This window comes from Garra rufa, chromosome 2, assembly GCF_049309525.1.
Source record: "Garra rufa chromosome 2, GarRuf1.0, whole genome shotgun sequence".
Taxonomy (NCBI): Eukaryota; Metazoa; Chordata; class Actinopteri; order Cypriniformes; family Cyprinidae; genus Garra; species Garra rufa.
Window position 1 is genome coordinate 67,164,634 of NC_133362.1, and position 72,089 is coordinate 67,236,722.

General features: G+C 40.2%; 2 protein-coding genes and 1 pseudogene across 2 annotated transcripts; 2 read left to right on the forward strand and 1 right to left on the reverse strand.

Annotated features, from left to right (window-relative positions):
* Positions 1 to 6,971: 6,971 nt before the first annotated feature.
* LOC141326056 (membrane-spanning 4-domains subfamily A member 15-like) lies at positions 6,972 to 9,660 on the reverse strand. The gene is made up of 5 exons (XM_073834757.1): positions 9,475 to 9,660; positions 8,973 to 9,083; positions 8,814 to 8,882; positions 7,167 to 7,310; positions 6,972 to 6,980 (listed from the first exon to the last, which is right to left on the reverse strand). The coding sequence occupies exons 1-5, from the start codon at positions 9,637 to 9,639 to the stop codon at positions 6,972 to 6,974; spliced, it is 498 nt and encodes a 165-aa protein (XP_073690858.1). The 5' UTR covers positions 9,640 to 9,660.
* A 7,998-nt stretch (positions 9,661 to 17,658) lies between these two features.
* On the forward strand, positions 17,659 to 19,367 carry LOC141326057 (zinc finger BED domain-containing protein 4-like; annotated as a pseudogene).
* Positions 19,368 to 31,924: 12,557 nt separating this feature from the next.
* LOC141325695 (uncharacterized) lies at positions 31,925 to 33,825 on the forward strand. The gene is made up of 2 exons (XM_073834453.1): positions 31,925 to 32,702; positions 32,817 to 33,825. The coding sequence occupies exon 2, from the start codon at positions 32,871 to 32,873 to the stop codon at positions 33,789 to 33,791; it is 921 nt and encodes a 306-aa protein (XP_073690554.1). The 5' UTR covers positions 31,925 to 32,702; positions 32,817 to 32,870; the 3' UTR covers positions 33,792 to 33,825.
* The last annotated feature ends 38,264 nt before the right edge of the window (positions 33,826 to 72,089 follow it).

A 72,089-nucleotide genomic window follows, 5' to 3' on the forward strand; every position in this document is an offset into this window, starting at 1 on the left:
GCTTGTTAAGGTTGATTTTGACATGACTTTACTTGAGAGGGCCCAATCATAATGAATTCACCCTTAACTACCCATGCACTTACATTAACTAATGGCTAGTTAAGGTTGATTTTGACATGACTTTACTTGAGAGGGCCCAATCATAATGAATGCACTCTTAACTACCCATGCACTTACATTAACTAATGGCTAGTTAAGGTTGATTTTGACATGACTTTACTTAAGAGGGCCCAATCATAATGAATTCACCCTTAACTACCCATGCACTTACATTAACTAATGGCTAGTTAAGGTTGATTTTGACATGACTTTACTTGAGAGGGCCCAATCATAATGAATGCACTCTTAACTACCCATGCACTTACATTAACTAATGGCTAGTTAAGGTTGATTTTGACATGACTTTACTTAAGAGGGCCCAATCATAATGAATTCACTCTTAACTACCCATGCACTTACATTAACTAATGGCTAGTTAAGGTTGATTTTGACATGACTTTACTTGAGAGGGCCCAATCATAATGAATTCACTCTTAACTACCCATGCACTAACATTAACTAATGGCTAGTTAAGGTTGATTTTGACATGACTTTACTTGAGAGGGCCCAATCATAATGAATTCACCCTTAACTACCCATGCACTTACATTAACTAATGGCTAGTTAAGGTTGATTTTGACATGACTTTACTTGAGAGGGCCCAATCATAATGAATTCACTCTTAACTACCCATGCACTAACATTAACTAATGGCTAGTTAAGGTTGATTTTGACATGACTTTACTTGAGAGGGCCCAATCATAATGAATTCACTCTTAACTACCCATGCACTTACATTAACTAATGGCTTGTTAAGGTTGATTTTGACATGACTTTACTTGAGAGGGCCCAATCATAATGAATTCACTCTTAACTACCCATGCACTTACATTAACTAATGGCTAGTTAAGGTTGATTTTGACATGACTTTACTTGAGAGGGCCCAATCATAATGAATTCACTCTTAACTACCCATGCACTTACATTAACTAATGGCTAGTTAAGGTTGATTTTGACATGACTTTACTTGAGAGGGCCCAATCATAATGAATGCACTCTTAACTACCCATGCACTTACATTAACTAATGGCTAGTTAAGGTTGATTTTGACATGATTTTACTTGAGAGGGCCCAATCATAATGCATTCACTGTTAACTACTCACTAAACTCAGCTCATGATTTATGATATACATCCTATCAAATCCACATGTACTAACACAGTGAGTATCAGCCTGGTTATGCTGTGCCAAGATGCCGTGTGGATTTTCAAGAAGTCAGAGAGCGGAGGTGCAGGATCTTCACGGCTCTGTCTGGATGGAGAGTGAACTCTTTCTAGTTTGAGCATTTCTTTAGGAATTGTTCTACAAATGTTCTTTGTGGGTTTTGTGTTTTTATATTTTATTATTCTGTGTATAAATCAATAGGTGAGTTTAAAGGGAAAGAGAAGAACATAAAACAGACAAGATCAGGCATTAGTGTATTTAGTTTTTTCTACACTCGATGAAGAGGATCAACTAATCCTTTGACACCCAATAATGTTTAAGACAAAGCTGAAGATGTCAAATGCTCAAATTATGATAGTATTAAATAACTTAAATTAATTTCAAAGCCAGAGTATTTCTCATTCTTTCCTAAAGATTACGTTTACCCATAAATGTTAATTAATGCATTAACTATCCAACATGTACTAACATTTAGTTAAGGCTGCCGTTATTCATCCATGAATCCGTATGACTCCAGTTGTAGTTAAGGATAGCCCTTTGTTAGTTCATAATTAGTTAATTCCTTGAATAATCATTAGTAGGTGATGAATTAAGTATTAATTTAGGCATTAGTACATGATTATTCATGTACCCTTATTGTAAAGTGTTACCAATGTACTTGAGTAAGAGTAAAAGTACCTATCTTTACATATACTCTAAAAGTACTAGTTACCCCAAAAATTTACTCAAGTAAATGTAACGAAGTAAATGTAATTCATTACTACCCACCTCTGATTGTGATCGCTAACAACTTCCTTGTTATTATTTCCTCATTGTAATAATAAAAGAAGTAAAGATGCAGAAATTGAAAGCATACATTTCATTTGGCTATATAGTGCGATTAAGTGTGTTTTTCGAGAGCACATAATGATCATTTTTTTCTGTGTTACAGACTTTTAAATGACAAAAGTACTGAGACTAAAGTTTATAGTTTGAGTATAAACACTTATTGTCTACAGTAGCGATCAAAACAAAAGTATCTTTAACCCTTGCACATACTGTAACGCTTAAGAGGCGGCGACAACTGCCTGTTTAAAAAAGTATTTATCGTTGATTCGTTTATTCAGGAGATTCCAATAGTGAAACAAGTCTTTATTAATTGAGACACTGACTCTTTTTTTTCAAATATATATTTTTAAAAGACTTACGCAATGAGAATTTTGTCAAACCACTAATAAATCATTTTTCGATTTTTAAATCTTCTTATCATCAGAATCATGATCTCAAATAAAATAAATAAAATATAAGTTTAATTTCATAAAGTACAAGTTGATATCAAAATGGACCTACATTTGTTTTATTTAGATTCTCAGTTGAATAAAATACTATTTTCTCTATTTATTTAATCGTTGTGGATTATTATTATTATTTTTTTTAATTTTAAAAATCTTGTCCAAGTTAACTTTCATGTGTCACCTGACAAGGAGGAGTTTGAGTTTTTCAATCCTTTACTTACTTTACTTACAGGTGTACTTTGAATGTTGTTGTCGTTGTATAACTGAAAAAAGGCAGCTCTCTGTAACATATCAAACTTTAAAATAGTAACTATGCTCACATGATAGCTAGGTTTGGTGCTACGACAAAGTTTTATTTTTATTTTTTATATATATTTTTTTTTTTTTCATCTCATTTACACAAGCCATCCCAGGCCTGGTTTCAGAGTGCACTTTGAAAGGCCCAGTATATAAAATGAAGCCTTTTGATAGTTTTTTTTAATGTGGAAATAGTGGCCAAAATGGGTCACCTTCAGAGTTTATACAATGACATAATCTATTTTATTAGCCAGTGTATCGTTTAGTCCTACAACAATGTTTTAATGGACATTACTTTGCCCAGGCAAACCTTCACATAACCCTTTGTCAAAAATTACTCAGGGTAAAACTAACATGGGTGAACTTTAAAACAAGATTCCACATATAAATATGCTTAATTTATATTTTTTATTTTTCCTCCAGCTATTACCTTGTATGAACAATGACATTTTTTTTTTACAACAATTTATGGAAAAGTTATCAGCTTCATTTATACAGTGCTTTGAACGATACAGAATGTGTTAAATCAGCTTTGCAGTATTAAATTCCCTATTTTATAAGAATAGTGTGTCAATATTTCAAAAGGACAATAGCAAACACTCAATTTTCAGTATCTGTGCAATCAATCAACGATATTGTTGGAAATTAATTGAAAATGCTCATCTTTGAAAATACTTTATTTCTTGCTGTTCACATCAATACCAGTGAAAATACACCACATTCTGTGTATGGGTATTGGTCAAACAAGCCATAAGTCTGTATTTAATAACACTGGGTCATGTGGTTAATTTCACTTGAAAAGCACCAACAGAACAGGAAATCAAGTTATTTATGTTGTATGTAATCACAGTTGACAAAGTTAAATCATGACATAATTTTTCTGTTGCATACTATCTAATCCATTATACAAGTACTTAATATAAGTGTAATGTACAATGCGCTTATAACGTTTATAATATATAACGAATATAATGTTTAATAGAGAGAATGATGATACGAGATCTGATACGGATGCCATTGGTCATCCACAATAACGAAGATTTGAGGAAGCGCATTTTGTCTCTCAAGTAATAATCTGATGGTTAAAAATATTTTGTCAACAGGAAAGGCTGGCCTTAATATGTTCTGCATGCTGTAGTAGATAACAGATGCTGGTGAACAATCCTTAAGCACATTAAACTTTATAAATGCAAAGTATCTATGAAGGAAAAAATTGTATCCATATTGGACAAATTTGATGAGGTTGTACATTAATGGATTTCACACATTATCAGAGCATGATCTGGAAATGATGCAGCATCAGGACAGCAGATACAGGGATGAATTCTCTACTAGGATTGAACAATGTTGAAGACAGATGTGGATGGAGTGGCCATGTGTGAGGAAGACCATAGGCAAACTCTCTGCATTGTATATTTATTTTGCTGAGCCATTGCAACGTAATACAAAGTTGATGTTGTAGAAGAAGATGAAAGTTCAAATGTAATTCCTGTTAAAACATTTTTATCTTAATTTATATCTGGTTTACCATGTTTGAAAGCAAGAAAATGAAAAAGTGCATCACAGTTTCCCTAATGTTTCAGAAACATGTTTTAAGAGACAATTTTTCTTGTTTTATCTACAATCTATCTAGTTTCACTGATGATTAGGACATAACTATAAGGGAAAGGAAATCATTGGAACCCATGTGTCCTACAAAAGCATCACACTCTACTTCAGGACCACAACACTGTCCACTTTTTTTTATATTCATATATTTGTACATTCATTATATTGAGGTGGCATTTCTGCAGGATGGTGATACATGGCAGGGTTGCTGACCACAGATATCTGCAAGAAAAACAGTTATTGCACCAGTTACTCAACTGCTACTTATTGTACCATTTTACTCAAAGTCCTGAGCTTCTTACCTCTGAGTTGTTAAGATCATGGTAATGATTAGGTCTAAATTCACAGGGCTCTGGAGGAAGGCAAACTTGCGGAACAAACGGGACCTTTGGAAAAATGAACATAGTAGTATTTTATGACTTCTTAATATGAAATGCCATACATGCAATAACTTTGGCTGACAGTTCCATCATTGCAGCTTTTGCTATTAGTAGAGATGCTGCTGCTAAACACTCTTGAAAGTTGCGCGGATTCAGGTATATCACATACACACTAATCAATCTGCACATTAATGGCTCAAGCCTCCATTATTAGCTTTAAAATGACGTTTCAGAATCGGGGAGGCATACGAAAAGTAGTTTAGCAAGAAGGAACATTTTAAAGACAAAAATATTTGAACAATTTTTTTAAAGGGCCTTTCACACTAAGTGCGATTTTGCACTGCGAATATACATTGCGATAATGCTCCTGAATCAAAACAATAGATCCCTATGGAGCTGTTCACACCGGGAGCCTTCAATCTAGGGGTAGGCGATACCACTTCTTTTGTTTTCGATACGATCCCGATACTTTTCAAGGCCAGTATTGTTGATATTGATACTGATGCGATACTTCTAAACTAAACTTTCAAATTATGAAATGTATTAAATCACTAAGAGTAAAATAGGTAATGATAACCACTTAACTTTTGTTACCAACCTTGCCCTTGTTCTTCCACCCGCTCATTATATTGACTCTCACACTTCACCCTGGACTACACTTCCCATCTCCCATTGCACAGACTGCACTTTCACCCGCCAGTCATGAACCGTATAAATCCGAGGCCATTACAGTCATTCACTGCCGAGTATTGAGTTTGCACTGCAACCAAACAAAGCGTTTCCCTTGTTTTCTAGTCTTGTCTTTTCGTGTTTGCATTCCTGTCTGGATCTCCCGTCTGTCTATTTGGATTACCCGTTTGCCTAGCCCCCTGGATTACGTTCGCTGCTGTTATCGACCCTCATCTGTTTGGATTACTCTTGTGTTTTGCCCTTATTATATCTGTTAGCTGTTTTTGTTTACACATGGTTCAAATATGTTTTAAATCTACAAATTAGATTCAAATTCAAATTAGGTTCATTTTCATAAGGCACTGCCAGTGTTTTTAATCTCACAGTGAAATATTTCTATTGAAATTACAGAATAGAACATGATCAATATGAACTTTTAATTTAAATAAATGTAATTGCAACTATGTAGGCTACAATTTTAATTTCTTTATTGTGAAAAAACCCAAACATGTTTTTTCTGTCCTCTGATAAGCATTGTTCTGGGTTGCCATTTCCAAAAGCAGAAGCTTTCTTATGATACATTTGGGAGGGGTTCAGTTGACAAAGTTTGTGAACTCCTGACTTGATGCATTACTTACCTGTGGAGGACAACAGCAGCAGCTGGTGGCTTTACAGGCAAATGCTGACAGATAGATGGAGATGATGAACTCAAGGAAGGCAAATATCAGCAATATACTACGGATTCCCCAGTAGAGGGTCTGAGAGAAAATTCAACATTAGTACAAATAATACTATATAATATTTATAGTAGAGCTGTCAATCAATTCAAACTTGTAATATAATTAATTACACAATGTTGCGATTAATAAATCACCTTAATTGCATATTAATCACACATCAAAAGTAGTTTTTTTTTTTTTTTTTTTAAAGACATGCACTGTAAGTGTTGATTTTAAAGGCAAGCAGGAACTAACAGTGCACCAACTACTGGCCTAGAATACGAAATACAGCATTTTTGGCAGTACTTGATGTGTAAACCCAAATCCTTTTAAAAACGTTGTGTATACATGAAACTTTTTAAATACACAAGGGACAAACTTTTCAGTTTTTGACTACATTGTTGTCGGTTAACCGTAGCCTAAGTCATTAAGTCATTCGTTCATTTGATTCCTTCAAAGGGCTGATTCTTTCAGGAATTAAATAAATGGCTCTCCTTCTGAATGGGCCAATGAAATGGTGCTGGTCAGACCAATCGGTGTATTATATCAAACTTAAATGTCAAACACTTATGAGTCTGCAACTATATCAACTATAATGTCATACAGTGATTGGTCTGAGTAGAGCTGATTCAATTTGAACACACCTAATGAAATGCAAGATGATGTACATTGGTCTTGGGGCGGGGTGAGAGTGTTATTAGTGTTAAAAGTTTCAACGTGTTATTTTTTCCAAAAAGAATTAATTAGATTAACATGACAAATCAACAGCCCTAATTTATACAATTTTTACACAGTTTACATCTATGTCAATGCTTTCTTGAATTGTTAATTATCAGTAATAGATCTTTAAACCACTTCTGAAATGTTGTGCAGATTAAGGCTTGACTTTTCACTGACCACACAGTCATCTTATTGTGATTACTAAATAAATGTGAACGTAAAAGTTTGTGACATACCTCATACTTTGCTTTAAAATAAGTACAATCATGACTGTGACAGTGCGTGTCAAATGGTCCTAAAGCAAAATCCAATGAAATTAAAATAAATGCGCTTCCTGCAGTTAAAGCACTGAAAATGTTCATTCCAAGTGAACCGTTCACCTAGAAGCAGAAAAAATTTATTAATACATTAGAAATAACTATTATGGAGAGTGATACAAAATAAACAGAGTCAAGAACCAGTGGCTCATGTAAGTAATTAATACAGTTTAAATGTGTCTTTCAAAAAAAAAAAAAATTTTTTGTTTACTTAACAGCAAAGAGCAGTCAATATTCACTGATAGTGTAGGTTATAGCAAACATTCTGGTGTCAAAAGCATCAACTGGAAGCCTCATTATTTTGTTAGTCCAGAGAAAAAATAATAAAAATCTGGATCATAAGTTCACTCTCGAGGGAACTTTGAAATGTGTCTTCTAGGGGTTGCTATGGGGAACACCATCAGCATGGCTTGTATAACCGTTCCCCATAGCGACCCCTGGAGGATGCAGTTCGAAGTTCCCTCAAGAAGAAATGTCTCTGGTTACATATGTAGCCATGGTTCTCTGAGATAGGGAACGAGACACTACGTCCTCTTGTCTCATCACCATGCTTTGGATGTAAGCATCAGATGAAGAAGCAAATGTTGTATTCTACCGGCGCCCCTTTATACTGTGGTTGCTCCGGTAGTGAGCAGGGTTGCTTCGGTAGTGTAGCCTAGGCTACAGCACAGTAGGATAGCATTAAATACAAAAATAAACACAATTAAATCAGACAAAATGGTATCCACTAAGCCAACTTACCGACAGTAGAAATCCAAAAAAACTACAAATATATAAGGATAATAAACAACAAAACGACATCTGACAGGCAAATCATATGGTCTTGCAAATCCAGCTGCTTCATTTCCTGGTGAGTTGTAACCGTATATAGAGGACGAAAAAAAGCTTGTTGGGTCTGTAATGTGCCACAGACGTGCGCAGTGTAAATAAGAGTCAGATTTAGAATAACTAATGATAAATAAAAACTTGCTGATATAACCCTGCTGGAAAAAAAAAACAGCTAAAACTAGCCTAGGCTGGTCTTAGCTGGTTTAAGCTGAAAGTAGCTGGTCTCCAAGCCTGACCATTCTGGGAAAGTGGCCAAAACCCCTCTAAAACCAGACTGCTGACCAGCGAAAACCAACCAGGTTGACCAGCTAAAACCAGTCAACCAGCCTAGGCTGGTTTTAGCTGTTTTTTTTTTTTTTTTTTTTTTTTCAGCAGGGAAGTGCAATCATTTCAAATGAATGTCCAATAAATACTATAAAATAAGCATTAAAATAAACCTTCCTGACTGTGTTGCTTCCCCTAGGCTCTGCTTTGGGGTTTTTTATTCTTAAAATACTGTAGTCAAATCTTCACAATGCTTTGATAACTTTTTGTCAGAAATATCCTTAGCTGTGATGTGCAATTATGTGCCTAAGTTTTTGAACCTCTCTGTCAAGTTTGGGGTCTACAAATTACAGTCATAATCCCCACACACTTTTAGGGCAGAAGGAAGAAGAAATCATTACGTAAAAATGGCACAAACACATGACAGGGTTCCAGCGCCTGTGCTTGGACCCATAAAAGTAACAGTGTACATACCAAACACAAACTGGAGGGGGAATTAAATTTGTTTTCTGCAGCAATGGAGAGAGAGCCTGAGATGATGTACTGAGAGGAGAGAGAAAGACAAATATTGAGGCTTACGTTGGAATATTTAGCTTGTATTATATAAGACAGAATACTTAATTGGGTTTTTACACTGATAGATCCCCAGTAAGTAATACCACTGAAGACAAGGCTGGATTCTGCATGAACTGTAGACACAACACCACACAGGAAAGTGAACAGACCAATCATTATCTGGACAGTCTGTGAGAGACAAAGAATGTACAGAGTAAATTTTTGTAAATTAAAACAAATTTTGAGAATCAATATAAAATGTACATTTATAGCAGCTGTAGTTATGACCTTATGATTGTACTAAAAAAAATCCAAAACATTTTCAAAGAAGAGAAATTTAATAGTAAACAACTCCTATCCTATCCTAATATCATTCTTCTCTGTGACGTCTTTAACTGGTACACTGTAAGTTTTATTACTCTGTAAATGATTAACCTTATTATATAATGGACTTTCCTGGTTTGTCACCAAGGCAAAACATTATGCAATAAAAAATATTGTCAATGCTATGTCTTCATGTACTGTTTTTTTAACCTCACACATAAAAGTCAGTTATTTGGGTTAATGAAAAATTCCTCACCCCAAGGGCTTTTGGCTGGCTTTTCAGAAATGCCTGAAGTCCATGAAGAGATGAATCTGCTGGTATCTGTTGTACATAAACAGGCACAGGAGCATTTGTCACAGTCCCAGCTGGTGTGGTTTGTGTCGGTGGTTGAATGTGGATGAAAACCGTTGAAGAGCTCATGGTGCTGGATGTTCTTGTTTCTGAATCTGAAGGATCTGATTACAAAATAGAAATCCATTCAATAATAACATTTCATTATGTCGGCATAGTAGAAATCAATTTAAAGATAAGTCATGTGTATAAAGGTAGTAAGATATAGTGTAAGTATATAATTAATTTTACCCGGGAAAAAAATCCTCTCCTCAGTTGATTTTTCGCACTTAACTCTGTAGTCGAACTTTTATCTACTAAGATAATAGAAAAAAAATGTGTTTATGTTGTACTTTATAACAAGTATTCTAGATGCACTCAACTATACACTCAAGTATTTATCTTACAAGCAAATAAGGAATTTAGCTATTTTCCCAGCTTTATATTTTTTTTTTAGCTCCCTAGACCTCATGACTGGAGGGGTCACCTGCCAGGTGATGGGTGACGACATGGGTGGGGTGCTCCACATTTAACCAAAACCCCGGACCGAGCCAACCTCGATTCAGTTTCAGCAGGTCTGCCACTGCAACAGCAATTCGGCCATCAAACCAGAGGCCAAAACCTAACAAACTGCATTATTTTGAACTCCTTGAATAATTCTTCCGACTGTGTGTAAATAAAACATAATTTTTTGTATGCAAATATACTGAATGAAAGACCAAGTGGAAGACCAACAGCCCTAAAAATACATGTTTGTTGTCCAATATGTGCTCTCTGACCCCCCAAAATCTCTTTCAGCTTAACAAGAGAATACTCAGTTTTCAGAATTTAGCAATTTTATATGGGATTTTTATAATGTCAAGATACTTCGATTCGATTCAAGAATATGGGTGAACTCCACAAGGAATGGACTGAGGCTGGGGTCAAGGCATCAAGAGCCACCACACACAGATGTGTCAAGGAATTTGGCTACAGTTGTCACATTCCTCTTGTTAAGCAACTCCTGAACCACAGACAACGTCAGAGGTGTCGTACCTGGGCTAAGGAGAAGAAATGGAGTGTTGCCCAGAGGTCCAAAGTCCTCTTTTCAGATGAGAGCAAGTTTTGTATTTCATTTGGAAACCAAGGTCCTAGAGTCTGGAGGAAGGGTGGAGAAGCTCATAACCCAAGTTGCTTGAAATCCAGTGTTAATTTTCCACAGTCTGTGATGATTTGGGGTTCAGTGTCATCTGCTGGTTTTTTAGAACACTTAATGCTTCCTTCTGCTGACCAGGTTTTTAAAGATGCTGATTTCATTTTCCAGCAGGATTTGGCACCTGCCCACACTGCCAGAAGCACCAAAGGTTGGTTAAATGACCATGGTGTTGGTGTGCTTGACTGGCCAGCAAACTCACCAGACCTGAACCCCATAGAGAATGCAGAAAACCAGCTAAAACCAGCTACTTCCAGCTTGAACCAGATACGACCAGCCAACCAGCCTAGGCTGGTTTCAGCAGTTTTTTTTCAGCAGGGGTCTGCATTGAATTTAAAACATGTTTCACAATTTGAGTTGAATTACTGAAATTAACTTTCTCACGAAATTTTTATTTATTGATGTGCACATGTATTAAACTTTGATGTGGATTTATAACTCAAAGGTTTGACACATGGGACTAAACAATAGTGTGTTAATTGGTGGCAAGAGACAGTTCTTCTCTGAAGGGTGGGAGCAAAAGTGTGAGGTTTGAAAGGGTAATGTAGTGTTTCAAGTCATGTGTTTTAGGGTCATGTGGAGTGCGTAACAAAAGGGGTGGGGTTTTGTGAGTAGGGTTGTATTAAAAGGTGTGGTTTAAGGTAATGAGTTTATAGCTGTACTCAAAGGTGTATGTTTTGGGGTCTGAATCAAGCAGTGTTGTGAACTCAGTTTTGTACTACAGAGGTTTGTAAGGTAAGTTGATCTTGTGTTTTGTGTGTAGTTCATATGTTGTTGTGGTTATTTTGTCATGAGTCATTTGTAATTAACTAAAATGTGTTGGGTTTGCAGGAAGAAAGTCTTTCCACGTGTGGAGGTAAAATAATTTTTGAGAATCAGAGAGCAGTTCTGTTTATTAGTAGTAAGTATAAGGAGTCTTTGTAATTGTGTGTGTGTGTGTGTGTGTGTGTGTGTGTGTGTGTGTGTGTGTGTGTGTGTGTGTGTGTGTGTGTGTGTGTGTGTGTGTGTGTGTGTGTGTGTGTGTGTGTGTGTGTGTGTGTGTGTGTGTGTGTGTGTGTGTGTGTGTGATATGTTTGGTGGAAGTGCATTTACTGTTTTTGTAAAGTAGCTGGGCTGGATGCGGAACGAAAATATCTCCGCAAAGAGTTGGCAGATACTGTCTGTAGATTGGACAATACAGAAATGGAGCTGGAAGTAGCAAGGCCTGCCCTGGATTCTGAAAGAGATGGCGTGTAGAAAGATTTTTAAAAATGGTTTATATCATGTTAGTTGTCAGAATGTGATTTTGTTGTTAGAATGTGTGGAGATTGAATGTACAGATTGTTTGTTATATGTATTAAAGTTTGTAACATTGTTTTAAATCCACATATTTTGGAAGTTGAGTTGGAGAGTGGCAAAGAAGATGGAAGTGAAACTGGAGGCATGGATATTGTGCAAGAAGAGGATGTACGCAAATGAAGGCAATTTACTGATCTAATTTCTGTGTATAGTTTGTTGGTGGAATGTAAATAGTAATGTCTAAAGAGAAATAAGAAAATAAAATAATTATAATAAAACAATGCGCTCAAAGACAAGCCAAGCAAAAAATAAACAAATAAAAAAAAAAAAAAAAAAAAAAAGATAAACTGCAGGTCTCATGGAGGTCATGAGAAATTCTCTTACTATGTTACAAAGGGAGGCTAAGGCTGCTAAATGCAAATACTTTAATGATCTGCAGTGTTGGAAGTAACGCATTACAGATGTAATGTGATTACAGCAGTACATTACTTTTTGCTGTAACACAGTAATATAATTGCTATTGTAACAGTTGTGTGCTTTGAAACAAAAGGCGGCTGCAATTGCTTAAAAACGATTTAGGGGTCGATGAAGTTGATAAATGGCTGGTATCTAATCCAGTATCAAGAATTGTGTATCATACTGCTACAGACAAATGTTTATTGCTATGGACAAAGACCAGTTTTTCCACCACTGCATCAGAGTGCCTGGAAGAGGTCAGTTTTAGAAAGTTGATTGTCCCCACAGTGAATGAATGAATGAATGAATGAACGATGCATAAATATAGCGCTTTCATTGTGTATTTCCGTACACCCAAAGCGCTTTAGAATCAAATGGGGGATCTCTCCTCAACCATCACAGTAACATGGCGGAACTCATTCTATGATGCCTATGCTCGAATCACAGAAATGCCTTTTACTGACATCAATAACCTCTGCACACAGCTTCAGATTAAATGTGAAGCACGCTGTGTCTTGCCAGCTCACCCCATGCCAAGAACCACAACATACTACAACAATAGCTTGGACTGCCTGCCCGACCCAAAATACCCCAGAATCAGAAGCTCCACCCTCGTCCTTAGCCCAGAAATGCTGGCTGCTTCCGAATCAAGCTCTGCAGTATTTTCAAACCCGCTGGCTGCTTCACACTCAGCCCTGCTAGCCATTTTTTTCTTGAGTCGAGAGATGACTCCAGCCCCAGACCAGAATCGAGAGATGGTTCTAGACCCAGCCCCAGTCACATGATGGTTTCTGACACTCACCTGAGTAGAGAAAGAGACTCTGTTGCCATATCAAGCACAGTGAGGGCTCCTGTTTCTACGTAAAGCCTAGTGATTGCTCCTTTTCCTACAGTCAACCAAGAGAGGGCTCCTATTCCCATGTCCAGCCCAGAGAGAGACTTTCTTTCCCAGACTGGCCTGGAGAGTGCTTCAAGTCCAGCTCTGTGAAGGCCTCTAGACCCATAATTCCCCCCAAGGAATTTGAGGAGGGAGGGGGGTATAGGGGTCCGTCCATAGTGGCCGGGCCAAGGTCAAGGCCACAGAGGCTGTTCTGACATTGCTCCCTGGGCTCCCTGCTCCACTATGATCCCCTGGACTGTCTGATCCGCCATGGCTCCCTGGACTGTGTGCTCTGAGCTCCCTGCTCCACCATGGCTCCCTGGACTGTCTGCTCTGAGCTCCCTGATGCACCATGGCTCCCTGGACTGTCTGCTCTTTGATCCCTGATCCGCCCGGGAGACCCTCCGCGTCTCCTTCTGGTACCAGCTTCTAGGGGTTTTTCCACCATTGACTCTGCTGTAAACGTTTTGGTATGGTTCTAATTTGTCAAATATGGGTTTTGCTGTTCGATTAGGCATTCCTTGTAGCTCTCTTTTCATGTTTTATGAGTTCTTCTTCACATGTGTCAACTTTTTGCTTCCAGTATCAGACTGCCAAGCTCTCTCAGTTTTTGTCAAATATATTGGTGCTGACTAATTACATTCTTTTTCCTGTTAAACAGTCTGAAACCATACTCAAAAATGCAGTGGTCTTCCTTAATCGCAACTGTAACCTCGTCTAAAGTCGCGGGTCGCGTTTTTTTGGGCTTGTTTCTAAAGTGTAGTTGCTTATTTGGGCTTGATCCCAGCTCCATAATATATGAACGATTTAAACGTAGGAGTTTGTCTAGACTGTTCCCTCTGTCCCTCCCTCCCCTTTCCTCATACACACAGCATTTTTTTCCCACCCACATCCTGCTTCTAATTGGCTCTGACCCAGATGGCAACGAGTACTAGCCAATCATAGGCAGGGCAGGGAAATCTGTTTTTTTCTGGTTAGGAAAACGTGAGTGAGTGACGTTTAAATGAATGCGCGCGAGTTGCGACTGATGGTGACTGACTGGATTGTAGGATAATTTTTTTGGAGGAACAAATGCCCGAGACAAAGTGGGCGAAATACGGCATGATATGATATTTATTTGATATTTATTTGTGTGTGCACATTTTTCAAATGTTTTTCAAATGTTTTCTAATAAAGTTTTCTAATGTTAAATAATGTTAAAAGGTGGTTTAACTCCCTCGTGGTCATTGTCCTGAAGGTCAGGGGGGAGAAAAATAAATAAACTAACGTTACTGTATTGACAATCTGTATCCACAGTTTAAAATCCGTCCCCACGTATTGTAAAACTGCACACAGTTTATTTATTTTTCTCTTCCCTGAACCTAGGGGGGCTCCGTAGAAAAAGTCGCTTGTTTTGGGCTTGTTTTCACAGGCCTGGTTGCTTATTTATCTCACGAGATCTGGCAACACTGGCAGTCACAAATCTTCAGGCCAGAGCTAATTTGAGTCCAGTCAGAGCAGAAGCTTTGAATCAAGTCAAGACTCAGTGCAAAGATTTCCTTATAGCAGTGTCAAAAGAAGCAGAGAGAAAAACGTAGCGAATGTATAGTAATAAGGAAATGAGTGTTTCAGTTCCACTTGAAGAAGAGCCATCTGTCTATATTAATCCAGTTTTTAAAAAAAGGGGGATGGTTCTAGAAGGTATACCAAGAAACATGACTGCTTGTATTGTATTCAAGTAGTTCAGAAAATGTCAAGACACTTGTCGTGTAGACCACAGTGATGTGGTGAAGGTTGCAAAGGCATTACGTTTGCCAAAGAACTCGAAATAAAGGTAACAGCAATTAGATTATATCTGAATCAAGGGGATCTTTGAACATAACATTGAAGTTTTGGAGAGCTGCAAAAGGCAAACTCATCCCATGGAAGCAACCAAAAAAAACTGAAGAACAAGAATTTGTACACTGTTTACAGCTATGGAGAGTTCAGAAAAGGAGTGATTTGGTAACATTTAGAGGTCTGCAATTTCAAGCCTCAGAGTAAGACATCTAAACGAGGTAAAACAAGAGTTCAGGCGTTGTTTGCTTGTGCTCTTTGCTCCGACTTGAAAACTCAAATTAGCTCTGACTTGATTCTGCTCTGACTAATACACAACTTTGGTTTATTTTTCAGGGATAACTCCAACCTGCCAAAATGGTCATTGCTTTAATATAAATATTTTTTTTATCTCAAATATTTTAGTGGGTGGTGATTATACTTGTCTAGGTGGGTCGTGAAATGGAAAAGTTTGGGAACCCAAACTGTTTCTCTGAACAATAGACTATTTTGTTTTATTTTCCAGGGATAACTCCAACACTGCAAATACTGTCATTGCTTTCCCCTGTGTTTTCCGTTCACACCAAAAAAAAAAAAAAACTTGCTGCTGCTGCTTATAATCAAAAATTTGTTGCGGGAAAACACAAAGGAGGTGCCACCGCTCACAGTTCTGCAAAAAAAATAAAAATAAAAATCAAGAAAGGACAATCTTGAGAATAAGTTAGACACAAATCGGTTTTAAGGATTGTGACAAAATTCTGAAAAACAAGACTTGGTGGACAATGGTCCAGATCTTCAGGTTGAAAAACATGGATCATTAGGAAAGATCAATGGGATGCATTTGGATGACTTTGTAGTTTAGCATCTAGACTACATTCATTGACCTGAAAGAATGTCTGTATGTGATGCTCACAAATGTCCTTCCCCTTTCCAAACTGGAATGTTGCCGTAGTGTAAGTAACTATTTTTTGTTGTTGTTTTGCAAATATCTTGGGTTTCATAATGTCAGTACAAATCCAGCGTAAAGCTTCAGAGTACCAAATCAAGTGCTTGATTTACAAATTCTCAAACAAATGCTTAATACAGGTTACAAAACACCCAAGCATGCACGCACACACACACACTCAACTGACAACAAGGCATGCCGAGAGACATTTAAATCAGCTGGGCGGCACCTGATTGGCTGCAGAGAAGACTCCCTAATGATGACTGACAGGTGATTTATCCAATCTACCTGGGAGTAAGACAACAAATCTATCTATTGTGTGTGTATATGTATATATATATATATATATATATATATATATACACACACAAACAAATAGATAGATTTGATGATATAGGTGCATCTAAAAAATGAATATACTGAAAAAGTATAAATTACGGGTAATTCTTGTTCTTTGAAACCACAATAATGGGGAAGACTTCTGACTTGACAATGGTCCAGAAGACAATCACTGAGACCTTCCACATAGAGGGTAAGTCAAACAAGGTCATTACTGAAAGGGGTAGCTGTTTACAGAGTGCTGTATCAAAGTATATTAAATGCAAAGTTGTCTGCGAGGAAGAAATTTGGTTGGAAAAGGTGAACAAGCAAAAGGGATGACTGCAAGTTTAAGAATACTGTCAAGCAAACCCGATTTCAAACACTTGGGAAAACTTCACTAGGAGTTGCATTTCATGTTGAAATCATGGTCCCAGAATCTGGAGAAAGACTGAGGAGGCACAGAATCCAAGCTGTTTAAGGTCCAGTGTGAAGTTTCTGAAGTCAGTGATGATTTGGCAGATGTGACATCTGCTGGTGTTGGTCCACCGTGTTTTATAAAGTCCAAAAGTGACTGAGATCAGATTGTGTGGTTGGTGTGCTGGGATCCGAAGGGTGGCTCCTTGACAGCAGGGTGCACATGCGCCACAAATTAAATATTAACTATAACTAGATAAAAAAAGTTTGTCAGGACAAAATTTAAGTTGGCTTGAGAAAGTGTTGCCTTAAAGTTAAAAGAAGTTTTGAAAGCTTTAAGCAGTTTGATTAGTTTTTAAAGTTTAAAGATAGAAAAGTTTGAAAAGATTTAAGTTTGATGGTTTTCAGTCTGAAATAGTTTGAAGTTTAAAGTAGTTTTAAAGCTTAAACAGATAGATAGATAGATAGATAGTTTGATAGATAGATAGATGGATTGATTTATTGACAGATTAATGGATAGATAGATTTATAGACAGATTAATGGATAGATGTTTCTATGTGGTTTTTAGGGTACTCTGGGTGGTTGCCAGGGTGTTGCTATGCGGTTGCTAGGGTACCTGGGGAGGTTGCTAGGGTGTTGCTATGCAGTAGCTAGGGTACCTGGGGTGGTTGCTAAGGTGTTGCTATGTGATTTCGCGAACTAAGATGAGTGATAGCTTTTAATAATTTTTAAGGAAGTTTGTAAATGAGCACTACTAAAATGCTAACAATGAATGTTTCTTCTGTTTAGTAATGCTGTCTGATGGCTGAACAAAAATATAATCCGGTATGGCAGCATTTCACAGAGCCAACTTCAGGGAAAGCCAGGTGCAATATCTGCAATGGAATGGTGAGCTTGGGAGCTGAATAAGGTAGAAAGAAAAACACCTCTAATTTGTGGAGTCACCTGAGGTGTCACCATCTCCAGGCTTACAAAGATGCACAGAAAGAAAAAGAAAAAGCAGCTGCCTCTGCCTCTACTGCCAATGTATCTCAGCCAACTCTAACAGAAATGTTTGATGGCCAACGTAAATGGCAGAATTCGGATCCTAGGTCAAAAAAACTTGACACTTTAGTTACGGAAATGATTGTGACAGACAGTCAGCCATTTACATTTGTCTCAGGTATTGGTTTTCGGAGGCTGGTGGCTGCAATGGAGCCCAGATACAACCTAAAAACTGAGAAGCACTACCGCACAGACATCCTAGATGGTATAGTTGCAAAAGTTGAGAAGAAAATAAAAGCACTGATTGCAGAGGATGCTGGCCCTTTTTTGTCTTTCACAACAGACTGCTGGTCTGGGGACACTGAAGCACTGATGAGTCTAACATGTAATTTCATTGACGACAACTGGAAAAGGAAACAAGTCGTCCTAAATGCCAAGGCCATGTCTGGCTCCTACACTGGGGAGTACATCAGCAACTTGTTCATCAGCCTTCTAAAGTACTGGGACTGGGGTTGCACTTGTGCTCCGTGATAGTGGTGCTAACATGGTTAAAGGCCTCAGATTGGCAGAAATACCTGATCTCAGCTGCAGCACACACACCATACAGCTTGTGGTGACCGATGGCATCAACAGTCAGCGAGCAGTGCTGGACATTAATGCCAAGTTAAAGAACATCGCTAAACATTTCAACCACTCTGTGCTCGCAAAGCAGAATCTGAAAAAAATTTAAAAAGAACTTGGCCTCCCCCAGCACAGTCTCATTCAGTCTAAACCCACTTGCTGGAACTGCACGCTCCACATGATGCAGAGGATGCTGCAGCAGAAACGAGCACTCAATATCTATGCTGGAGAATATGAAAAAATTGCGACTCCAGCTGCAGATCAGTGGGACATAGTTTCTAATTTGATTGACACGTTGGAACCTGTTGAGGAGGTCACCTGCGAGATCAGCAGGGCAGAGGCTTCCATCTCCAGTGTCATCCCAAACATTGCTGTGCTGAAGATGGTGCTTCAGGCAGAGGGTCCTAACACGAGGGGAATTAAAACACTGAGAGACACCATGCTGCAAAGCTTGCAGAAAAGGTTTACAAGGATAGAGGAGACAAAATATTTGGTGTTAGCGACACTGCTGGACCCTCGTTATAAGGGTCATGTCTTTTTTGCAGTGGACACACTGACCAAGGCAAAGCAATGTATAAAAGAAGAGTATGCCTTTGTGTCCGAGCAACTGAAAACAGCCTCCACTGAAGACCAAGGATTAGATCCGAAACAGAGAAGAGTGGAAGATGAAGAATTACCTGGTCCCTCTAGTGTTCTTGAACAAATGTATGCAAACATCTTGGGGCCTCATGGAACTCCTACTCAGGAGGGTGACGATGAGCATCAGATCTCTGAGCAGCTGGATCAGTATCTTTGTGAGCCATTGCTTGACAGAAAGACTAGTCAACCACTGGAATGGTGGAAACAGAATACATCCCGCCTACACCTTCTTGCATCACTGGCAAAGAAATTCCTCTGTCCACCCCTTTCTTCTGTTCCCAGAATGAAATGAGGGGTTTGCTGCTATGTTATTTGAACAAAATAGATTTTTTTTATGCTGCTAAGTCAAGTGCATAAAAACCTTTATTCACAGTTGGTTACTTGAGGACTTTGTTTTATATAAAAATGCAGGAAATTCCAAAAGGGCAGAAAGTTAGAATGCACTTCAGATGTTCTGTGTCATTTATACCGAACACAAATGTTGCTGGTTGCTAGTGTGTTTCAGCACGTCAACATTATTTTTTTTATTATGTTTTGTATATATTAGTTTTTATTTTTATATTTTTCAGTTTAATTGATTTTTATTTATAAAGTTGTATTTATTTTATTTAAATGTATATTTAAGTTTATTCATGTTCCAACAAACTTGAAAAATTCTGCTAGATAAATGCTCTAAAACATTTATGTAAATGATTCAGGTTTTTTATATTACCTGTTTTATTTATAAGTCAGTGTTCAATAAATTATGTTAAGTTTAGAAATGTTGTGCATCCACTCGTTATAAGTGTGACCTTTTAGCATGCAAATGAAAGGTAAAACTTCAAGATATCGGCCCTAAAAATCGGCCAAAAATATCGGCAGCACATATCGGCCATCGGCTGACCATGACCTCTAAACATCGGCTGTGGAAATGTGCCCAGAGATCACTGACCGAAAGGATTGTTGAAGAAACACCTCAAAATGGTCCAAATCAGGTCAAAGTGGATGAAGGAAATGACAATGAGAGGGACATTGGGATGCTCTTGAGTGTGCAGAGACTGAAGAAAACTGCAGTTTAGGACATGAGGGTGAGGATGATGGGGTCAGTAAAGAAAACTGTGGTCAGAGAGGAAAACTGCTGCTTAGGGCTTGAGAATGTGGATCAAAAGCATCCAGCCTCGCTTACAACATTTTTTTCAGGATTGGGCAACAAAACACCTTGTTAAACACAATGCCATTGATGACTTTCTAAAGGGACTTAGACAAAATGGACATCCAGAGCTGCCGTCAACAGCAAGTATCTTGCTGCAAACTCCTAGACATAAAAACGGTGATGAAATCAGGGATGGAGTGTTTACTTTTAACTTAAGAAGGGAGTCTTACTGAGCAGTTGCAGCACTATCCGAAGGTTGTAATTAAGGGAATAACAACGCTGGAGATATCATTTAATATAGATGGGATGCCCATTTTCAACGAGGCTAATCTATGTGCCATTCACCTGACACCCATCAGAGTCTTTCTGGTGGCACTGACCCTTGGTCCTTCTAAACCAACAGATTTGGATTTTGTTGAGGAAGCGATAAAATAAATTCAGGATCTCTTGGATAATAGATTTGAAGGAAAACAAATTTAAATTAGATGTGTTGTCTGTGATGATCAAAAAGATTAGACAATTCTCAGGGTACTATGGATGTGATAAATCCACTCAAAACGGTGCGTGGGTTTCTGGGCGAATAACATTCCCAGACGCAGACAACCTCACTCTACGCACAAATGACGCATAACATGCTGAAATGACAAGTAGGCAGACTGATGATGCCATTTCAGTTTCCCCATTTGTAAGGCTCCCTTTGGGCATGATCAACCAATTTCCAATAGATTATATGTACCATGCCTGCCTGGGGGTCATGAAAAAACTGATCACAGATTGGATGAGAGGACAACGGAATGTGCAAATGTCAGCTGGACAAATTAACAACAGAGGTGATGAATTTGAACTGTTTTGATGCTTGCAGCGCTTTCCTTTTTTGAGAACTTAAGCGACTTGTTCTTCAGGAAAGAAGCCACTTGTTCAAGTGGCTAAACGTCTGATGGAGATGTCTAATTTTCCACAGGCTCCATCTGTGGTGATGACAAAGTTCAAAATCACAAGGCCTAACAATGCTTTTATTCTCAATGATGGGAGGTGTTGCACAGCCATCATAGAGAGGAAGGAGATGGATAAGTCAGGCTCACTAATGCTATTGTGCAAGGTTTTTGAGAAACCTCAAGCACTTTTTGAAGACCCATGTGACTCACAAATGATCGGCTGATTTAAAATGCAGTCAAGACAATCCACAATTCAACTAATCCCAGAATGGCAGCTAACAAGAACTGCCATAATGATTGAAGAAAACCAGGAATATTTTTTCCTGGCCATCTTGCACAAACATTGACTCCTTTCACTTTTCCCTATCCCTCCTTCCTTTCCCTTTCCTTTCCTTTCCTTTCCTTTCCTTTCCTTTCCTTTCCTTTCCTTTCCTTTCCTTTCATTCTGTAGAAATTGTCCCAACCACTTGGTTGTAGGAAACCATTGAAGTATGCCTTTATTCATTAAACTTTAAAGGAACATTAACTTACAGTGTGAAAATCCAGTGCAAATGCTAATGCTTTTTTTTCTCAAAATTTGAGAAGGTTCTTGTTGGAAAAAAAAAATAGTTAAGAACACGTGTAGCGTATTTTACAGACTCCTATGCTAAGGCCTTCCGGAAGTTACAACTTCCAAATTCACAAATATTGAAACTGAGGATGCAACAAGTAAAAAGAAGGCACATAAAAAAAACGAAAAGGTTTCAATCTGAAACTGAAATTTCTTCAGATGGTAGGTGGTCTTAAGGTTACTTAATATTACTGAGTACTTTATTGTATAATTACACTGTAACAAGGACACCTTAAAAAATGTAACCTTTTTATATTTTTAATTTGGTTTTGCACTATTTGTATAAGTCAGCTAACTAAACTAACAATGGATTAACATTTCATCCAAACATTTTTTTTTTATTACATTTACTAAAAAAACTTGAAATACTTTACATAAAAATGCTCCAACAGTATTCCAACAAATGTAGTTGACTAACAGAGCTGGCTGAAAATGGCAGGAATCAGGCTTCTGTGGCTCCCTCTGATCGCCACCGGAGGGCACCCTCTCCAGAGTATTAACCATTTTTTTTGCCCAGGTGTTTCTCATCATCCCTCCTATATAAACTGCTTCCAGACACTCACTCTTCGCAAAGTCTTGTATTGCCCCCGGCTGCATTTCTGAGTGTTTATATCGTTATTGGATTATCTGTGTGTGTGACCTTGGACTGTTGTTTTGTTCTGTGATTCTCTGCTGCCTGCCTTTGAACCTGTTCGCTTTGGATTACTCGTTTGCTCAGCCAGCCGCCTGCCCTGACACTTCGCCTCCCTGTGTTTACTCTCGTGGTTTGTCTCTGTTGTTCCTGATGCCGTTTCTGACCCTTGCCTGTCTGACCATGATATTGTTAATAAAGCTGCAAATACTGTAGATCCCCTTTGCTTCTCACCCTTCATTACAGAATAAACCATTTCATCATCATTATTATTATTTATTTAGCTGTTTTCAGCCTGTATGTATGCTTCTGTTGTTTTTGTCATCACTGACATTTCATCTTTGGGTTAATTGTTAAGGTGTATGTGCATTTCTGACTTGTCATCGTGGCTCTGCATGCATTTATTTTTAAAAATACTTCAACCTTACTTGAATAAGAAATTGTGGGAAAACTTTCTATGAAGCCTGTATTTCTAATACATTATAAGGGCATTCTTATTATATACCAATTCATGAATAATCTTAACAACAATTATAATAGAGCTAATTAAGATGGCGCCATGTATGTGTCACATGTCTCCTTATGTTTCCTGTCTTTTGCCTTGTGTTTGCACTGTTGAAATTTGGTTTCTCCCTCTGTCTCCCCCCGTCAGTTTGTATTCATTTGGTTTAGTCCTGTGATTAGTCCTTGTTTGCCCATTATCTGTTTCACCTGTGTTTTCCTGATTAGTTTGCCTTTATAAGTCTGTCTTTGAGTTCTGTCTTGGTCGGTCATTTAATGTCAATGCTCCTTAATGTTCCTGGATGTTATTTTAATGTTAATGTAGTAAGTGTGTGGAAACCCCTTGTCTTTTTCCTTGAAGATCAAGATTAAAAGTATTCGTTATTCGACTTTGACTTTCGCCTCGTCTATCCAGCACCGGCTGTGACAGTATGGCTACCATGGTGTGGAGTTTTCCCATTTTTTTGTACTGTTTTTGTTTGTTCTGTGTTTAGTCATTCTCTTATGCCGCTTTTCCACTACACAGTACCAGCTCGCCTCAGCTCGCCTCGGCTCGGCTCTGTTTGGTTTTCCACTGTGTAAAAGTTGTACCTGTACCGGCTTCCAGGTACTTTTTTTTCGTACCACCTCCGGCGAGGTTCCAAGCGAGCTGAGGCGAGCTAAGGCGATACTAAAATGTGACGTGAAAACACAGCAGACTGCTGATTGGTCAGAGAGAATCGTCACTATCCACTGCGTCATCATTGCACGCGCCAGCAATAGTATCCAGAATAACCCCGCCATTTTTAAAAAGTTTGGCCAGAGATTGAGTGACATATCCGATCCAGTAAATATTATGGCAACTCGGAAGAATACGCCGTGGTCAAACGAGGAGGTGCAGATTTTCCTTTGTTTGGTTGCCGAAGAAAGGATCCAGCGAGAGCTTGATGGGGCAACGAGGAACGAAAAGGTATACCAAGAAATCTCCGAACTGCTGTCCACACATGGCTACAACAGGACTTTTCAGCAATGTAGGGAAAAGTTAAAAAAACTGAAAAGTGACTACAGAGCTGTAAAGGACCACAACGGCCGCAGTGGTTCAAACCGAAAAAGCTGGAAGTGGTACGAACAGATGGACGGTATCTACGGCCATAGACCGGCAAGCAACGGGAGGGAGGGTGGACTTGACTCGGCCACCAGTTTTCTGAGGTCGCTGATGGAGGAGGATGGTAAGTGTTTTAAGTTTACATTACATTAACCCTGTAGCTAGGCACTCTCTGCATGAGAGTTTTGTTTTCTGTAGGCTGGCTTTTGGAGAAGCTGAAGCTCACTTATAACAACGAACACTGTAAACTTGTGTCGCAGATGACATTTGCTGCTAGCTCTAACGTTAACTAGTTCCTAGTTGTCATTGCTATTTCTTGTGTGTTGACTTTTGTATGATCTTTCTATTCAAGATTCCTTTTCGACAAGCGAGAATGCTTCATTGTCTCCCACTGATGCCACGTTGGCATCAGCTGCAGCATCGGCACCGGCATCAACAATGGCGCAAGAACCAACAACGGTACCAGAACCAGTCGTACCATCGACCCCCACACGATCAGCAGCAGCAACACCGAGACCCGCAGCAGCGTCGACACCGGCAACCGGTTAGTATAGTAGGAGAAAATGTAAACCCTTCTAGCCTGTTGTATGTGAATCTATACACACTTATTAATATATAATTAATATGAATCATTAATCGTATCAATAACTCATTAACATATAATATATTATTATTAATATAACGTAAACTTACTTGCATAACTACAGGAAGCATTCCCAGTTATGGGAATCAAGGATTCATTGATAAACCTGTTCAGTATTTTTATAACTTTCCAGATGTACACAGTGTACACCTTTACTGTACACATGGTAATTTAAAGTTGACATTTACTAATAAATAGTGAGCTCAGATGTTAATTCCTTATATTGTTAGATTCTATATATCTAATAGTAATTTGTGGGCTTTTATATATGTATTTTTTTATCTTTTTTATGTTTTTTTTTATGTAGCAGATGTAATGATAATACATGTGAACAATTAAAAATACACACAACCTGTGAATGAAACGTGAGTTGTCTGTTTTTCTTTATTGTAACTCATTCATTGTAATTATTTTTTTGTCCAGGACAGAGGAAACGACGGAGGGAACAGGAGCATCTCACTGTCCTGAGGGAGATGCAGACATCTGATGTCGAGCAGATGGAGTTGAACCGGGCACAACGGGAGCGCCATTTACAGATGGCACTTGATGATGCAGCACAGGCAAGAGAACTAGAAGCAGCTTTGAGGAGGGAGGAGATTGCTGCAATGTCGTCCTTCAACCAGGCCTTTCTGGGAACCCTGAGCCAGCTTGTACAGGCACTGAACCGGCGGGATGCTGTTCCACCACCCCTGGACTGAAACCCGTTTGCTCATTTGAACCTCATGTTTGCACTACATGTAACATATATATATATATATATATATATATATATATATATATGTATATGTGTGTGTGTGTGTGTGTGTGTGTGAATTTATATTTATATTATAGTTCTTTCTATTTGTGTGTGTGTGTTTAAATAAAACCTTTTTGAAACTTATTACAAAAGTGTCATTTTTGATGGGTTGCTTTTTTTACAAGGATTTGACCATGTATTTCCAGATGTTACACTGTGATAACATTAAAAAAAACAGCAGAGACAACATTTTTAAAGATAATGTATTTATTTCTTAGCAATTAAAGTAACGCATCAGACCCTCTCGTACATCCCTGCCCTCCCCCTCTACACCCTGTGCCACTGCCACCACAGGCTCTGCTGCTGCAGGTGCGTCCCAGACATTGTCATAGTCCTCTCCATGTCTCTCGCAAAGGTTATGCAAAGCACAGCAAGAAAGAATCATAGATTTCACATTTGTAACATCACAGTCATTTCTTTTCATGAGACAACGCCACCTTCCCTTCAGTCTACCGAGGATCAAAAACAACATGCCCTCAATTTCCTCCATTGTCCTGTATGTGTGGGTAGCGGGTGTGTGTCGCGTAGAAGATTACGTCACGGCAGTTTCCTGCAGTGTCGCTATGACAACCAGGTACTCTTGTGGAGGTACAGGTACAACTTTTTACACAGTGAAAACCAAACAGAGCCGAGTCGAGTCGAGGCGAGCTGGTACTGTGTAGTGGAAAAGCGCCATTAGTGTCAGTTTTAACAGACACGAACTACTAGGCATATGGCAGCACACACCAGACAATTTTTTTCAGTTTTTTGATTATTCAGACGCTTTGTTAGAAGCGTTCCCTTCCAGTTGGAGGGGCAGCGATCCTACTTAAACACGTGTTCAGGCGCAAACGAGGGAAGTGTGCGGGCAGCCTGGTTAACCTCTGCGAAAGTGGCTTCCGTACAGCGCTTCCTAGTATCCATCTAGCGAATCTCCGATCCATTCCTAACAAAATGGACAAACTTCTCATCAACCGTATAAACAAGGACTTTTCAAAATCCTTATTCTTGGGGATTTTAACAAAGCAAACCTTTCCCGTGAACTGCCAAAATACACACAGCACGTTACATGTCCGACCAGAGACAGTAATATATTAGATCACTGTTACACAACAATTGAAGAAGCATTTCAATCTGTCCCATGGGCAGCTTTAGGGCTCTCTGATCACTGTTTGGTTTGTTCTTATACCAACCTACAGGCAGAAACTGAAAGCAGCTAAACCTACATTAAGGACTGTTAAAAGATGGACTAATGAAGCAGAGCAGGATTTACAAGCCTGTTTCTGCCTCACTGATTGGAGCGTTTTTGAAGCTGCCACCACCAATCTGGATGAGCTCACTGAGACTGTAACTTCATATGTCATTTTCTGTGAGGATATATGCATCAGGACATTCTTGTCATTCAATAATGATAGACCATGGTTTACAGGGAAACGTAAACAGCCTCATCACGCCAAAGAGGATGCTTACAGAAGTGGGGATAAAATCTTGAATAACCAGGCCAGGAACAGACTAACAAAGGTGCACCCACTGCACCACCGCTGAGGGTGAGCTTGCGCAGGACTCTGGGGACTTAATAGACTGTTCATCTGAAATCATCACAAATATAAGCCAAGTTTAACCCACCTACCCCCCCTATCCTGCCTTATCCAATCATCCATGCTGCATCTGCCATGCCACCGCTGTCCCCTGACAGCCCCTCTGCTCACCCTCAGCCCACCATCTGTGCGGTTGGCTTGCCGCAGTTCTGCCAGTCTCCATTGGCATCATGGCTGGAGGATCCCTCTTCTTCGCTTCCAACCTCAGAGTCCCGGACTCTGCCTAGGCCCTCCGACACAGCGGCTCCACCCCGGCTATCAGCTCCCTCTTCTCCACCGTCACCCGTCAGCCCACCAGCTCCACTAGACTCCCTCGTCCCTCCAGCTCCGCCTTGGTCGGTCGTCGTCCCACCATTGCCTAAGGACTCCTCAAGCTACGCCTCATCGCTCCCTCCCACTGGCTCCGTTGGGCTCCGTTGGGCTCCTCCCTCATGCTCTGCCTCAGTCCTCTGTCACTCCGGCTCCGCCTCGGACCTCCGGATCTCCACCTCGGGCTCCACCGCCACCTGCTTCGCCTCGGTCGGTTGGCCCCCTGGAGTCGTCAGCCCTTCCTCCACCATGGCTCCTCCCTCCGTCGACTCCACTGTGGGTCTCCATCATGGATGCGGCCTGGGTCTCACCTGGCTCCTCCTGCTCCAGATCCCTCCTGTCTCCTCCTTGGCTCCTCCCTCCGTCGTCACAACCTTGGACTGTTCTGTTTCCTCCTTGGCTCCTGAACTGTTAATCGCCCTCCTTTTCCGCCAAAATCTCCTCCCGTATAGACTCCGTGTTGTCCAGCCATTATCCGAGGGGGGAGTTTTGTAACATCCCTGTCATTCTGTCAGTTTTGGTTTAGTCCGTATGCTCATACAGATCTGGCCATTTAAAATGCGCGCGGGAAGTAAAGTGGTCTCGCGTGACGCCGGTGTATTCCAAGGGAACACGGAAAATACAATGACATAGGAAAGACATGATCAGTAGGGGGCAGTCATGTAACGCACTGAACTGAAGCGGCAGCAAACATCGCTCTAAGCCCGAATGACTCGTTTGTACGGTGACCTGGAGGGGACATCTTCTTCGGACATTATTCGTTTATATTCGTTAATTTTCCTATCATTTCGATCTCATATATATATATATATATATATATATATATATATTCATCTTTTTTCTAATTAATAGATAACCTATAAAGTGTTTCATTGTCGAGTGAATCATTCACGTTCCATTTGTAAATCGTTTATGGTCACACACGGGCATTAATACAATCATAAAGGCAAAACTTTATTGGCATAATTGTCGTTTACAATATTTGCTAAATATATGGCAAATAGGATATACAGAACGTTATTTAGGTTAAGCGATTCACAATAAACAAAAAAGTAGATAGCTCTAAATCACTTTATTATTAATAGGCTATTATTATTTTAATATCTGGTTAGGGCTATTTATTTTTAACACCTGACAATTATGCCAATAAAATTTTTGATTGTATTTCTCCCCGTGTGTGACGATAAATTAGCATGTTTTCATTTACAAATGAAACTACGTGAATGATGCATTCCTCAGTAAAACAGTTTAGTAATTATATAGTCTAGTCTATTAATTAGACGAAACAAAATAAAATATGTTCAATTCAACCTTTAAACTACATTCCAGTAAAATTCAGTCATATAGCATATGTCAAGCATTTACAGTATCATTTACATGAACGTTAAGTAAAGAGAGCAAAATTAAGGGTGGGGGAAACTAATATAAACGAAACTAAAAATATATACAATAATAACTGGCTAATAGTAATAATATTACTAATAGTAATAATAATGATAATGATAATAATATTAATACCAACACGGAAAAAAATACTATCAGTTAATATAAGGAATGTAGGCCTATTTCACTGTGTGACGATAAATTATTTCCAAATGAAACTACGTGAATAATTCACTCTTCAATGATTTGTATATTAATTGCAATTTGCAATTGTGTTAAGTGCACTTTTGGGAAAGGCACGTGAAACAATAACGAACGTTCACAAAATGACTCGTAGAAAACGCTTATAAGCACTAAAATTAATCGAAACGCAGCCCAGAATGTTATGTAAAGAGATCAAAATGAAGTTGAAAATAATGAATATAAACGAATAATACGGAAAAAAAGAGGATCAGTTAATGGACAAGACTGTGTGTGATGCATGAAATGTTTCTTGTAGGGCTTTTTAATTTGAAGTACATGTAATATTTATTCATGATACACTTGTGAATGCTGTCTAAATCGCGCACAGACAGCATTGGCATATACAGCAACGCCTATATAATTATGTAATATTGTATTAATTTCTATAACAATTAATATAATAATTTCTTAACTCAAAATGAAATATTAATAAACCTATCTCTGATAATCCCGGGTTACTATGCTCACTCAGGTTTATTTATGCATTAAACTCGTGTTTATGCATTTTTATCAGTATTATTTTATGTTTTTGATAACAGCAGATTCTGAACAACAATGTTAAAAAAGCTTATTTATTCAAGTGATCATTAATGTACATTTTATTTTCATTTTACAGTTTTGCCAATGCTTAGACATTTTTAAACAACTTTATACATCGTTACATTCCAGTATGTCCACCCTGATGTTTCACCACAGCCGGAAGAACTTTAAACAGTCTGTTTATGTACTTGTTGCATGCCACTGCTGTAAGTTCCTCAAACCAGAATTTATTTATGGCATCAATTAAGTCAGACTTTGTAGTTGGTTTTGCTACTTTTCGAATATAATCTTTCAGAGCATGCCACACCATTTCAATGGGATTCATGTCGGGGGATTCGGCGGGAGTCTTCACCCAGTTTATACCCTGTTCAGCAATGAGTCTGCCTGCAGCAGTGTGCTTCGGGTCATTGTCCTGGAAAAAACGGTGATGTGCTCCGAAGTTTTCCCTAATGTATGGGGCAGCAGTTTCTGTTACAATAGCATTTTCAAAGAAAGACCGGTCCATTATGCCTTCGAAGATTGCAATCGGTCCCGGACCCAGTCTGGATATTGCTCCCCAAACATGAACTTTTAGCGGGTGCTTTGGCTTTGGTTTAGACACGTGTCTCCCACTCCTACGAAATGACATGGTGGCAAAGCGGTCCAAAGCCACTGTTGTTTCATCAGTGAAAATGACATCGTGAAATGACTCCTTCTCAGCAATCCATTTTTGGGCTTGTTGGAGACGTAACTCTTTATTTTTGTCTCTGATCATGGGACAATGTTGAGTTTTCCCATACTTCCACCCAAGCTTCTGCCTTATCCTCCGAATGGATCGCTCGCTTATTTCCACTCCGCTGTCACGCCATAGCTGTTTTTTCACGGAACATGACACCAGTTCATCATTCTGATGAGTGATATTCTCTATGGATAGGACAATGTCTCTAAAATCAAGGGCAAAACAGAAAATAGTTAAACATTTGACAGTTTATGCATAACCACCACTTAGCATTAACCGGTATTTAGGCCAGTGTTTGTGTTCGCGTCATGCAGTGGGTAACTTACTCCGTTATTTTGCGAGGATTACGTTTGTGTGATGATCTTTCTTTGTAGTGTCTCCGGATAGTGCTCAATGTAGCGTGTACACCAATGGATTTCAGATGTCGGGATATTTCTTGAGTAGAACTTCCAGCAGACCTCATCACCCTGATGTCTTGGGAATGCAGCTTGCTGATTTTGGTCATTGTGAGATGACTTTACAGATGGATGGACTGTATATATTCGTACAGTGTGTCAGGGGTGTGGACACTAATGTTTTGTGATAAGAGGGTGTATCATAGGTGGAGCGTGTGAGGAAAGCTTTCCCCTTTTCCCTGGCATGCATTTGAATGCTGAATCCGCAATTAAACCGAATGCTACACAGTTGGACCCCCCCAAAAACAGTCTCAATAATATGTTGATTACAAGGCAAAACAGGCAGCATTCACCCCCCATCCCCATTCGGCTATTCATAAACATTTCGCTCTTTATACTGCCGCTGATCGCCTCATTAACTGCTACTTTTAAAATAACTGAAAAAAACAAATAGTTCCCACTTCCCTTTGTGTCGAAATTGACACGGCTCATGGCTAGTGTTTGCATATTTCTTTCTATTGTGCAACCAGATTAGTGTTATATACTGTGCTGATAGTTCTGATCATTTTTTTTTTTTTTTATCGGACAATGCAACCTGAACTTTAAATTCAAAGTAGCCTAAAATAGCTGGATCTGCCAGTCTCAACTCCCGTTTACTCCACCGCCATCTAACAGCATTTTCACACCAGTGATACTAAATATTCTTGCAAACTGTCTAAACTTCAATATACAGTACATGAAGACACTAGAGGTTTTGCGATGTACACTGCATGAAAAAGGGGGTTTTCGTCAGTTAACGACACTGTGAATTGTCGCAGAAGTTTCAGGTTAATGGCTGTTCACAGGAATGCGCAGTTAGCACAGATAATTGTAGGGAACTGCCAAAAATTGATGTGGAAGGCTTAGCACCTGACACCCCCCATGATTCATGTCACCTTGGCCTCGGTGTAGCTTTTATATGTAAATGATTACTGGAGCTATACAAATGCAAACCAGGGGAAGGGGGGTGGCTTGAGACTCACTGATCTAGAGCTGGCTAACTGTAGCCTTCTTTGACTCAACTACACATAACACCGCGACATGCAATAAAATTATATTTTTCATGTGAAACAGTTTTTTAAACAGATATCATTTAATATTTTTAAAGTGTATATAAACATTTGTGTGTACACATTTTGTTCTATATTTTGTTCTTGAACTATATTTTCTCTATTTTCATCCATCTATCTATCTATCTATATACACGCACGCACGCACGCACACAGATGAAAATATATAGAAAATATAGTTGTTGGTATATCGATATTTTCAAGACAAATATAACAACAACTACATTACACAAGTCAGGCCAAGCAAATTACAGAACAAAATATATTTTTATTGTATACAATTTACAAATAGTAAAGCAAATGATCACTTAAAAAATATTAGAACATTTTAGACCTCAACCACTGTACATAGTGGCATGACTATAGTCACTTTTTCTGTTGTTGTACTTAATTGCACCGTGGATGTATTTGACACACATCGTCCAGCAATGCGCTCAACAGGGAGAAATGATGCATTGTATTGTTATCGCCATTGTAAGCAGCGAATAAAATCTAAACAGTGACGTAAAAATGAAAGCAGCAAGCAAATTACAAGAAAGCAGAACGTCTTCATCTATATGTTTTGGATTCCGCGCTTTGATTCATGACCTAGTCTGTGATTGGACAAATCGTCGACGTCACGTTCATGAACTCGTCCGTGATTGGACAAATCGACCACGTCACGTTCATGCCGCCCATGCCGTTTTACGGTCTTTTAAATCGGCTGCAAGTGAGCAACTGATAAAATAGACCTATTAACAAATTGTCACTGTGTGCATTTGTATTAACTGTGCGAGAAAGAAATGGAGGCCACAGCATTTTATTCAAAAAGGAGCGCTCCCACTTGTAGTAGCAAGCGAAAGGTATGTAGTCTATAATGTATTTTGGCCTAACGCTGCCTTAAATTTTTTGGTACATTCAGATGTTTGTTGTGTGCTAACCATCATACATATTGTCTCAATAGCATTCTGGCAAGGAGAACAAGCAGAGTCCACAGACCAAAAATAAAACAGGGACTACCCGGCTTGTAAAAAAGAAATCGGTGGGTATTTGATAAGTTATTTTTATGTAAGCAGCCCCATGTGCAGCAGCTTCATATGCCTATCTGCGGTGTGAACATCATATTCAAAACTAATTTTAATGTTACCATCTACAGGCTGTTCTAATTGAACGTAGATGTCCTGCTGCAGTCACTGTTTCCAAGGAACAGATGTCTGAATTCACAAGAAGGCTTCTGAATTTAGAGGCACGGATTGGTTTGTTGGAGGCGCGTTTCAGTGAGAAAACTCATCCTTCGACAGCGGATCAATCCACATCCACAGACATTTCTGCCAATGTTCCTTCAACGTCAGCGGATACTCCAATGGACTGCCAACAGCCTTTTGAGATGTGGTCATCTCCTCAGTCTGCTCGCGAAGACCATTCGCTGTCAGCGCACCTGGTTGATGCTGATTTCGGTGTTCCTGCTGCAGCCTCTACACCACTGACTGTCCGGACGCTCAACCTACAAACCAGCCCAGATCATTCGTTAGCGGGCTCAACATCAGAAGGATTAACCAACAACCCAGTGGTGACGAATCCGATGCTCCATAATGAAAATTCGCCGAATCAAGATTATTCACGGGTTTCTCCTTCCATCATGACATCATTCCATTTGAGATTGCCTGAAACACCAACAAACACCTCCCATTCTCATCACCATCATCGTATTCGCCGGTCTCTCATGCAGGGAGTAATCCTTCCAGATGTACTTTTAAATCATGTTTCAGTAGAGACCGAGAATAAACTGTATCTGGAATCAACAGGACCAGACGGGAAACCAAGGGCAGATCGTTTCGCTGTTCTTTTGTTTAAAAGGTTAATTCCCCTCAACCTTTATCAGAACTGGGCAGGTTCTGTTAACTTTGACGGCTCCAGGGGGAAAAATGCACTACCCAACAACCTTCGTCAAGCACTTTCAGATGCTGTTGGTCGGAGATTCAACCCCGCAGTTCGTGACTGGAAGCTGATAAGAGACAGACTTAACGAACTTCTCCGAAATAGAAGAACAACTTTTCCACTTTTTTTAAAATTAAAAAGTAAAAAAATATATATGTTTAAAAACTTGCAGAACTCACTGGAGCACTTGTGATACTGAACAATTGTATCCATTGTCAGTCACATAATAAAAGCCTTATTGTTTTGAAAAATGATCCTTCTGTTTATTTGTTGACATTATTTTTAATATTAGGATTATAATACTAGGGTATAGTACTTACATTGACATTAGGCCAAATCTAAATGGTTCCCTTTCCTTTTATGTATTAAAAAAAAAAAAAAAACTTCATGGGCAGCGCGACATCATAATGTACAGCACAAAAAGAAATAAAAGAAAATACTACTACTACTCACAATAATACATCAAATAATTTTTTTACACTCTAAACTATAGTTTATATTTCTCCTCTTGCACAAATCAATAAAATCAAGTGTATCTAAAATTGTATAAATGGTATGAAAAAGACGAGCTACCTCTCAAACATGTAAATCTTCATTTGCTGTGGCTTTAAAATATTGAATTTTATAATGTATTTTGTAATTTTGTACTTGCTATTTATTGTTATTTTTTAATTAATTATTTTGATTGCTCAGTGTTTGCGCGCCCTGTAATAAATTGTTTAGTCGGCATATAACACAGCATGTGATGGAGTGCCTCGTCTTATTAGTTTTTGTTAATAAATGCTATATAAGCTAGTTTTATTTTATTTTTGTTATGCTGTTTAATTAAAAATAACAAATCCATCTTTTAAGAATTTGTTTTAATCTTAAAATTGATAGGTGTAGCCAATATGTAAGCAAAACCAAGATCATGAATTCAAAAGTAAAAGTGAAAAGCATCCTAGACATTACAATAGCGGAAATCCCGTTCACAAAATTAAAATAAGTAGGCCTACTAACAAATATGCACAAAAGGGGGTTGAATGTTAAATACGTTTCCATAAAACAATACATTATGATAACAGACAAACTATTTATCAGCAATGAGCTTTGATTAAGCCCATGTTGAAGAAATAAATAAATAAATAAAAATGAAACTAAAGCGCGACCAACTGAGAGCGTTATGCCGCGTTCCAGGCAACCCGTTACCCGTGTTTTTCCAAACTTCTACCAGTGAAAGTGCACTGGAACGGCAGTTAAAACCGTGAATTCCCACCCGTGAACTCGTACTAGATCGACGCACTCCCAGTTCCCAGTTCTGACATGACCAAGAAACAACAATAAAGGGGTGCGGTGTTTATGCAAGTGGCACACGGTGGAAAAATAGAGTAATATTTAGGACAATTTAACGTTGCAATCAAATTATTAATACTATAAAAATAATAAATTCTTGGCGTGACTTGCCTGGAACGCTACAAAGTTCTTTGAAGACGTGATTTACGAGCTCAAAAACCTGCCTGGAGCGCAGCATAAGTGTGTATCCTGTCACAAAATATGGCGAAAAGTCCTACACAAGGGGAATAGTGTGATTAAGGTGTGTACATGTCTTCCATAATGCGACTAAAATAGGAATACTCCACCTGTCTTAATTCGATTTGTGTTTACTCAAATTATGACTTTAGTCGGATTAAATTAATCAAAAATATCAGTTTACATGGTTGCTTCTTAATCAGAGTATTTAATCGCGTTAAAATCGGAATATTGTTGTCCATGTAAACGTACTCACTGTCGAGTATAAAACTTTTTTCGCAGTACATCCATTATATTTCCATGTTACACTTTTAAGACGTATAGCCCTGCATTTTAGTCCGTCAAAGATCAAATGCGGGCTAAAATTATGTTTTAACATTCAGTGGTGATTAAAAAAAAACTTGCAGCGCTGGTGGAAACACGGTCCTGTCAGCAGCATTGAGCGCACGTTCAGCACAGCTTGGAAGGGTTCCTTGTTTAAAGCTTGCCACAAAACACTGGAAAAAGTAAATACCTTGACTGTCAAATAGTAAGGAGATATTTTAATTATTTATTTAGAAACTACTGTTTTCTGAGTCAGTGATGATGCAGTTAACAGTCCTCCTCAAATCCTCGTTTTTTTTCGTTAAGTAGTAATTTAAGTCTTTCTACATATTTATTTATCATGTCTGACAAAAAATAGCGGTTACATATTTTCCACTGAAAAAAATGTAACTGATCGAGCTTGATCCTTCATGTCCTAAAAATGTGTTTTGCACTCTCCGCACAAACGATTGGCACCTAACAGCACACATTTATATCTCTTAGTATTTAAATCTTTTGTTTTACATCTATGGATTTTATTTTAGCCAATTCGTGATTTGAGAAGGCAAATTGAAACACAGAGTAGGTCAACTCACTGTCTGCCGCTTGGTCTTTAAGAAACAAAAAGCTTACGTTTAACGAACAAAAATGCTCCAAACTTTTTTTTTTTCTAAATTACCTTAATAAAAAAGAAACGAAATTATAAATACTTTGCCGTTACATACAGAATGAATTACAGACGTAAATACTGTCCAAATATTCCTCTTTGTGCAGGGTTTGGCTACAGAATGTTGTTCCTTGCGCCACCTGGTGGATATTATATGAAGTGCAACCACGTTGTAAAAAAATCTAAAAAAGCCGCTGCGGCAGGACGCGTGGCCACGCGTGCCGAATTGCAGGCTGCCGCGTGAAAATAGACGCATTTTTAATGGCCAGATCTGTATTTGTTTTTTCCTGTCTATTAACATCATTCTCATCACCTGTCTTTGTAATTAGCAGCCCTGAGTTTTCAGTTCGATGTCTGGCTTCAAGTGTTATCAAGAGTGTGCATGTGTGTTCCTCTCGTCCCAGTCTGTTGTATTTCCTGTCTGTGGATTAATGAGAGACTTTGCATTTTGATTCTACTTTGTGTTGCGCATTCCTACACGCACCGTGACACTATTATTGTTTATACTATTAATATTATTTTATATAATGTAAATGTGTTGAGACTGGTACCTTCTCTTTCCGGCAATGCTATTAGAGGAGAGAGGCAATGCAGAGCAAGCAACACTGATAGTGCCAGTGTGTTTTGTGTTTTAAGAAGATAGGTACTATCACCCACGACAAAAACCAGCTTTGTGTGGAAAGTTCTTTATTCACATAAAAATTACACAATGCAGAGGCACAACCGCTACACATGGATGCTGGTTTGAGCTGGTCCTTAGCTGGTCATGAGCCAGTTTAAGGTTGGCATGTGCTGGTCCTGAACAGGAGCTAGTTGTTTAGGACCAGCACATGACCAGCTTAATCCAGCGTCCATGCTTCAAGACCTACCTAACCAGCATATGCAGTTTTTTCCAGAGGGAAGGAGAGTCTAAAACAGACATTTCATGGACAGTGAAGATGCAATAAGGTTATTTACCATCAAGACAACTATCGTCTGTGACTCCCAGTTTTTCTTTTTACAAGAGTCAGAACCTAAAAAAAACTCCTAAAATGTAAAGCCATCCCTACTCCATTTAACATAACCAGGCAATTTTGGTATTGAACTTTAGATTTCCCCCCATTTATTTTAGCTAAAGATGCCTTTTTTCATAACACTGAATACAACCTAATACTTTACAGTAATCACAGTAAGGTCATCAGCATAAGCAGAGTTTTGTGGGTTTATTATAAGAACCTCCAATATGTAAACCTTTTAATGAAGTCCTTAATTTACACAATAACGGTTCAATGATTAAACTGTAGAGTTGATCCAAAAGTGGGCAACCCTGCCTTATTCCTCTGCAAACTTTAAAAGGTGTACTTAACCCTCCAGGCACTTTTACCATGCATTCTGCTTTTTCATAAAGCAATCGAATCCATGAAATAAAACTATTTCTAAAGCCATATGTGCTTAAAACATCAAACAAATAAGGGATTTTCTTGATCCAGGGTTAAAATTCCTGAATCTGAATAGTCCCTCCCTGAAAAGTTTGTGTGCAAACACCTTTAAAGACACTAACGACTTCAAACAAAAGACTTATTTCCACTGATTCTCTCCTTTTCACAATAGACATAAATATTTTTTTTCCAGCAAAAATATCTACAAATTCTTAAATCAAGAAGGATTTTCTAGAGAAGAAAAAATTATCTTGTCTTCAAAAAAGCAAGTCAAAATTAAATGCATTTTTGCTTGAAACAATCAAAATAATCTGCCAATGGGGTAATCTTGTTTTCTGTTTGAAATAAGATTTTTCTTCTTACCCCACTGGCAGATTATTTTGCTTGTTGTAAGCAAAAAAATCACTTAATTTTGGCTTGTTTTTTCTGAAAACAAGAAAAGAATTTTTACTCGACTAGAAAATTGATTGAGAATTGATTTTAAAATTCATATATTTTGGCTGGAAACAAGACAAAAAAATAAGTAAGAAAAGCATTTTTTGCAGTGTAGCCTTTATACAAATATAGAGACGGGGGCTGGAATGAAGCCTGTAGAAGATTGCATGAGGCAATAGCCACCAGAGGGCACTCTCTCTTTGTATCATTGTTTGTGTATTCTGGATTGCGTTTCTGAGAACCCTTGCATCACCATAAATATACCTTGTTAATTTTGTCTGTAGTTGTGTCAGTATTGCTTTCCTGTGTTGCTGTCTTTTTGTTTCTCGTTTTTGCTTTTGTTTTGTGGACAAAATAAAACTGCAAATGGATCTTTTGTGTGAGCATTCTGTGACAGGAGGACCTTGGTGCCTAATCTCCATACTCTTCCTAAAAATACTCAATATTTTTATAATATCTAAAAGAACCTTTTGAGGATTACATGTTTAAAATATTCGATTTTATAGGTTTTTGGTGCACTTTGGGAGATTCCAGTGTTCTCACACTGCAAAAAATGCTTTTCTTACTTAGATTTTTTGTTTTGTTTCCAGCCAGAATATCAAAAAATTCTTGAATCAGGAAGGATTTTCTAGACCAGTAAAAATTATTGTTTTGTTTTTAGTAAAAACTAAAAGTAAGTTCAATAGTGTCAGTAGTGTGAGGGTGATGTCATTGCCCGACACCCTCACGCTACTATATAGCTGAGGGACATTGCTTCTCTAATGCTCGACACAGTTGTTATAAGCTTGCTTCTGAAAGATTTCCACACAATCAACATTGCTGTTTCTGCCTGAGGAAGTGGTTAACTTTTAAATGTCGCAAAAGCAGATAACATCGAATTATATAGGATTTCATCAGTTTTAACTTAATAAACACTGTTATGGCGAGATACAGAGACAGACTTCAATCTAACTATATGTACATAGAGAATGTGAGATTCACGTCAGTCCTACCTGTTTTTACTCGACAAACACAAATACACATGGCTCGTGCTCGGAGTTGGCAATGGGGATGAGGAAGGGAAATTGAATTTGAACTTCCACGGGATTACGAGAACTATCCTTACCATCCCTATGATCTCCCAACCTGTTTCCATGCTCTTTTACGTGATCACTACATATATAACGGCAATCAAACAGATCATCGTTATTCTAATAATTCTTTACATCAACCTAAAAGAAACAATGTCATATCTAGATCTTTCCATAACAGTTACCCACAGAGACCGGCTGGTCGATGGGATAATTCTAGAGAGAGAGAGAATCATATAAAACAGACATTTTATGAAAAAATAATACAGACAAAGACAAGTAAATAATTGGGAGTCTGACAATAGTCTAGTCAGAACAATTCCCAATGACAATACAAGGACAGACAGACTTTACAAGGATCTCGACTCAGATTTTCCAAAAAGAAGAAACATGAGAGCTAGCCGAAGAAATAGAAGAAAGGCTAAAATTATGTGTATGAGAGCGGCTGAAAGAGACAAAGAATCATATAGGTTACACAAGAGAAATAGATTTATGTTTATGAGTCCAGACCATTTAGACCGGAGTGTGGAGTGGGAGAGATTTCTATGTAGAAGCTGCTCGTTTCAATACCAACAGAGGCTCCCATCCTACTTATTACTCAAACAGAGCTGGTAAGGACATTAGGATCAAGCAGCCTCCAAGAGACATCTACAGGAACAGACCAAGATGTCGCCTCCCTCAGAAAAACATAAATAGGAGGGAGAAACGTAAGAGATATTTTGACAACCAAAATAAACCAAAAGACAAAGTCAAAAATAACTGTATTCCAGCTGCACCTAGGCTTAGGACAACTGCAAAACTGATGTACAATTACATCAGTACTTGAAATTAAAAGTACACTGAATAAGATGTGTAAAAAGAAGATAATCAGTGGAAAACAGAAGGAATATTTGATCAGACCAAGAAGATTTTACATAAAGAACCAGAAAAATGGAGTAAACCCTTCAAAATTGTGGCGCATTGTGAAAGTGAACCTTACTACACAGCAGAATATATAGAACATTTTCTAGGGCCTATCTCACAAAAACATGAGAGTTATCTTAAGGAGATTATATTGGATTTGTATCTCCATCCACCACTGGAACCTGCTCCTGCTACTTCCTTTTTCCCCACTTTACCTCCACCACGGCCACCCTCACCAGAGCATCATCTTGCTCCTCTTGCTTAGGATGATGCAGAAGATTGTTTCGCAGATGAGGAGGAGGAGGAACAGCAGGAACAGGAGTTTATAGTTCATTGCTGACTTTGTTTTAAAGAAATAAATTAGTTTTAATAAATAGCTGCCACCCCCTCCTGAAAAGTGTGTGCAAACACCTTTAAAGACACATACAACTTCATACAAAAGACTTAATTATTCCCACTGATTCTCTCCTTTTCACAATAGACAGAAATAGCCTTTATACAAATATAGAGACAGGGGCTGGAATAAAGGCTGTAGAAGAGTGCATGAGGCAATTTCCGGATGCCAGGAGGCTAGACAAATATATTTTAAAAATGACTTGAGATTAACCTGACTAAGAATCATTTTGAATTTAATTCACAATTTCATTTACAGATAAAAGGTTCAGCGATGGCAAAAAGTTTGCAAATGCAAATATATTCATGGCCTTCTGGGAGAGAACGGCATTGGCCTCATTTCCTCTAAAAACCTTTCTGTTATTTCCGCTTCCTCTGATATTTGGGGAGTTTAGACACAGTGTAGAGGACTTCAGAGCATTCAAGGACACCAAAAATCAATCACGGTGAAATATGAAAGCAACACACAACAAGTTAATTTTTTTGGATGTAGTCACCTACAAGGGACCCAAATTTGAGGAACAGAACAAATTGGACTACAGAGTATACTTTAAACCCACCGACACACACTTTCGCACAAAACCCGCTTTCATCCCCACCTCACATTCAGAGGAATCTTCAATTCACAATTGTACAGATTTCATTGAATCTGCTCTCAAGAAACCCTAATTGACATACACCTAATGAATTCTAAGCCGAATTAACCTCATTTAAATTAATGGCAAACCAGCCCTTTTCCCTGACACCTAAAAATAGTGACTAATTTAACTAAATTTGTCTCTCTTTACTTTTACACCTAATTGGAATACCCCTTCATTTTGTACCCCAATTCTTTTTAAGGCCTTGAAAAAGAGTTATTTAAGAAAAACACTAAAAACATGCACACAATTTCTGGCAAATCCAGTTAAAAAGACTCAAGTTAAAGATAAAATTATTTCTTTGGTTTCCATTTATTCGCAAAATAGTATCTAACTGAACAAGGCCGTTAAATAGAATTTTAAAAGATTCACAAACTATTTACAAAGACACAGGCAAATTGCGGCATATAAGAGAAATAGCAATTTTCTTGATACTCTTGTGAGTAGCAAGATTCAGTCTTCTGAGCCCAAATCTAAATATGGGGCAAATAAACACATGGTGCATAGGAAGCTGGTGCGAAACAAAACGTCCAAATTAATTTTGTAGGTCCAAAATAACGTCCTCCGCTGTCACCAACTGCATTGATCTCATTTTCTGAGGTAAATGCCAAAAACAGTAAGTGGGACAGACGAAGAACCAACTACTGTTGAGGATTTACCAGCACACATACAATATCAGAAATAAAATAGAAAAGAGAAGAAATGTAGTTGGACATTTTTTAATCCATGGCTTGTTAGCCCTCAGAGTCACACCTTTTGGAGTCGAATCCTCTCTGGACACTTGGGGACAGATTGAGAGCAGAGAGAATTTGGATTAAGACACTGGATACACTCTATCGGAGGGATCTGAATGAGGCCTAGTCAGTTTCTCTGGTGGTTTTTTAGAACCAACACTAAACAGACGCCTAAACCTAGCCCTCAGTATCCTTGAGGGTAGCTCACCGAATGATTAGAGCCCTGAACCACTCACAGCCTTCAACCTAAGGTCACTCTGCTGGAAAAAAAAAAAAAAAACAGCTAAAACCAGCAAATGCTGGTTGGCTGGTTTTAGCTGGTCAACCAGCCTGGTTTAGCTGTTTTTTTCAGCAGGGCACTATCCCAAATAAAATTTCCCATCATACCTAACACCTTAAGTCAGTACTCCTTAGTATCACAGACCTTTTCCCTGACACCTAAAGCTAGTGAGTAATTTAACTAAATTTACCCCTCTTTACTTTTACGCCTAATTGGAATATCCCATACATTTTTTTTACACTAATTAATAATGTATTGTGACGAGTCGGCTGCCTCCCCCCTAAATATCATCACCCCGTCCCTTATTCGCCGCCCTTCTCCAGGCTCCCAACGGGAGTGGGTGTGTAGGGGAGAGGAGGGGCGCGAAAACATCCCGGGCTGGCGGCGTGTGATGGGGAGCACCTGAATGTAATGAAGCCTCATCACCGCCGCTGTTTAAATGCCGAGCGCGCCTCTCCTCAGGAGACCGGTCTCTCCCCCGTGCATGCACACTGGTGTCCTCGCGGGTCCAGAAAGGGGTGAAGAGGGAATCCCGCGCCGCCAAGAGGACGAGCCGCCGGACCCGTGGTCCGGTTGAAGACCGCACCAGAGACGGCCGACGAGCCAGGATGCCGGGCCGTATTCCCCGCTGGAAGTACCGGACAGCTCGAGAGGGACGAAGCCGCAAGAGATGCCGCCGCCCCTAGCACCCCGGTCCAGCGCAAGGAGTGCGTGCGGCCGCCGGACTCTGCTCCTTACCTGGACCCTTCCCTATCGGACACTGCCCATCCTTCATGAAACCCCAGCACTCGAGGACACCAGATCCCCCTTTTATTTGGACACTTTATTTTCCCTTTGGACACTTTCCTTTCATTTTTTTTGTTTAATAAAAGCCTCTCCGAGGCCTGACGCCACACCCACTGTGTCTGTCGTTCGTCCCTCCCGCCACAGTGGTGGAGAATGCAGGCAAGGCGGGGCTTAGACAGCGCAGTGGGCAACACCTGATGACGTCATCCCCTCTCGCTCGCAAAAGTTCGTGAAAACCCGGACGGGGACAGAGAAACGACGGAGACGGCCTCCCAGCCGCAAAAGGGGTAAGTAATGTTTCAGTTTGAGTCACTTATCCTGCAGTTGGTTGAGGCTGTCGACTAAATGCCGGTTTTTCTGTCCCTGTTCCGGTGCGCTGCGAGAGGGAGCGTTGCCTTGGAGAGGAATCCCCGCCCACTCCGACCGCTGGAGCCTGGATGAGGAAGGTAGCACTCCTGCGTGGGCGGCGACCAGATGACGGGGATGTCGCTTGGGGGGGGGATGTGATGAGTCGGCTGCCTCCACCCTAAATATCATCACCACCCCGTCCCTTATTCGCCGCCCTTCTCCAGGCTCCCGACGGGAGTGGGTGTGTAGGGGAGAGGAGGGGCGCGAAAACATCCCGGGCTGGCGGCGTGTGATGGGGAGCACCTGAATGTAATGAAGCCTCATCACCGCCGCTGTTTAAATGCCGAGCGCGCCTCTCCTCAGGAGACCGGTCTCTCCCCCGTGCATGCACGCTGGTGTCCTCGCGGGTCCAGAAAGGGGTGAAGAGGGAATCCCGATCCGCCGGACCTGCGGTCCGGTTGAAGACTGCACCAGAGACGGCCGACGGGCCAGGATGCCGGGCCGTATTCCCCGCTGGAAGTACCGGACAGCTCGAGAGGGACGAAGCCACAAGAGATGCCGCAGCCCCTAGCACCCCGGTCCAGCGCAAGGAGCGCGTGCGGCCGCCGGACTCCGCCCCTTACCTGGACCCTTCCCTATCGGACACTGCCCATCCTTCACGAAACCCCAGCACTCGAGGACACCAGATCCCCCTTTTATTTGGACACTTTATTTTCCCTTTGGACACTTTCCTTTCATTTTTTGTTTAATAAAAGCCTCTCCGAGGCCTGACGCCACACCCACTGTGTCTGTCGTTCGTCCCTCCCGCCACAGTATGCAATTCATTTTTGCAATTAGCACCAACACAACATGTGTTCTGCAAGGATGTGATCCTAACCTTGTTCTCCATTTTCCTCATTAACATACACATAAATTAGGCTTTTCTTCTGCCAATTAGGGATGGTTTGGGTGTTGGCAGTGGTGAATCCTGCTCCACAAAAATGGCATCCTTAACATGTGTTTGTCCAATTATCATTAATTGATATCTTTCACAAAAATAGTTTGATATTTTACATCTTACTTAATGTTATAGACACAGAGAAAATAAACACTTTTTAGACTCCAACAATCAGGATTTTTACCTTTTTACTGGACATACACGTAAACAAAGTGATGATTATCAAGCAATGGATGATCAGGCCCAATATATAATTTGACCCATTATTTATATTTAAGTTTTAAAATAGCCTCTTATATTAATTTAAACATATTATTTTATAAATAATTCATCCCTTTAACACAAAAACACATTATTATTTTTCCTGTGGATGCCTCACACAATTATTTATTTTGAAAACACTTTTTAGGGAGGCAGTCCAAAAAGATAGCACAAAATAGCTATTCTTGTGATTTCAAAAAGGAGGACCTTGGTGCCTGATCTCCATACTCTTCCTAAAAATACTAATAATGGTGCTTATGATATATAAAAGAACCTTTTGAGGATTACATGAGGCAGGTTTTTGGTGCACTTTGGCAGAGTCCAGTGTGTATCAGTGGTGTAAGGACCACTATATAGCTGAGGGAGGTGCCACAATGTTTCATTGCTCCTCTAATGCTCGACACAGTTGTTACAATCTTGCTTCTGAAAGATTTTCTAAACAATCGACGTTTCTGTTTCTGCCTGAGGAAGAAGTAGTTAACTTTGAAACGTTGTAATAACAGATAACATCGAATTATATCGGATTTTATCAGTTTTAACTTCGTAAACAATGTTATGGCAAGATTTGGAGACAGACTTAAATCTAACTTTATATACAGAGAGAATGTGAGATTCACGTCAATCCTACCTGACGAAGGACCACGTTTTTACTTGACAAACACAAATACACATGCTCGTGCTCGGAGTTGGCAATGGGGATGAGGAATGGAAATTGAATTTGAACTACCACAGGATTACGACAACTATCCTTACCATCCCGATGATCTCCCAACTCAACAACAGCCTGTTTCCATGCTCTTTCATGTAATGACTACATATATAACGACAATCAAACAGAACGTCGTTATTCTAATAATTCTTTACATCAACCTAAAAGAAACTATGTCAGATCTAGATCTCTCCATAGCAGTTACCCACAGAGACCGGCTGGTCGATGGGATAATTCTAGAAAGAGAATCACACAAAACAGACATTTTCTGCGAAACAAAGAAGACTTCTTTCCACAAGAAAGAGTTTTCGTAAACACACAATACAGACAAAGACAACAAGTGAATAATTGGGCATCTGACTAGTCTAGTCAGAACAATTTTCAATGACAATACAAGACAGATTTTACAATGATCTCAACTCAGATCGAACAAAAAGATATGAGAACTAGCCGCAGAAATAAAAGAAAAAGGCTGAAGTTAGGCATATGAGAGCGGCTGAAAGAGACGAAGAATCATATAGGTACATGAGAAAGTGATTTTCCTCTAGAGTATGAGGCTTTTACCCAGGAGGACCACACTGTTCATGAGTCCAGACCATTTAGACCGGAAGTGTGGAGTGGGAGAGATTCCTATGTAGAAGCTGCTAGTTTCAATACCAACAGAGGCTCCCATCCTACGTCCTACTCAAACAGCAAACAGAGCTGGTAGGGACATTAGGATCAAACAGCCTCCAAGAGACATCTACAGGAACAGGCCAAGACGTCGCCTCCCTCAGAAAAACATAAATAGGAGGGAGAGACCTAGGAGAAATTTTGACAACCCAAATAAACCAAAAGGCAAAGTCAAAAACAACTATATTCCAGCTGCACCTAGGCTTAGGACGGCTGCAAAACTAATGTACGACTTAATCAGATTTGTTCATCCTTGGCCGATTCCATTAAACCTGCAATGCCCAATGACAAATTGAAACATCTCTTAGAGTGGAATGCAAAGAATTGCTTCGTACACAGCACAGCAAATCCTAGAGGAGCACTATGAAACTCTAGGGGAAGCTGCTATGACTGACTTGAAGGAACGTACTGACCAAACAGATTGGCACCAGGCTTTAGAGATTTGGGCCAAGTTTGAGCCAACAAAACTTTCTGAAAAAGAATCCAAACATATATTTTTCTATTCTATGGAAACTCTGTTTACAGCTGAACTTTGTGAAAAATAAACCAAGGGACCAAGAGAGACATTATCAAACAGCTGTAACAGTAGCTCCCCAATCACCAAAACAATATTGCACACACAAGAAACACACAGGCAGTCAGACCCAAAAAGGTTACTACACACGTTCAAATCCAAACATCTCCCAAAAGTTGGACAACTCAAACAGGGGAGATTGGTCCTTTGATTCAGAGTTTCCTCCCTTAGAGCCCAGACCTGCTCTACAACAGACCCCAGTTAGACCAGCACCACCTCTTGCAAAAAGAAAACCAAGGAGAATTTTGACAGAGGTCCTGGTTCACACAGAGGAACAACCAGAGACATCTGATTCCAGACCTGCAGATGTTACTGAGGGAAATTTGATAGAGCAGGCCTCGACTTTTCCCGCCCTCGTACCCCTGGATGTCCAGACCGACATTCAAAACACTGGCACTGATATTGATAATAACACCACAACAAACAAGGAGGTGGACGCACAGATTCCATTGGTATTTGAGTCAGAAGGAGCCCAAAAGAAACTCCCTGGTCTTGTCAGGGTCATGACCTTTCCTATCATGTTGACTCTGAAGAATAATTTTTAGAATAAACAAGCAGTTTCTTAGTACAGCCACAACATGAGGGTCTGTTGGAGACTGAAGGTGCAAAAGACAAAAAGGGACGGAAATATTATGTTCAAGAGAAAGAAGTTGCTTGCACATCACGATCACTGCAAATTGCTCAAATTTAGCAACCAAAAAGAGTCACAGTGGCTCCCCCAACAACACCAAAATCAGTGGGGAGGCCTTTCAGGCACATAAACACAGAGAGAAAACAAATAGATTGGAGCCTTAATCTTAAGGAAAAATATATTATCATTAGTGACTCAAACGTTTCCGGGATTTCCGGCGTTTAGCATGTCGGACCTGCTTTCCGGGTGCTAAATTTCAGCATGCTGGTAACCTAATTAAAAAAGCTACAATTGCCCTCAAACCAGAAATACTGGTATTGTTTTTCGGGATAAATAACAGGGCACAAAGATGTTTCACGAAATGCACAGGGCCTATCGGCTGGCCAGAACACCCACAGAGATCGTGACACCAGTGGTGAACTACAGTAATCTCCTGACCCAGGAAGAACAAAAGTTACTGGAGGTGATGCAGTGCATTGGACATCAGGAACAGCTTGTGTGATGCTTGAGCACTGTGTGCGGTCATTAAACTTATAGAGACCGTTAACCCCATAAACAGTTAGGAGAAAAATGTATTTATCCTTTCTCACTTTGACGGTTGAGCAGAGGGCAGTCTTGCTGAAAGGCCTTTCTCTTGTTCCCACTCCCCAGAATGTCAAAACAGAGAAATTGGAATTGTTACAAGATCTACAGAATTATCACAGAAGACTAAAATTGGAAACTTTTTTCCGATGGAAAGAAAAATCAAAAACAAAAAGTCCCATTCACCATTGGATCAGAGTGGACACCAGCTTTATCAAGCCTGCCCCCACAGGTTGACTCCATTGTTCAGTAGAGGCACAAAACTTAATTCCAAGAGCTATTAAAAAACTTAAAGAAAAATAGGGAAATTATTATCAAGCCAGCTGATAAGGGCAATGCGGTTGTTCTGATAAACAAGGAAGACTAACTGTGGGAAGGTGAGACACAGCTGGAAGTGAAGGAACACTATTGCCCACTTCCAGCCCCCATCTATCCCCAAACAGTACTTGAAATTAAAAGTATGCTAAATCAGATGTGTAAAAAGAAGATAATCAGTGGAAAACAGAAGGAATATTTGATGGGGTCAGGGACTAAGAAGATCTCTCTTCTCCCTAAAGTACATAAAGAACCAGAAAAATGGAGTTAACCCTTCAAAATTGTGGTGCATTGTACCTGACTGTGATCTGAAAGTGAATCTTACTACACAGCAGAATATATAGAACATTTTCTAGGGCCTATCTCACAAAAACATGGCAGTTATCTTAAGGAGATTATAATGGACTTTGTATCTCTATCCACCACTGGAACCTGCTCCTGCTACTTCCTTTTCCCCCCATTACCTCCACCACTACCACCGCCACCCTCACCAGAGCCTCATCTTGCTCCTCCTGCTCAAGACGATGCAGAAGATTGTCTTGCAGAGGCGCAGGAGGAATAACAGCAGGAAGAGGGGTGATTTTTATTTTTGTATATAGTTAAATAAAAAAGTAGTTTTAATATATAGAGTGATTTATTTATTTATTTTGTATATAGTTCTTTGCTGGCTTAAAAAAATATATGTTTTAATAAATAGATGAGGATCCTGCATTTAAGGACAATGCACAACCACAGAATGGGCTGAAAGAAATTGGCTTTGATGATTCTGATGCAACATTCGTGTTTTTATATATAATTCCAATTATTTTTTAACATTATAGCATGTAATACACATCTATTCAAATGTAAATATTATAAAAAGTAAAAAAATATATAAGGAAAAGTGAAGCATTAATGCAAACTAACTAATATTTCCATCAACCACCGGAACCTGCTTCTGCCACTTCCTGATGAAGAAGATATAGCCTAATGAATACATTTACTGTGGTGCCTTTAAAGGGATGGTTCACCCAAAAATGAAAATTCTGTCATTAATTGCTCACCCTCATGTTGTGACGAACCCCTAAGACATTGGTTTATCTTCAGAACACATATTAAGATCTTTTTGATGGAATTTGGCTAAAACACATCTCTAAACTGTAGCACCTTCAAGTCTAATTCTATTCTTTAAAAAAAAACTTTCTAAACTTATACTCTTTTAATTTACTAACTGCTTGTTTTCTTAAAAAAACACCCTTGACCTGCAAGACATTTTGCCGCAGAGAACTACATTTTGTGAAAACAACTAAGGCATCAGTTCACTATTGAAGAAAGTTTATTAATACCCATTTGAGTAATTCTTAGAACGTAAGTTAATAAATTATGAAAGAGAAAAGCAAGTTGGCTCTAAACATTCAAGAAATTTTGGTGCAGACTCCTTTATTCTTTACAATTGCCAATAAACTGCTTGGAAGTGCTTAGAAGCTTCTGCCGTCTTTCTACTGCAGTCTTGGCCCATTCTTCGTCTGAATAAGCTTTCAGAAAACTGACAATCTTTGGTTTTCACATGACCACTGCCTTCTTCAAATTTAACCAAATATTTTCAATGAGAATTAAATCTGGAGACTGAACAGGCCACTCAAGAACATTCTACGACTGATCCCTGAACCAAGCTTGAGTAGATCTGGATGTTTACTTTGGGATGATCAAGTTCAAATGGTCTTGTAAGGACATTGATGAACCTCCTGATGTAGTCTGCTCTTGTGTTGCCTTTTGTGAGAACATGATTATCACTACTAAAGGTCTATCCCACTAAAAAACCTTGGATGTCAAAAGCAGTAAAACTCAGTCTACAGAAGAAGAAGTTGGCTTACAGTCAAAGTGACACCTTAGAAAGAGTAGCAGCAAAAAAAAAAAAAACTACAAAAAAAAAAAAACAAATTCATGTGGAAAATGCTTGACCTGTTCAGAGGCTTTGTGTTCTCTCTCACACATCCCCCATTTCACACCCTCTGAACTCATGAACCAGAGCACCAACCGATGGACATACCTAGTGTTTCAGTCTAAACATGTTTGAACAAAAGAATGGGGTTATGAACTTTAATCTATACTTTCACATTAATTAAAAGTGAAATTATATGAAAAAATAAAATAAGTAAAACTAAAAAAAGTAATAAGTTAAAAGAAATTAATATTTTTTGTGTAGATTTTCACATATTTTTATTTGGCTGATGGTTGGGATTTGGAAGATTTCACTTGTTTTAGTGCATTTGCCTTTAAAGACAATGATCTTTTCCAGGATTATTACCAGGAGTATGATTGATTGTAGTAGGCATTAATTAAATTAATGTGTTGTGTGCAATTTAAATATTTATTTACAAATCACTGTAATATTATTATATATACAGAGATATAAAATACAGACAACTAGACAAAGGAAAGCACAGTTTAACATTACTGTGACCAAACATAGAGTATCTGTGAGGGAGCAACTTAAATGCGTAGACAAACGAGGATAATTAACTAGACACAGGTGATGGAGGTAAACTAATAAGGCTAAACAAGACTAGAAACATGACCAAATAAGGGCACACAGGAACTAAACCAAAACAAAAGATGGGAAAACACAGAAACTGAAAGTGTGACAAGTAGAATACTAACAGCCTAGGGCTGCGTTTCCCGATAACGATTGATCTTAGCGCTCAAGAGCGTTTTCTACGAGTCATTTTGCGAACGTTAGTTATTGTTTCACTTGCGTTTCCCAAAAATGAACTTAACACAATTGCACGTAGCCCTGCTTTAAGTGCTACTTAGGGGTCGCTATCCGTTGGTCAAGTGCTGAAACGTCACGCTGTAGAATGGCTCGTTATTGTTGCACATGCTGTTATCAATCCATCTATTTTTTGATTTCCGTTTCTTCTTCTACTTGTGTGAATGTATATTCAACTCGAATAACATAAAAAGTCCTGTATTTATTCTTGAGCAAGTTTAAAAACATAAATTAACTGGAAATGTTGTACTGTAAAAACACTGTCTTGCTCCAATCTCGCATAAAACAAATTCCAACAGTCCTTGCCGGAAATGACATCAGCATCATTTTCGATATTTATATGAAACCTTAATTATTTAAGTAGAATTATTTATCAATTTCTTTATCAACAATTGCTTATCTCACTTCAAAATAAATAAGTAAGTAAATAAATAAACAAGCTTTTACATTTATTTTTGAAAAGTTTAGCCTAATTATCTCCACCTGATGTGCATTTGCTAATAGGACAAAAATATAAATAAGCACATACCTAGGGGTGGAGACACTAGCAAAATGGCTGCAACCAAAAAACAAAGAAAAGACATTTTTCAAAAAGAGGAAATTAATATTATTTTAGAGGAGGTGGAGCTACAAAAACATATAATTTTCAGCAGGTTTAAGGGCAGTCATACAAATAAAGAAAAACAAAAAATGTGGGACGATATTGCTACAAAACTTACTGCAACAAGGGGGATTAAAAGATCAGGGAAGGAGGTCAGGAAGAAGTGGCAGGACTTTTCAAGCCTAGCTAAAAGAAAGAGGGCACTGCAGAGGACAACAATTAATAAAACAGGTGGTGGGCCTAATGACGCCCCCGTTCTTACAGCAGAAGAAGAAAAGGCACTGTCAATTCTTGGACTGCCTCAGATGGGATTTGTGGTGGTATTGACCTCCATGGAGGAGTAGGGTTGCGTCAACCTGAACCTGAGTCAGGTCCATCATGTTCGCAAGAGCAATCAGGTTCACCTCCTATTGACAGACACCTACCATCTCCCAGTCCTCCCAACAGTCCAACAGACCAGCCTCCATCTTCAATTGTTCAGGCTACAGCCACAACACCTCAGCGATTTGAGAATGTCTGTGGTTGTAGTCAAGACATAGCACAGCTGGTGCGAGAGAAACTAGATGTTCTAAAAGATATCAGACAATCTCTTGAAGAGGCCAATGAGATGAACAACAACTTTCAGAAGCAAATCATTGAACTTAAGAAGGCCAAGCTGGCTTTGGAAGAGAGGAGACTTTCACTGGAGGAGATGAGATTTGCAAGACCCTCCATTTCAGTGCCAATTATCTTGCCAGATGAGTCAGGTAACATTGTTCAATGTTGTTTAATCATGAATAATTATATGTTTAATATAATATGTTGTGCAACATGAAATATTATTTTATTATTTTTACACTCATCACATTTTGCAATGTCTTTTGCAGATCCTGGGGAACAAACTACAAACTTGAATCAATAAAAACTGTTTAAATGCATGTTAAGGCTAAGGCTCAGTGAAATACTATAGAGCAGAAGAATTCTTATTATAAGTGTTTCAAATTTAAATAGCAACTTGTAGTACCTTTTAAAAAAAAAAAAAAAAATATATATATATATATATATATATATATATATATATATATATATATATATATATAAAAAACATGCAAGCCCTATGGGCTAGTTTCACAGACAGGGCCAGGATTAGGCCATAGTTCAATCAGATTTAAGTAATTTTTTATAAATGTGCCTTAGAAAAAAACATCACTGGTGTCCATCTTGAGACAAAACAAAGGGACTGATATATGTTAGGATCAGTCAGTGCAAGTGTCCTTCAGTTGAAAAAGCTCAGACTTACATTTTAGTCTGGACTAGGCTTAAGCCTTGTCTGTGAAAAGAGGGGTATATATTTTACTACAGCTTGAGTCTTGAGGGTGTGTGTGGCAATATAGTATTAGGGCCTATCTATTAGCCTATCCATATAGGTGCAGAAAAAAAGTTTAATGTGCAAATTCTTTATCAGCACTGTTTTATATAAATGTACTCTCCATATACATTTATAAAAGCACAACCTTTGACCATTATGAATCTAACGAGAATAAATTCAGGGAAGAGGTAATTTATGCAATTTCTAAAATCCAGTGATTCAGTTTCTTCAAGTGGGGCCTTCTGCAATTAGAGAAATAGATGACAATCAGTGTGTGACATGTGAATATTATCACAGCCTGAAAAACTTTAATCATATGGTTCCTATGAGCAATTTTAGGATAGTATATAAAGTTCACACTTCAGTAGTCTTGCAGAGAAAATCATGGCTGCACTACAGCGAGTTTTCCAGCTGAGAGTGAGGCAAAGAGAAAGGCAAAGACAAAGACAGAGATGACCAAGGAGTACACTATGTACTATAAATGCCTTCATCAGGCAGAATCAAAATCCTCTGGATATGCTTGATGATATGGCTGTCATTGACAGATACCGTCTGCCACGAGGAGAAATAGTCCAGCTGCTCAATGTCATTGGGCCTCAGCTGATGCGTGCTACAAGGAGGAATTTTGCCTTGTCCCCTGATGTGCAACTCTTAGCTGCTCTGAGATATTATGCAACAGTTTTCTTCAGGTACTTGGAGATGGACTTGGACTAAGTAAACCATCTGTGTCCAGAGCTGTACAAGCAGTCACCTATGCACTGCTTCCACTTGCGGCTGAACACATCCAATTTCCAGCATCAAGACAGGTCATGTCAGACATTCAGGAGTATTTTTTAACACATTACCATATACCACAAGTCATTGGAGTCATTGATGGTACTTTAATTCCCATCAGTATGCCTTCTGTGGATGGCCATACATATATATGCCGCAAAGGTTATCCAGCAATCAACTGCCAAGTAATCTGTGATCATAAGTGTTTAATCATAGACATTGTTGCAAGGTGGCCTGGGAGCACACATGACTCCTATATCTTTACCAACTCATCTGTGGGTCAAGAGGCCCAAAACTCAGAAGGACAGTGGAGGCTGCTTGGTGACAGCGGATATCCATTGAGGCCATATCTGTTCACCCCTGTTGCTAATCCTGTCAGTAACAGTGAGGCACATTTCAATGAGGCTCACCGTGTTGCCCGAAGTATTGTGGAGCGCACTTTAGGAAGGTGGAAGCTACGCTTTCGGGCTATTCACAAGTCCAGTGGTGGTCTTCTGTTTGTGCCACAAAAGTGCTGTGCTGTAATAACAGTAACAGCTATGTTGCACAACATTGCAGTGAGGGCAAGAGTGCCCTTGGACATCAGGGAGGAAGATGAAGAGGTGGAGGAAGAGAATGAAGTTGAGATGAGACTTCATGATAATCAACTAAGACATGTTCAATACATGGCTGGGTTTCATGCACGTCAGCAAGTCATTGACACATTTTTTTTGAGTTCCTCCTTTATTTGTGTCATCTTTAAAGCACATTAAATATTTTCTGTTAAATACAACATATGTACTACCCTCGAAATGTCCATATACAACAGTGTACTTTTTTTTCATTCTAACAATTATGTCATTTTTATTTTTTTCTTTATTCGTTATTATTTCTATATTGAATTGTGTAATGTGTAGAAAATATAAATGAATAAAAATATATGTACAAATAAAATGAAAAATGACTTTGAAGAGAAGTACATTTTAGGTGCAATTTGCCGGTTGTCCAGCAGGTGCCCTCATAACTCTGTCTCCTTACGATGCACTTAAGGCTTTACAATTACTCCAGAGCACTTGTAGATCTACGAAGATTTTCAAGTGCTACTTAAGTTACGATGTTTTTGGGAAACAGACCGTAATATTAAGATCAGTCGTACGATCATTTTTACGAACAACTTAGGCTTACGATGCTTTTGGGAAACGCAGCCTAGGCTGGTTGGCTGGTCTTAGTCTTAGCTGGTGAAAGCTGGTTCCCTTTTGAGAGCTACACTCGATGCTGCGCTTGCTAAAGCGCTTTGGGAACGTCTCTATTCGTGACCAGCTGTGAATAATGTGTGTAACACGTCAACAGAATTGACCCGGAGGTATTATAGCCTCGGTTGATGACGTCATCAGAGCGCACCGTGACACGAGGCTATAAATAGATGAGCCGCAGGTGCATCGTCAGGTCTTTTGTCTTCAGATCATTCTGTGCGTGTGTGTGGCAAGAACTCTCTTTCTCTCTCTCAAATCATTCTTACTGATTAACAATTTTATTGATTCTCAGGCAAATCTCAGAATGGAATACAGAATACAATTTTGTAAAGAATCAACATTTTACCCTGTAAACAAAACCCAACCCAAACTAATCCCCAACTATGGCTTTAAGGTCCCGGCTTGGCTATCATTAAATACCATTAAACCTCCATCCTTATATCCTGAAGAGAAAAATAAAATAAAATACAATAAGAAAAGGTGGATAGGTAAATTCAGTCAATCACTGAATTTATCACATTTACACTGTCACATTCAGAATATATATCACACAGTTAATACTGTTCCATTTCCAAATAGGTTACGTACTTGGACCATTTTTTATAGTATAGGTTTAGCTTGTCCATTTGCTTATAAGACATTTTTTCAAATGCGGCCACTCTAGCAAGTTCTATTGCCCATTCCTGAAGGGAAGGGGCATCTTCTGATTTCCAGCTCCTAAGAATTATTTGTCTGCCAATCAGCAAGCTGGTTTGGACCCAGGATTTTGTGTTTTTATCTTTTATTTCGTTGTCTGTCCAACCACCTAATATAAACAGTCTAGGACATAGTGAAATATGAAAATCCAAAACCAAGCAAATGTGTTCATGAACTCTTTTCCAGAAATCCTGAATTTTTGTACAAGACCATAGAGCATGAACTAAATCACCATTCTCGATCTTACATTTCCAACAGTAAGGTGTATCTTTTAACCCGAGCTTAAACAGTCTGAAAGGAGTCCAGTAAAAACGGTGTATAATCTTAAACTGTATAAGGCGTATTTTAGCATCCCTAGATGCTGTTTTAACATTCTTTAAAATTCCATTCCACTCTTCGTCATCAAATGTCAGATTCAAATCTCTCTCCCATATTTTCTTAAGAGCTTGTGAAGTTCCATCACCGAGACTTTGCATCAACCAGGAGTAGTACTTGGATGCTTCATGACCCTTTCCATATATTGAAAATATTGTACAGGGAGCATCTGCTGACCCAGGAAGCTGTGTAATAGAACCAAAAGTTCTACCGAGTAAGTGTCTTACCTGTAAATATCGGAAAAACTGGGATCTAGGTATATCGTACTGCTGTTGTAAATGTTCAAATGATTTCAAACTACCATTTTCATAAAAGTCTCCTAGTTTAACAATACCCTTCTTTGCCCATTCTTTCCAATAAAAGGGAGCTTTATTAATACACAATTTAGGATTGAACCATATGCTTGAGCTAACATCTAAGTAGGGATCAAAGCTACACAGACGCGAAATCTTAAACCATATCGCCTTTAAATGTGAAATAATTGGATGATTTTTCACCTTTCCAACCAATTTAGTGGACAGGCTCTGTACTAGTGAGATTGAAGGCAAGGCAGACTGCTCAATCTTGTACCAAGGGGGAGCTCGCTCTGGGGGAAGTGACCAATGAGCCAGGTGTCTAAGACTAAAAGCATAATAATAATACAATACATTAGGCAGACCTAGACCACCTTTCTCTACAGGTCTCTGTAACTTATTAGAATGCAATCGAGGTCGCTTACCATTCCAAATAAAATTCTTGCAAATTCTATCAAACTGTTTAAAATAGGAAAGTGGTATTTGTATTGGAAGAGACTGTAGTAAATAATTAAGTTTGGGTGTACAACTCATTTTAATTACATTGACTTTCCCAGCCATCGACAAGGGAAGTGGAGCCCACCTCTCCATATCACAGGAAATTTTTTTAATTAAGGGGTCAAAGTTAACTCTCACTAAATCCTTCAAATCAGGGGGAAATAAAATGCCTAAATATCTTATACCTAACTTAGGCCATTGAAAATTACCAGGATGAAAAGCTGCTGAAGGGCAAAATGCAGTTAGTGCAAGAGCTTCTGTTTTAGACCAATTCACCCTATAACCTGAAAACTTAGAGAAAGCATCGATTGTTCTAAGGAGGCAGGGTATAGATCTGCTAGGATCAGAAACAAATAATAAAATGTCATCAGCATAAAGCATAAGCTTATGCACTTCTCCCCCAGTTACAACTCCAGGAAAATCATTGTCTTTTCTTATTGAAGCAGCTAATGGTTCCAAAGCTAGGCAAAACAATAATGGGGAAAGAGGGCAGCCTTGTCGGGTTCCTCTGCCCAGAGCAAAATACTCAGATATTAAACCATTTGTTTGCACCGCCGCTAGGGGTTGTTTATATAGTAACTTAATCCATCTAATAAAAGTATTACCAAAACCATAAACTTCAAGAATTTTAAAAAGGTACTTCCACTCCACCATGTCAAAAGCCTTCTCGGCGTCTAATGAGATGGCTGCAATTGGGGTCTGCTCCTCCATTACTGACCACCAAATGTCAATGAACCGTCGGATATTATCAGAAGAACTTCGACCATTAATGAAGCCTACTTGATCCACATGTATAAGTGATGGTATAACTTTGTTTAAGCGATTAGCGAGAATCTTTGACAAAATTTTTGTATCTAATTGGATCAAAGATATTGGACGGTAGCTTTTACAGTCACTTGCATCTTTATCCTTTTTAAGTATAAGACTGATGAGAGCTTGTGACATTGTTGGTGGTAGTTCATCCCTCCAAAGTGCCTCCTTATAGACTTCTAACATTAATGGAGCAAGTTCTGTGACATAATCTTTAAAAAACTCCGCAACAAAACCATCGGGTCCAGGAGCTTTCCCTGTTGGTAATGCTTTGATAACCTCCATCACTTCCTCCTGAGTTATATCTGAATCAAGGAGTTGCTTTTGCTCACTTGATAACCTAGGAAGGTCTAGCGGTTCCAGGAATGTACTAATATTCTCCTCAGTAGAAGATGATGCTGATTTGTAAAGGTCTATGTAAAATTCTTTAAATGTCTTGTTTATATCTGTAGCATCAGTAAGTACATCTCCTCTATCAGATCTGACAGCTGGAATAATGGAAGAGCACTCCTTGTGCTTAATATAATTGGCTAGGAGTTTCCCTGCCTTATCTCCTGACTCAAAATAAGTCTGTCTTGATCTAAATAACAAAAATTCAATCTTCTCTGACAAAATGGTATTATATCTATATTTTAATTGCGTTAAATCCCTAAGACCACTAGGTGTCATATGATGTTTCATCTTTGTTTCAGCCCTTTTGATATTGCTTTCCAATTCTGAAAGTTCTTTTTCTTTAAGCTTTTTGTAATGACAAGCAAATTGAATTATACGTCCTCTAATAACTGCCTTAAAAGCATCCCATGCCACTCCCACTGAGGATACAGATGACCAGTTAGCTTCTATGTAATAATTCATTTCTGTTTTTAACATTTGTTTAAATACTGAATTTTGTAAAAGGGATTTATTAAGACGCCATCTGAATGTTTTTTTCCTTTCAATATATGGTCTCAATTGTAAACACACCCAGGCATGGTCTGAAATTAGGATATTGCCAATGTTGCATGTGATAACAGAAGGGATAAGTGATCTTGATAGAAGGAAAAAATCAATTCTAGAAAAAATTTGATGTGCATTTGAAAAAAAGGTATAATCCCTCCCTTGTGGATTCAAGAGTCTCCAGATGTCGGTGAGGCCTAAATATTGACACATCCTAAGTAGCGTTAATCTTGCCTTGGGTGTAGTATATACTTTTGAGCCACTGTGATCAAGAAGTGGGTCCATTAATAAATTAAAGTCTCCACCCAACACAATCTCATAATGATTTCCAGCAACTTGCAACTTTGATTCTAAATCTACGAAAAAATTGTGATCATCAAGATTGGGGGCATAGACATTAGCCAACAGCAGATTTTGACCCTGTATTTCAGCCCAGACCATAATAACTCTTCCTAATGTATCTTTTACTTGTTTAACAAGTCTAAATTGTAGGTGTTTTTTTACTAAAATTATTACTCCCCTACTGCTGCTCGATCCTTCACTGCAAAACATGTATCCGCCGACTGCCCTGCCAAGTTTTTCAGCTTCCTGGTTAGCAAGATGTGTCTCTTGAAGAAACATTATATCAAATCTATGTCGCCTAAGTAAAGACACCACCTTCTTCCTTTTAATAGGGTGCCCCAACCCGTTCACATTCCAAGTACAGAAGGATAATTTACCTAAATCAAAAAGTGACATTCTTCACATCTAAAATCAAATGTAGCCAAGCCCGTTTTTTCTGAATCAATGTTAAGCAGTAATATGACCTTAAAGTCCCAAACAACCCATAGAACAAAAAAAAAACAAAAAAAACGTGCGCTTTAACTTGAACAGAGCGCACATTATAATCTAAAGTCCCTCCCACACTGATCCAGTGGTCCATGACTCTCGTTCAGGAGGTGCACCACAACACTTCTGCTACTCCAAAAAAAATAAAAATCACATCCGATGAAAGTCAATAAGCTCCCCTCACATTTGCCAATGCAAACGGGAGACCGAAGAAAAAGCAATATCAAAGTTTACTCGATTTTTTCAATGAAAGCCATAGCCTGTCGCGGACACGAGAAAGTCTTGCGACCATCCTTTGCTTCGATTCTCAGTTTAGCAGGGTAAAGAAGAGCGAAGCTCACCTTCTTCGTGTGAAGAATTTTTTTACATTCCTTAAAACGATCTCTCTTCAACTGTGTAGATCTTGCAAAATCCGGGAAGACCATGACGTTGTTGTTTTCCCAGCTCAAATTGCCTTTAATCCTCGCTGCACGTAAGACGAAGTCTCTGTCAGCAGAGCGAAGAAATCTTGCCAATATTGGCCGGGGTCTCTCTGTCGAGTTTGGACGTTGACTGGGAGATCTATGTGCGCGCTCTATCTCCAGTTGCCGGCCCGATGGATCGATCAAATTCGGGATAAGGCCGTCCAGGAATCTCACCATATCCTGGCCTTCTTTGCCTTCAGGTATTCCGACGATACGGATATTGTTGCGTCTGCTCCGATTTTCCATGTCTTCCACTTTATCCCATAACTGGTCCAGCTCGACTTTGGTAGCAGGTGGATTGGCTTTTAACTCTTTCTCGGCCCCCTCCAAAAACTCCACTCGTTTTTCAACCTCATCCAGCCTTGTAATGAGGGCGGATAGTTTAGCCTCCACCGACGCGGTAGTTTTCCTTATCTCCGCAATTCCATCCATGTCACCTGATATTTTTGTGAGAATCGTGTAAATGTTGGCGATGTCATGACTCCCATCAAGAGACTCGGTGACGGGTTCGAGGTCGCTTAAGCCTCGGCCATCTTGATCCTGAGAAGCGTCGGTCGCGTATGAACGCAAGTGCCTCTTTATATCCCCACAGGCCGTGGACTTCAAATTTTTTGACATAATCTCGTTCAAATATCACTTAGATGTCTGAATAGTCGCAATTTTCACCGGTTCAAGATAATTAACAGGATAATTGTAGCAAATTGAAGCGGAGCTCGCTATTAAGCTGCCTCCTCTCGCATCGCGTCACGTGACTCCTCTCAAATCATTCTTGATCTTGTTAGGAGTTAGTTTTCAGCAGGCAGTGTGCAGAAATTTCAAATCTCATTTCTCTATCTTTCTCTCTAACCTGTTAAGAAGTTTATAGAGTAAAATGAGTCAGCAAGGCAATAAGCGTTGTGTTCCTCCATGCTCTCGCCCTATGACTGAGCTGGATACACACGATTATTGTTTTGTTTGTTTGGGGGAAGAGCATGCAGTTCTGGCGTTAGAGAAAGGCGGCTGCGAGCATTGTGACCTGCTTACTGTCAAAATGCTTCGTGCCCGTCTGAACTATTTCCAGTCTGCACCCACATTAACATCGTGGGGCTCGCATATGGATTTGGTTCACGAGCAAGAGACGGGTCCGTCCCTTTCGCTTGCCGTGTCACCAGATCCACACATTCCTCCTTGTGATATCGAAGCGCGCTCCGGTGCTTCTTCGGTTCATGAGGGGGATGAATTCTCTCTTGGTTCGTCAGAGCACAAGCAACCACCTTCTGAACATTCCTCTCGCGGAGGTAAATCCACTGAGGAATTGATTGAGGTGATTACTCGTGCCGTGGCCAGGTTGCAGCTTGACTGGCCACGCGAACAAGAGACCCCCAAACGCAGTAAGCTTGAGGATAGGTTTCTGTCCGGTGGCAAAGGGGAGAAAGCTCAACATCAGTTTCTCCCCTTTTTCGAGGACCTCCATGACGAGCTGTCTAAGTCATGGAGTAAACCTTATACTTCTCGTGTGTTTTTGCCCTCGACGTCGACTTTTTCGACTATCGTGGGTGCAAATGCACGGGGATATTCGGAGATGCCCCGGGTTGAAGAGACGCTTGCGAGCTATCTCTCCCCCGCGTCGGCAACTTCGATGAAGAAACCTACCCTCCCCACTAAACCATGTCGAGTTACATCAACTTTAGTGGGAAAAGCTTACCAAGCTGCAGGTCAGGCTGGTGCTGCTCTGCACACAATGGCTGTGTTGCAAGCATACCAGGCTGACCTTTTGAAGGACTTGAGTGTGGGCAGTACCATCGACGAGGAAGCGTTCTCGGAGCTTCGTCGAGCCACAGACCTGTCTCTCCGTGCGACCAAGCAAACGGCCCGTGCTATCAGTCGCTCAATGAGTGCTTTAGTCAGCACGGAGAGGCACCTGTGGCTGAATCTAACAGGAATTAAAGAAAAAGATCGTATATTCCTGTTGGATTCTCCTGTTTCTCCCTCTGGCTTATTTGGCGACTCTGTTAACTCAGTAGTCGCCAGATATAAAGAGGTGAAGAAGCACGAGGAAGCATTCGGCCAATTCCTTCCTCGCCGCACTCAAGGGGAGGGGCTGTCTGCCACCCAGCCTCGCCCCGGTCCTTCAAAACCCAGGGAAGTCCAAAAGCTGAGCGTGGCTGAGCGCGCCCCCCCTCGTGGGAATTGGAGGGTTCGCCACGTTTAGCAAAATCCCAAGCCGGACCTCAGGACTTTCATTAACAAAAAGAAGAAGTCCTAATGGTCCAGCAACCAGTGGGGTTGCCCCCCCTCGCGGAAGAGGGCGCAGTTAGATCTTGTCGCCCCTTCCTAATAAACATCATAAAACTCTCCTTCCCCGCCACTTCGTGTGTTTCGGGGGGCAGAAGTTTCCAGTGAAATGTTGGATGTTCCGTTGCTTCCAGCTGTCATCCTGGACGCGGAACATCTGACACCCCCTCAAAAGGAAGTATCAAAATTATACCACTCTCAGAGAGTCTGGCAGCATGAAAATCTCTGCCAGGCATCTCCCTTTGGGTGCTAAAGACAGTAGAATACAGAATTCAATTCTGTCATCATCCTCTGCGTTTCAACGGCGTGGTTTCTCACTTCCGTGAAGCCGGAGTTGATGCACGTATTGTCACAAGAGCTACAATCTCTTCTGAGCACAGAGGCCATATAACATGTTCCTCTGCCAGAGAGAAAGTCAGACTGTTACAGCAGATACTTCCTGGTTCTCAAGTAAGATGGGGGACTGCGTCCAATCTTAGATCTTTGAGGCTTAAACCATTCAGTCAAAGCACTCAAGTTCAAGATGCTAATTATCAATTTGGTTGTGAATCAAATTCAACATTGCGTTTGGTTTGTCACAATCGATCTGAAGGACGCATATATATTTCTTTCATAGAAATATTGCCACATCACAGGAAATTCCTGAGGTACGCTTTAGGGGGCAAAGCGTACCAATTTCGGGTTCTTCCATTCGGCCTAGCCTGGTCACCCACACATACACAAAATGCATGGATGCAGCACAGGGCTCCATTACGACTCCTGGGCATTCGCATTTTGGACTGTATAAACAATTGGTCAATTCTGAGCACAATCGCGAGAGATGGAGATCCATCACGAGACATCGTGTTAGCTCATATGATTTTTCTAGGGTTGAGACTCAACACCAAGGAAAGTGTTCTTTCTCCTACCTTGAGAATGACTTATTCGGAATCTTTTGGGATTCGGTTACGATGTGGGCGCAGCAGCCTCCCGCTCGAATCGAGACCATTCAGTAGACCATGACCAAAGCCAGGCCAGGCCAAGAATGCACTGTTCGTCAGTGCCAACAATGTTAGGTTTCATGGCATCAGCATCCACGGTGATTCCCTTGGGGCTGTTGCACATGAGACAGTTTCAGTTGTGGTTAAAAGCCGAAGGATTTTATCCAAGAGCCAATCCTTTAAGGCAAATAAAAGTGGCGCGCCGTAATGGCTTCGTACACTAACTCTGTGGTTCAGACCCCGGTATTTTACTTTGGGTCCCACTCTAAGGGCTCATTGTCGTCGCAAAATGCTAACGACAGATGCCTCCCTGATGGGCTGGGTAGCGGCCTTAAGTGGTCGTCCAGCTTAAGGGGCACGGGAGGGCCGTCAGCTCGTTTGGCACATCAGCTGCCTCGAGTTGATGGCTATATTTCTGGCTCTGAAATATTTTCTCCTTCAATTAAGAGGCTGTTATGTCCTAGTGCGGGTGGACAACACAGCAGCAGTCTCTTACTTAAATCACCAGGGAGGTCTACGCTCTCGCAACCTAACAGGATAGCGAGACAGATCTTTCTCTGGGCCCAAGGAAAGTTCCTGTCACTCAAGTCAGTGTACATTCCAGGGCACCTGAACGTGGGAGCAGATTTACTGTCCAGACAGACACTTCCATCAGGGGAGTGGAAACTCCACCCAGAGATAGTGAATCAGATCTGGAACAGTTTTTATCAGACGGAAGTGGACCTCTTCGCCTCTTTTCAGATAGCGCAATGTCCCCTCTACTTCTCTCTAAGTCACCTAGCTCCCTTGGGTCTGGATGCGATATCACACACATGACGCAATTTGCGCCTGTATGCGTTTCCTCCAGTCTTTCTCTGCTCCCAGGGGTTCTAGCCAGAGTTCGCCAACAAGGGATTTGCCTCCTGTTGGTGGCATCATGTTGGCCGAACAAAGTATGGCTCTCAGAGATAATATCTCTCCTCGACGGCTCGCCATGGCGATTCCGCAGAGGAGGGACCTTCTATCTCAGGCGGGGGGAATGATATTCCATCCCAGGCCCGACCTGTGGAATCTTCATGTTTGGCCCCTGAGGGGAACCAACTGAGGGACACTGGGCTTTCACCTGCCGTTATTGAGACCATCCTAAGTGCTAGGGCTCCCTCCACTAGGAAAAGTTATGCCATCAAATGGGGAATTTTTGAAAGGTGGTGCGCAGAGCACAATGTAGATCCAGTTAACTGCCATATTGCTTCAGTACTGGATTTTATGCAAGATAAATTATCGGCAGGTACATGTCCTGCTATTCTTAGGGTTTATGTGGCCGCTCTTTCGGCTTGCCACACCCTGATTGATGGTGCACCGCTTGGGAGACACCCTCTGATCTCTCGCTTCCTCTGCGGAGCCAGACGACTGAGGCCTCCAGTAAAGACCAAGATCCCTTCCTGGGACTTATCTACAGTCCTGGGGGGTCTGGTTGGACCCCCCTTTGAACCTTTGGAGTCAGCGTCTTATAAACTTCTGACTTTTAAAATGGTTTTTCTAATGGCAATAACCTCTTTCAAGAGAATTGGGGATATGCAGGCTCTGTCTATCTCGTCATCCTGCTTAGACTTTGCCCCAGGAATGGTGAAAGTGATTTTGCATCCTCATCCTGATTACCTGCCCAAATTTCCATTCTCGGCTGTTCATCCGGTCATTCTTGAAGCCTTCTGTCCTCCACCGTTTTTTAACGCCGGAGCAGGAGGTATCTCATAGACTGTGTCCAGTCCGTGCTCTTCAGGCTTACGTCCACCGCACTAGCCAGTGGCGTAAGTCGGAGCAACTTTTCATCTGTTATGGTGTCCATAACAGAGGGGCAGCTGCCTCCAAGCAGACTTTGTCTCATTGGGTCAGGGATGCTATTGCTCTTGCCTATGAGGCGCGCGGTCAAGTTTCACCTATAGGTCTAAGGGCTCACTCCACCAGAGGGGTCGCCTCGTCCAATGCGTTGGCAAGGGGTGCTCCCCTGCAACAAGTTTGTGATGCGGCAGGCTGGTCCTCTCCGCACACATTCATAAGATTTTATAGTTTGGATGTTCATGCCACTCCGGGCTCTCACGTCCTTGAGTCGACATCGCAAGCTAATGTCTAGGCCTCCTTGCGTTCTTGTGAAACACACCTGCACAGCCATAGGGGTCCAGACATGTTAAAGCACGGCGGCGTGGGTATTCTCGTTCCCAAAGCGCTTTAGCAAGCGCAGCATCGAGTGTAGCTCTCAAAAGGGAACTTTCTGGGTTACTTTTCAGTAACCTTGTTCCCTGAGAGAGCGGAACGAGATGCTGCGCTATCATGCCGTGCTGAAGATGTCCAGCAGGACTGCTCTTCAGACAAAATATCCTGACGATGCACCTGCGGCTCATCTATTTATAGCCTCGTGTCACGGTGCGCTCTGATGACGTCATCAACCGAGGCTATAATACCTCCGGGTCAATTCTGTTGACGTGTTACACACATTATTCACAGCTGGTCACGAATAGAGACGTTCCCAAAGCGCTTTAGCAAGCGCAGCATCTCGTTCCGCTCTCTCAGGGAACAAGGTTACTGAAAAGTAACCCAGAAAGTTTTAGCTGGTCTCCTAGCCTGGCTTGTTTATATATATATATATATATATATATATTTATATATATATTTATATATATTTATATATTAAAGTTTATTAAAGTACACTGTTCTTAAAACATTTGCTGCATGGATTAAAAAAGATAATAGTTCTTGAGTTGCAGCAAATCCTTTATATTTTAATAAACAGCTTAAAATTAAGCCATTTTACTTCCCATTCACTTCCCAGCCCAACAGTTAATTTATATTTAAATTAATTTTTTTTACAGTTATTTTCATTTATGCAGTTGGTACAACAACAATTATTAAATCTTTGTGTAAAGAGCTTAAATGGTGGGGAATCTAAAGCCACCGAAAAAGAGTTACATGAAGTAACTGCACACGATGAATGGGTATGATTTGACCTGAATCATTTACCTGTTGGCCTCTTATTCTGCAGGTAAAACCAGCAAGAATGACAAAGGTCCAGGAGGGCCATGACTTCCATCTGGAAGTTTTACAATGGAGAGATGAGGTCTTGAGTGAGCTCTACTTCAGAGACGAGGAAGAATGCCTCAAGGCATTTCTCAAGGAAAATGGAAAGGGGAAACTAAATTCCTTGTTGTACACAATCGTCAAGGTACATAAATAATGCAAAACACATTAGCCGTTTCTTTTGAACTAGGGATGCACAATATTGGACTTTAGGGCTGTCACTACACTGTTAGCGATTTTTGTAAATTGCACAGTATTTAACTGTAAAATGAACTGTATTTTACTGTAGAACAGTTATACAGTATAGTACTGTATTTTAAAGGTGCATTATGGGAAATATCTGCTTGGCGCTATTAAAATACAGTATTTTTAATTTACTGTAAATGGAAATACAGTAAAAAAATGCGCGCGAAATCTAACCAATCACAGAAAGGCATTTACTCACTGCCTGGAGGAAGAAGAAAGCCAATGCACAGATGCAAAAAGCTGACAGTTGCAAAGGTGTGTACACGTATTCCTGCGTTTCTTCTACATTTCTTAATAAGAAATTCTTATATATTTTTAGTTTAATTAATAAAAAAATAAACAAAACAAAACGTGCGTCTGTGCGTCACTTAACGATGCGCAGTTACGTTACCTCACACATAACTTAGTGTTGAGGCGAGCTCAGAGGGCTAGACAACTGGTGAAAACGCGTTTGTGAAAACACTAACTTCTGTAAAAAAAATCACATTTCTTTCTTTTTTTCTTTGTAAGGGATTTTCACCATCGAAGTCGATCTCTGTCTCTATCGTGGGCTTCACCACGTTGGGTAACGTAACAGGTGAGTGTCCATGTGAACTGTTAGCCGACAGACCAAGCTTTTGTGGGTTTAGTTTGAATAGTTTCGTCGTTGATTTTATTTACCACATGAAAATGTACAGCATGCATTTATTTCTAGCATAAAACCGTACGATGTTCAAATGCAAACACTGTGGCGTCTCTGTGGAGACATTATACGCCTTTATTATTCATGCAAAAGGGCACAAAAACATTGCGAACTTCAGATTTTCATGTGCAGTTTCTGAATGCCCATGCACGTTTAAAAGCCTCTCTGCACTTCGGTCCCACATGTATCGCAAACACAGAAAGTCCGCAAAAATAAGGTCTGAACAACATGATTTGAGTTATCGATGCAGCGTTGAAGGCTGTACATTCGTGTCCACCAAATTCGCCAACCTTTGTGAACACCTGAAGTGGCACATTCGAGATGGTAAAAAGATCGAATGTCCGATGACTGGATGCAAAAGGTATTTTAGAGTCAAGTCATCATTTTCAGCACACCTCAGTAGAAACCATAAATGCGATTTTCAGAAATCCGTCTGTGCAGATATTACTGAGACTTCTGTTGCTGTTGCTGTTCCAGATGTGAATAACCTTAGTGAATGCTTTGATGATGTGGAATTTCAAGATGGTCCATCCATTCAGCCTGACAAAGACACATTTTTGATAAATTTGGCTTTGTTTTATTTGAGGATGCAATCAAAAATGATTCCACCAGCCACAACAATTCAGAATTTAATTGATGAGTTCATGGAGGTGCATACAAATAGCATGACACACATCTTTTCCAAAGTTCATGAAGAATTAACAAAGCTAAATATTCTGGACTCTCAAATAAAGGAAATAATAAGTGGGTTATCTAAAGAAAACTTACTTAAGATGTGTAATGAGGGATATTTTAAGTCAGATCAGACTCGGAAGTCCTTTTTCAAAAAACATTTCAATTATGTGGAGCCCGTGCAAGTATATCTAGGCTGTGATGCAACTGGGAAGGAGCGCTATTTCCAGTATATACCAGTAAATGAAACTCTGAAGGCATTTCTGAACAATGGATCTGTTAGAGAACAGTATGATAAGACCAAGGGGCTGACACAACAAAATCCTCATGTACTTCATGATATAAGGGATGGGAGAAAATTCAAAGAAAATGCTCTTTATAAAGAGTATTCATCAGTTGTCTCCTTGATTTTATATCAAGACGCATTCGAGGTAGTAAACCCCCTTGGTTCTGGAAGAAAAAAGCACAAACTGGTTGCTGTCACCTGCTCTCACTTTACTGATTACTGCTCACAGCTGCACCTCATCACACTGTCTGCATTTAAGCCACTCACACACACAGCCACCTTGCGAAGTCTTATTGTTCCTATGGTCGTAATTCTAAGCGTTTATCTCTGTGTTGGATTCTCTGTGTATGACTCTGGACTGTGTACCCCGTTGACGATTCCTGCTACCTGCCATTGCGACCATTGCCTGTGTATCGAACTGTTTCCTGGATTTCCTACGTTGTTCCTGTTTTCCTGGTGATTATTCCTGCCTGTTGACTATTCTCAATAAATGCTGCAATTGGATCCGCACGTCTCTGACTCTCCCTGTGACATTATTTGGGCTTTAAGCCAGTTTTTTTAAAGTCAATGAAGTAGAAATATGTACATTTTGTCATTATTAATGTGCTGTTATTTAATAATTAATCACATTTCTTTAGTACATCTGTTAAATAATATTTTTATGTTTATGATTTCATTTAGGTAATGAAAATGTTCTAGCTACTTCCAACTCTTCAATATCCGCTGCGCATGGATCCAGTTCAGTTACAAATCAGAGTCCCACATCCACTCCAGTCCCAGTTCAAAGTGCAACGTGGATGTCAAATTTTCAGATTCCATGGGGTAAGATGACACCAAATTTAAGAACAAGAATCATGTTCGCTGAGAAGTGGCCCAACCCCTGCTTACACGTTTGTGGAAAGAAATACTATCAACCTCTCTTCTGCTTGAGCCTTGTGAGTACACAGCTACGCTGGTGAGATATTATTAACCTCTTCTCTGCCTGAGCCCTGTGAGTATACAGCAATACTGATGAAATATCATTAACCTCTTCTCTGCCTGAGCCTTGTGAGTGTACAGCTACGCCGGTGGAATATTATCGACCTCTCTTCTGCTGGAGCCCTAATTCTCGCCTCTCTACTTACCGTTTGAGTCTGGAAGTATGCAGCATTGCTGGCAAAGTAAGCTTTTAAACTACAGTCTCCCTATTGTGCACCGACGAAAGTATCCTGTACTGAGAGGAATCCTTACCTTCCTACTTACTGTCTGAGTCCCGAAGTATGCAGCATTGCTGGTGAAGTAAGCTCGTCAACCACTGCCTCCCTATTGTGCACCAACGGAAGTATCCTGTACTGAAAAGGAATCTTACCTCCATACCTACCGTCTGAGTCCTGAAGTATGCAGCATCGCTGGTGAAGTAAGCTGTTGGATTATTGTTCCATTACTGTGAACTGACGAAGTCATCTATCTGTAGTGGGAAGAGGACCTGGAAGACGTTGAAGTCCATTTCGTCTGAGTTCATTGATAAATTGTGTTCAATAAAGATTGTTATTCCTTGGAAAATCGTTTCTTTTGTCTGCTTCGTCCAACTGTTGCGGGCCTGTGGTGTCGGCTCCTCGCGGTGGTTGGTGTTCAAAGACGGGGGTGGCTGGTCGATTCATTCGCAGTCCGCCCCCGTGACAAAAGTGGCGTAGTCGGCAGGGTATACCACCGTGGGTTGTAGCGGCCACAGGTACGCGATGGTGGACGAAGAGGCACCAGCGGCTCGTCCGCAAGTCATGCCGATCTTTATGGGAGCTCTTTGGGCACAGCGTTATGGAGGGCCAGGATCGGAGTTGAGTTTGCACGATTGGAAGGCACAGACGGAATATCTGGCTGGATTACAGGGACCGAGAGGTACGGCGAATGGAATTGAAGGAACACCGGTTCTAGGGACTAGAACCGATTGGTAGGGGGGGATGTCACGGGTGACAAAAACGCCTAGTGAGCGGAACCTTTTTTTTTCGGACGAGGTATGAGTTTCCAGAGGGAACGATTAGGGTGCGACACATCTCACTCTGACTCCGGGTGTGGGAGAAACATTGGCCGGCCTGATTAGCGCTAACACACGGCAGGTGTGTGTGCTTCATGAGACAGACATAAAAGGACCATTCAGAGAAGCTTCTGGAGAGTTTTTGGGGAGTTTCGGGGGGAGTTTTCTGGGAGAGCGTTGTTTTTATCTGGGAGGTTTTTCTTGGGGGGGTTTGCTTTCGGGGAGAGAAGTTGGTTGTGCCAGGGCAGTTCCAGACACAAGTTTGTTTGTGGAAATTTGCTGGGAGCGGAAGTCGCCCATTGACGTCTACTGGATGAATTTATCGATTGGATCTCGGCTGGGAAGAGAGAGAGAAAGTTAAGTGAATGGATTCCATCTTTCCAACATTCAGAAAGCTTGAAGATACAGCATATGTAGATCTTACTGGTGGGGAAGCTATGTGTTTCAGAGTGTGCTGAAGAGGAATCGAGAACTGAATATCCCCGACGTGAGTGGAACGGATGGATTGAGGCTCGGATCAGCCCTATTGTGTGAGTGAATTGCAGTGCTTTTGTCTCATTGATATATATGGACTCATTGCTGTGGATTTGAAGTGAACACGAGTGTGGTGTGTCTTCGCTGAGAAGTGGCCCAACCCCTGCTTACACGTTTGTGGAAAGAAATACCATCAACCTCTCTTCTGCTTGAGCCTTGTGAGTACACAGCTACGCTGGTGAGATATTATTAACCTCTTCTCTGCCTGAGCCCTGTGAGTATACAGCAATACTGATGAAATATCATTAACCTCTTCTCTGCCTGAGCCTTGTGAGTGTACAGCTACGCCGGTGGAATATTATCGACCTCTCTTCTGCTGGAGCCCTAATTCTCGCCTCTCTACTTACCGTTTGAGTCTGGAAGTATGCAGCATTGCTGGCAAAGTAAGCTTTTAAACTACGGTCTCCCTATTGTGCACCGACGAAAGTATCCTGTACTGAGAGGAATCCTTACCTTCCTACTTACTGTCTGAGTCCCGAAGTATGCAGCATTGCTGGTGAAGTAAGCTCGTCAACCACTGCCTCCCTATTGTGCACCAACGGAAGTATCCTGTACTGAAAAGGAATCTTACCTCCATACCTACCGTCTGAGTCCTGAAGTATGCAGCATCGCTGGTGAAGTAAGCTGTTGGATTATTGTTCCATTACTGTGAACTGACGAAGTCATCTATCTGTAGTGGGAAGAGGACCTGGAAGACGTTGAAGTCCATTTCGTCTGAGTTCATTGATAAATTGTGTTCAATAAAGATTGTTATTCCTTGGAAAATCGTTTCTTTTGTCTGCTTCGTCCAACTGTTGCGGGCCTGTGGTGTCGGCTCCTCGCGGTGGTTGGTGTTCAAAGACGGGGGCGGCTGGTCGATTCATTCGCAGTCCGCCCCCGTGACAAAAGTGGCGTAGTCGGCAGGGTATACCACCGTGGGTTGTAGCGGCCACAGGTACGCGATGGTGGACGAAGAGGCACCAGCGGCTCGTCCGCAAGTCATGCCGATCTTTATGGGAGCTCTTTGGGCACAGCGTTATGGAGGGCCAGGATCGGAGTTGAGTTTGCACGATTGGAAGGCACAGACGGAATATCTGGCTGGATTACAGGGACCGAGAGGTACGGCGAATGGAATTGAAGGAACACCGGTTCTAGGGACTAGAACCAATTGGTAGGGGGGGATGTCACGGGTGACAAAAACGCCTAGTGAGCGGAACCTTTTTTTTTCGGACGAGGTATGAGTTTCCAGAGGGAACGATTCGGGTGCGACACATCTCACTCTGACTCCGGGTGTGGGAGAAACATTGGCCGGCCTGATTAGCGCTAACACACGGCAGGTGTGTGTGCTTCATGAGACAGACATAAAAGGACCATTCAGAGAAGCTTCTGGAGAGTTTCGGGGGGAGTTTTCTGGGAGAGCGTTGTTTTTATCTGGGAGGTTTTTCTTGGGGGGGTTTGCTTTCGGGGAGAGAAGTTGGTTGTGCCAGGGAAGTTCCAGACACAAGTTTGTTTGTGGAAATTTGCTGGGAGCGGAAGTCGCCCATTGACGTCTACTGGATGAATTTATCGATTGGATCTCGGCTGGGAAGAGAGAGAGAAAGTTAAGTGAATGGATTCCATCTTTCCAACATTCAGAAAGCTTGAAGATACAGCATATGTAGATCTTACTGGTGGGGAAGCTATGTGTTTCAGAGTGTGCTGAAGAGGAATCGAGAACTGAATATCCCCGACGTGAGTGGAACGGATGGATTGAGGCTCGGATCAGCCCTATTGTGTGAGTGAATTGCAGTGCTTTTGTCTCATTGATATATATGGACTCATTGCTGTGGATTTGAAGTGAACACGAGTGTGGTGTGTCTTCGCTGAGAAGTGGCCCAACCCCTGCTTACACGTTTGTGGAAAGAAATACCATCAACCTCTCTTCTGCTTGAGCCTTGTGAGTACACAGCTACGCTGGTGAGATATTATTAACCTCTTCTCTGCCTGAGCCCTGTGAGTATACAGCAA

Excerpts from the sequence above, each read along its gene's own strand:
- LOC141326056 (XM_073834757.1), bottom strand. The coding sequence starts at position 9,639 with ATGAGCTCTTCAACGGTTTTCATCCACATTCAACCACCGACACAAACC. Across the intron at positions 8,883-8,972 it reads CTTACTGGGGATCTATCAGT|TACATCATCTCAGGCTCTCT; the intron begins GTAAAAACCCAA and ends CTCTCCTCTCAG. Across the intron at positions 7,311-8,813 it reads CCCCCTCCAGTTTGTGTTTG|GTGAACGGTTCACTTGGAAT; the intron begins GTATGTACACTG and ends TTCTGCTTCTAG.
- LOC141325695 (XM_073834453.1), top strand. The coding sequence starts at position 32,871 with ATGTCTGAATTCACAAGAAGGCTTCTGAATTTAGAGGCACGGATTGGT.